Raw genomic sequence first — 72,089 nt, 5'->3', positions numbered from 1 at the left:
GGCACTAACCTTGTTGAGCCAGTGTGTCGGCAGGGGGGCCTACTTGAAGGAGGAGGAAAAAGAAAAAAATCATACAAAGTCTTTGTTTTAAAGAGCCAGGCTTCTGTCTCGGATCTGTAGCGGAGGAAGAAGCCGGCCATCTTGGAAGTTCATCATCTTTATTACCTAGTCACGGACCTCATGTTATAATTTTAAAAATGGTGAGCGAGAGCAGACAGACACACCATGCAGCCGGGCTCATGGAGGCTCTCATTGGAAGGGTGGGGGAGAAGGAAGAGACGCAGAGGACAGTGGCCTCTGGAGACAGTAGCTGAGGAGAGAAGGAAAAGGAGAAGCAGCAGCAGCAGGCTTCTTAAAGCGGCTTTAGCACATGTGCACAGGGATTATGCAGCGTAGGACTTAGCAGCTGGACAGGTACTTCCCTGAGTGTTAGCAAGAGCATGCGCACAGGAATGAGGCAGCCTGCCAGGTCCCCAAGGGGCGGGCCAGGTAATGCCTGCGTGTTAAACCCTCTCCCTCTCTGTCTGTCTACCAGGGAATCTAACTCCTAGTCCCTCAGTTCCAAAGGTACCCACTAGTGCACAAGCCCGCTTCCCCCTAGTCCTCTACTGCCCACCAGGTTTGGGGGGCGGGGTGCTCACCACGGAGTGAGCTGGGCTGCACTTCTGTATTTAAAGGTGGGGGTCAAGAGCATCTCTGGCCCTGCCTCCAAGCCCCCTCTTGGCTCCAGCCCAGGACAAGATCCTCTTCTCTGAGTCTTCTGAGTTTAAAAGAGAGTTTTCAAAAATATGTATGTTTGAGTTAGAGTGTGCATGTGTGCATATATGTGTGTCTGTGAGCAAATGTCTGTGTCTGAGTTTGCGTTTATATGTGTGATGACACTTCAGTCTGTGTATATCTGCATGTGAGCATGTAGAGCTGTGTGCCCACCTGTAAGTATAGCTCTGAAGGGGAGTGTATATCCATGTGTGTCTGTATGTGTGTATCTGTGTGACTGCATGAGTATCTATCTATATGTATGTGTACATGAATGTGTATGTGTGTCTGCATGAGTGTGTATCTGTGTGATTGCATGTGAATATGTCTGTATGTGAATGTGTCTGCTTGTATGTGTCTGCATATGCTGCAGCTCATTGCCACTGCTTGGCACCAACAAGGAGGACTTTTAGCCTGGAGGGGGGATCCAAATTCAGATTTCGAAGTCTAGATTTATTGACTTCATATCACTATTATACCATAAGCCACAAAATCCCAAGTCAATCTTATGTATATGTTGAGGAATATCATTTTAATTGGGCAAAGATGTCTTACATTTGTTTACGCTGCGGGATATTACTTTAACTGTGTAAAGGTGAGTTACCTTTGTTTATGCTGCATTTGTGTAATGATGTAAGGATGTGTTGCATTTGTTTCACCTGGCCTGCCTAAGGCACCTGATTGGTTTAATAAACAGCTTAATGGCCAATGGCTAGGCAGAGAAAGGCTCAGCGGGACTGGCAGGCAGGAAGAGAGGAGAGAATGAGGAGGAGAGGGACATGCCCAGGGCAAGAAGCCAGGCAGCTGCCAGCCAAACACATGAAGCTGTGAAAGTAAGCTATAAAGAAGGAAAGAAAAGTAAAGAGCCCTGAGGCAAAAGGTAGATAAAGAGGGACAAATTAATTTAAGTTAAAAGAGCTAGCCAGAAATGAGCTAAGTTAAGGCTGAGCATTCAAAACTAATGAGAAGTCATGATTTTGGAGCTGGTTGGTAGCCCCACCCCCACCCCAAAAAGGCCTGGTACATGTATATGTTCTATATAATATGCACACAACATATGAACTATGAATGCATTGTATGCTTATCTAATTGCTGCTAGAATCAGCAAGAAAGTAAAAACACAGGAGCACGCTCTCTAGGGGAGTCTGATTGCATCATTACAGAGGCTATGTGAGTGTGACAAGTTCAGGGTGTGGCGTGGGAGTGGATGTCTGAGTGCAGCTGGTCAGCATCTGCTGGGGGCCAGGAGGACGGAGCTAAAACATCCCAATTAGACCATCTGTGAGTAAGTAGGCACGGTGAAAAGACAGCTACTGAGAGCTTTAGAGGATCAGTAGTTATGTGAAGGGGCAGAGCCTGAAATCTGAAGATACTGATGTTCACCCTGGGAGCTGGAGCTGAAAGGTCACGTGCTCCTTATCTGCTATAGCAATGAGCCATCTCCCTGGAAAGTGGGGCTTCCTAGAGAATGAGGGCTTTGCTCGGATGAGTATGTGAAGATGGACAGGGTAAGGCAGAGATGGCCCTAAGAGGCTTATTTGGTGTCCTGGTGCTGTATCACTGTGGTCCACATTTGTCTAGAGGCTGGGCTCCCTCTCCTGATTCTGCCAATTTCTGATTTCACAAACTCCATGCTAAGATGAGAATTTTTGCTAAAGATGTGTGCTGTGCCTGCCAATGAGTATGTTTCACTGTGATGATCAAGACAAGACATGGAAGAATTCTCAGGAGGATTACAGTCAATCTGAGAGCAGCACATTCTGGCTCCAGGCACTGTTCCCAGGAGACAGGGCCTGGTGACATCTCTCATCCTGGTGCAGAAGGCACTACAGGATTCCTGCCCACACCCACAGAGAGTTCAGCCCCGGGCTTTATGTGCAAGTGGGGGCTGAGGGAGCCTTTCTGTCTTTAGGGAGACAGCAGGCTTTGCCTCTTGTGTTCACCGTGGCTCGTCTCACTGATTAAACCCACCAGCTGCACGTGTAACTGCTCCACGTGGATAATTAATCCAGCCCGTGAGGATAACCGGGGCTCCGCAGAGACCTAGAGTTGAGAATTCCTATTGTCCTCTGGTCTTTTCACACTGTGTGAGGAAGGGACCAAGAATTCTTTGACAAAGGAGAGTGACAGAGAAGAAGCCCCTGGTCCCTGGAGGCAATCCCACTGGGAGCTTGCTGAGGCAAGGCCACCTGCCACTCACCTGTCTGCTAAAAACCATAGTGTCACCTCCTCATTTCACAGGGCAGACTGAGGGCAGGCACTTCCTGGAGTCTCTGGTGTTCTGGGTTCCAGCTGCTGAAAAATCAACCTAAGTTCCAGATGTTCACTGCTTGTAAGGGGAGTGAAATTCACTAGGGCTTTAATAATAAGGTGAGCACCGGTTGGAAAGAGAAGAGCTACTGTGCACCAGCTCTGGGCGAGGCAGTCACATTTGCGATTTCTTTTAGCTGGTTCCTGAAAATTGTGGGAAGACGACCGTAAACCAAAGTGTGCAGCCTGCTGGACCAATCCTTGCCTCAAGTTATCTGTTTATGCTCTTCTCTCTCTTGGGCTGCTATTCACTAAAGAGCCCCCAACTCCCTCCACATTCCAGTTTAATGACCCTCATTCAGGAAAGTCCCCGAGAGTCCTAGCTACCCTGGGATTCTCTATGGTCCATCTATCTGAACACATGTTCCACTTGTAACCAAGTGCTGCACAGGATGTCATTCTGGCTACAGTGTAAGTTCTCTCAGGGTTGGGTCTACATCTGTCTTTCTGTGTAAGCCCAGGATCCATGCAGAGTAGCTGCCCTGTATGACTGAATACAAGTCAGAATGCACTTGAAGGCCACACCACCTAGGCTACAAAGAACTTTGATATTATGGCTACAGCACTAAGCTATCACTATCCACCTGAAAATTTCCACAAGCTGCAGGAAGGAAGAAGCAGAAATAGCTCTTCCTTTGATTTTTCTTGTTTTGGGATAGGGTCTCATGTTGCCCAGGCTAGCCTCAGACTTACTTCCAAGGCTGGTTATAACCTTCTGGTCCTCCTGCCTCCTTCTCTCTGCCGAGATTACAGATGTGTGCCCTATACCTTACTTCTAAGAGTGAAGGCTTCTTGGAAAGGGAAATGGCTCAGTCAGTAAAGACGCTATTGTGCAAGCATGGGGACCTGAGTTCAGATCTCCAGCACCCATGCAAAAAGCTGAGTATGGTGGCACATAACTCCAGGGCTGGGGAGGGGAGGGGGAAACCAGCAGATCCTTGGAGCTCATTTATCAGCCCTTAGTCAGAGTAACCTAGTCCAAGGTATAGTGAGAGACTCTCAAAAATGAGGTGTATGGTATTTGAGAAAGACACTCATTTTTGACCTCTGTACTCCACATGCATGATCACACATGTATGCACATTGTACACAAACACATACAAATACCACACACACTCACACAAGAAAGAAAGAAAGAAAGAAAGAAAGAAAGAAAGAAAGAAAGAAAGAAAGAAAGGAGGGAGGGAGGGAGGGAGGGAGGGAGGAAGGAAGAGAAGGGAGAGATGAATAGAGGGAGGGAAGGAAGGAGAGGGGAGGACAGGCGAGCACAAGCAAGCTTTATAACAGACTTGTTATTGTCAGGTCCAATCAACAGGAAATTGGTGTTTAAGTCCACTTAGTTCTGAGGCAAACCTTGACAAGTCATCAGAGTTTTGCTATGATGACTCAGCGTCTCTCTTCCACATACTGTTTCAGAGTCGCTATGACTGGGCCTTGGTTCTCATGGTGACTCATTCTTCAGTCTTCCTGCTGCTGCAGGCTGAGCCCTGAAATTGCTGCAGCCAGAGCCTGCTGAGGTTTGAATGTGAGATGTCTCCCACAGGCTCATGTGTTTGAAAGCTTGATCCCCAGCAGATAGCATGGTTTGGGGAGCCTAGTGAGACATTCAGGACCTGAAGGAAATGGGCCCAAGCTTTTTTTTTTTTTTTTAAATTCATTAAGATTGAGGAGTCTCAGCTGCATGCTCCCCATGACCCTGAGCTCTGCCATACTTTCTCCATGATGAACTATACACTCCAAAACCATGAGCCAAAAATCCTTCTTCCCTTAGGATGTTTCTGTCAGATGCTTTATCAAGGCCATGAGGAGATAACTAATACAGAGCCTCCTACCTGTGGTTTGAGATTTTTTTGACTTTGGACCAAGAAGGAGTCAGAGTTCTTCATACTAAAGTCAGGCTTTGGTGCTTGAAGGTAAATTAGCAATATGATGGCAGGTTTCATGGAAGTAAAGAGAAGCTGAGGACCTTCAGTGGTTATGCATATGAGCATGTAAATGTGGGCAGGACACTCTCTCAGGGCCTGATCCCCAGAGAAGATCTGCTGGGTGGATGGACAGACAGGTCCCACAGCTAATATGTAACACGAATTGCTAAACAGTTTTCTAAAAAAAAAAAAAAACCAGAGCCAGATATTGGGGTGAAAGCTGAAAGATCAGAGAAGCAGAACAAGCCAGCCACAACATTACCTCTACAAAATCCTCAGCCTCAAGAGAGTGAGTTCCTGTTTTCTTATGCCTTGTATACCTTGTAATCCCTGACATGACTTCCTGGGATTAAAGGCATGTGTGCTTCCCAGTATTGGAATTAAAGGTGTGTGCCACCACTGCCTGGCTCTGTTTCCAGTATGGCCTTGAATTAACAGAGATCCATATGGATCTCTACCTCCCAGAGTGCTAGGATTAAAGGTGTGTGCCACCACTGCCTGACCTCCATGTCTAATTTAGTGGCTGGCTCTGTCTGCTGATCCCCAGGTAAGTTTATTAGGGTACACAATATATCACCACACTAGTACTTACCAAACAGGCTGTAGTTCAACACATGATGAAGGGCATTCTTCCCAGGAGGGAGGACAGTGATGAACGAAGGGCACTGTCTCCTATCTGATGTCTCCTACCCCACTCTCTGCTTGTTAGTTGAGTACACCCTCAGACCCCTGCTAAGTATTTCCATGGGAACCGCCCACAGAAACCCAAGAAAAGCCATCCTGGAGTTAGACCAGTGACCATCCCAGCTGCTAATTTGATAACAAGACCTGGGAGTCTTGGGGAGAGCAAGTCTACTCCAACCTCAGAAATGAATAGGGTTTGGACCCATCTACTTAGCTTCCCTCTGGAACCAGTACTACATGTACAAACTAAATTATTCTGACCCTCCCTAGACTCAATTAGAAATATAAATGTGTATTTTTAGCCATGAACAGCTTGCTTCACTTTTAGGGAAACAAATATAAGCTGTTCCAGACCAAACTCTTAGCAGCAATTGAAAAATAAGAATCTAATAACAGAATCTGTCCCTTACCAGCCACATTTTCTAGACAAAGCAAAGAGCTTTTCATATTTTCCTTCATTTAATTCTCATTTTAATGCTGGTAAGTAGTGATTTTTATCTCTATTTACAAGTGAGGCAACTGAGATCATTATGACCAACTCAGAGAGGTCCTGTGAGGAGGTCAAAGTTACAGGGCTGTGATATAAGGGCAAATGTTTATAGACTGTTGTTAGGGATTATGTTGGTTTAGTAAGTCAACCATTATGAATTCTCCTCCAATAACCATGATTTCATTAGCACTAAGTCCAATTGGAGAGATGCTGTTTACTGCCAAGGTGTGCCTTACATAAAGAACTACAGGCAATGGAGTAAAGCTTGGAGAGGGAGAGGTGGTCCTCCTCTGGGAAGAGCACATCAATTGGTTGTCCAGTACCAAACAGTCAGCCCTAAAAACATAAATACAGGTAACATTATATAGACAGGTTATTCATATATATTTAGGAAAATATATGAATATGTAAATACATATATGCATACAATAAACAGTTCATGAATAATGAGGCCATGAATTTGAAGGACAGCAGGGAAGGGGTATATGGGGGGGATCATTGGAGGGAGGAAAAGAAAGGGAGAAATGTTGTAATTAAATTAATTTCAAATAAAACAAAGTTACAGGGCTGTTTAGTAGCGTAACCAGCATGTGAACCCAGGTCAGTCTGAACACTATAGACTCATGATTTATCATAACAATAGTGATGCTTACTAATACAATAAAAGAAGAGTGTGCTAACAACTACTTCACTCTTGAGGTATGATGAAAGTTATTAACAGTGAGTAACAAGAGAAGAACCTGGAATCCATCCAAGTTATGTTAACAGTGAAAGACAATAAAGTGATGAGCTATGGTTTCCAAGAGCAGCCTGGAACTGTATAAGAAGGGGAAAAGCTAAGCCTGAGAAAGGGTGGGGTATCAGCTTGCCATTTCACCTAGACCAACATCATCTGGATCCTATTCAAAGTCAGTGTTTCCAGTTGATTATCTAGGAGATTATAAGTCTAGTCAATCCTGCTGCATGTTTATAAGTTTATAAAATTTAAAGATGCTCAAGTGAATTCATCTCCCAAACAGGCTTCTACTTGACTGTGGACTCTGGTGGTGGGTGGGGTGGGGAGTTTACAGCAGCCTGGGCAGCAGAACACATGGGACAGTAAATCTACTGCAGATCAGTAACACCACCGACATGCAGTGTCTTGGATAGTGGATGGCACAGCCATTAGTTCTGTGGTCCCCTGGGTTGGAGAGGACTGCCAATCTCAGTGTGGATTAGGTGGGAAGAGTGTGTGAGGAAGGAGTCTCTATGTACAAGTGTATTTTCAAGGGTCTCACCTTGTCAGATACCTGGCCGTTCCAGCAAATCCAGACTTAAGGCCAGCCTCCCCACTGGGCCAAGATGCCAAGAACTAGGTCTTTCGGGCACCCAGCTCACAGTCCATCTGCCAAAGCCTGGGACTGCCACCTGTAGACCAAGCTGGGATTTTCCAAATCTCAAGGGCTCTCATCATCCTCTGGTATTCCTTTAGTAGATGAGCCAGACCTGGAGCGCACAAGCAGGGAAACCCATTGCTACTCTTTTGTATTTTCTTTGTAGGAAGAAAAGACATTATTCCTGGTGTGTGTTATAGGGGTCAGGGGTTGCAAGTTCCCCCAGAGACTACGGAGTATCAAGTTGAACTGGATTATTAGAGAAAACAAGAATTCCTGGGAGGTCTGAAGGTATTGTAGGAAAAAGCGCTGTTTCAGCCACTACAATATACTTCTTCCACACGTGGCTGTTCAGCCATTCTCTCACACAAGATACCATTTCCAAGGGCTTGAAATGGAATTGGGTGGGGTGAACATGATTCCTGAGTCTCTGATCCGACTTCATCAAGGCTAAGCATTACTGACGAGTTCTGAGGCTTTCATTCTGTTCTTTATCTGGATGCCAGTCACATTCCAGAAAAGGTCAGCTCTACAAGAAGCTTGCTTCTAAGCCCAATCAAATCTGAGCCTGGAGTGTGGGCCAGACACAAGGCAAAAGCTATGAAGCCTATGGAGCTCAGCTCTACAGCCAGTGATGGGTTAACCGTGCATGTTCTCTGTGTGTGGACTGCCTTGGTCAGGCTAATCAGAGAATGAAATCATGGGGGATGTTCTCTACAATAGCTAAAGAGACTCTCCAGATGACCTTTTAGCACACCCCTTGCTAACCTTTTACTTTCAGTAGAAGCTTCTTATTCTTCTCCTTCCCCGTCTCTCCCCTTTCCCTTCCCCCTCTTCGAGCTATGTTGCTATGCAGTTTTGAACACGCTACCTCTGCCTTTAGAGGGCAGAGACAGCATCTTACACATCCCTGAACAGAGTCCTTTCATAGTGTTTGGGACTTTATAATAAAAGTCCTTTCCTTTCTCCTCCTCTTTCCAGTCCCTGTGGAGGGAAAAAGACATCTTCATCTGTGGTGTAGCCACTGGAAAGTTGCCCATGCTCCTGTAATGAACCCTAATAAAACTCAAGTGGCTCACAAAGCCAGCAAGCCAACAAACCAGGGCAATTTGTCTGCCATCTGCCCTTGGTTCCCCTCCTGGTAGTTTGGTATGAATGGTTGTAAAACCAGCAAGCTCTCTTAACTCATCACCGTGTTCTGCTACTGATACAGCTGTCTTTTCATTAGGAGTGTTTCTATTCGAGAAAGTTCCCACTTGTTTTAAAAGACAAACTTAAATTTATACTAGGAACTGGTTGGAAATAGCTTCATACTGAAGGGTTTAAACTAATTATGCTAAGATTCAAAGTATCATTTTATCAGTGTATCATGTCTGCTGAACATTAATTGTTCGAAATCTATCTTGATTTGAAAATAACTTCTCTTAATATTTCATACAAATTAAGTAAGTTTGGCTTAATTGTATTATTTCACTGGATTTTTTTTCATTGCAAGTATGCCTATAATCAGCCATGAAATATTTCAGATGATTCCAGGGATGCCACTTTGAGAATCACTGATCTCATTTTTTTTTTTTGAAAGTTTCTTGTTGTGGATATTGCTCTGTATAAATAAAATGCTGATTGGCCAGTAGCCAAGCAGGAAGTATAGGCAGGACAACCAGAGAAGAGAATTCTGGGAACAGGAAGGCTGAGGCAGAGAGACACCACCAGCCACCGCCATGAGAAGATGTTAAGATACTGGTAAGCCATGAGCCATGTAGCAAACTTATAGGTTAATAGAAATGGGTTAATTTAAGATATAAGAACAGTTAGCAAGAAGCCTGCCATGGCCATACAGTTTATAAATAATATAAGCATCTGTGTGTTTATTTTATAAGTGGGCTTCGGGACTGCTGGGGCTTGGCAGGACCCTGAGAGAAAAACTCAAGCTATAGTTTCTCCTTCCAATAAAGCTGATTTTCATCTCCAGAAATTTCACATGTTACATTAATGTAGCACCAGAAAATTTCATTTCTTACTGCAAGTCTTTGTTTACTAAGAATAAGACAAAATCATTCTATTCCTCTTGAGTGGCAGAACTACCCCTCCCCCCAAATTTAATCTTTCCTAAAATAAGCACTACCTATTCCTTCAACTGTTCCCCGCTCCCCTCAGCCCTTTCATCATCTGGCAGCCATTCTGTCACTCCAGTTCATGCTTCTTTACTGTGTGACACTTCAAATGTAACATAATAAAGAATGTTGGTCAATAAGCAAGAGGGCCTTTGGAGCATGACTAGTCATGGGGGCTCGGGCTTCATGAGTGGGATTGGTTCTCTTACGAGAGGCTGGAGGGAGCCTCTTTGCTCCTTCTGCTGTGTGGAGACACATAGGAGGTAATGGATGCTCAGTAGACTCAGATCTACTTGCTTCTTCATCCTGGACTTTCTGGTCTCCACAATTGTGAATAATGAGTTTCTGTTATTCACAAATGACCCAGCTTAAGGCACTTTGTTTTATCATCCCAAAATAGACTGACAATAATCTCCCTATTTCCAGCCTTACCCCCTCAAATCTTTTCTCTACCTCAAACCAAGAATGATCCTTTTTTAAAAAAAAAGATTTATTTATTTATTTATTTATTTATTTATTTATTTATTTATGCATATAGTGTTCTGTCTGCATGTATGCCTGCAGGCCAGAGGAGGCTACCATGTGATTGCTGGGAATTGAACTCAGGACCTCTGGAAGAACAGCCAGTGCTCTCAACCTCTGAGCCATCTCTCCAGCCCTCCAAGAATGATCCTTACACACAACCTATCTGTGCTCAAAACCCTACAATTTCTATCTCATTCAAAATAAAGCTAGTCTATAATGGTTCCAAGGGCCTCAAGGCCCTCAAAGGACCCAGTCCCCTACCACCTCCTAGTATTTGTTCAAATTTCACTTTCCCAGGTGAACCTATGTGGTAGCCACATTTCAAACTGTACCCACACTACCTTCACATTCTCTATCCTCGTGCGTGTGTCTATTGTATCCTCATCTGCTGGAAATGAGCGTCACTGTTCATTGGTACACTCCTAGTGCTGGAACAGCCCGTGTCCTTGCAGGCAACACCTTGTACCTATCTTTTCAATTAATAGTATGTGCAGACATGGATAATATTCTGAAGTATGTGGTTACTGATTTTCAGGTTTTAATTAAAGGAGAAAGGGAACAGGAAGTTTTATGAGGAAATTATAAGAAAGGAAAAGTGTAGCCTAGCCAAATAAACAGATGTCAGTAAAAAGAATGAAGCAGCTCTACTAAGAATATGCATCCAAATCATGAAGTGCAAGATGCAGGTGCATGAACGGGAACGCTAGCTTTCAACAAAATTATACGCTTTTCGGGTGTTACCCAGGAAACTGGCGATGACAGCTGTTCCTACATGAGGAAAGTGAGTGGCTAGGAAGCGAGGGTGAGCAGGAACTAGCATTTCAATGGGCAACACTTCACTCTTGACTGTTGTACCATGTGCAAACAATATCCATTAATTTAAAATTTAAAATAAAATCCCAAGAAAGGAGCAGCATCCATCATTAGCAAATCCAAAATGAACACTCAGTTGATTAGGAATGAGTTGCATATTCTTTGAATAGGAAGACTTTGTCCCAATACATGAGTGTAACACCATCTGAACATACTCGAACATCTAGGAAAGAAGTGACTCCAGGCTGGCAAGATGGCTCCACAGATGAACGTGCTTGCTGATGACTTGAGTTCGATCCCTGGGACCCACATGGTGACAGGAGAGAATAGACTCCTGCAAATTGTCCTCCGACTTCCACAAGCATGCACACACACTAAATAAATATATGTATAAAAAAAAAAGTAACTCAGGAAGGGCAGTCACCACAGTGAGTCGCAAGGCAAAGCTGTTCAGTGCCATCAAACACCAGCTTGATCAATCTAACTACATTGGCTACTCCATCCACAGGACATGGTTAGAGCATGAAACATGTCCCCCTCCACTCCCATAGACACACCTCATGGAGAAGCATCTTTCTGATGATCAAGGGTGCTCCAGGACAAGGAAGAGGGTCCTCTCTCCAAACCCCTTTTATGACCATTTCGGTCACATCTGTCTAAGATGTGACATAGATGGGGAGAAGCTGGAGTTCGCCTTCCCATTGGTGACACCACCCCTGTGTCTCTTCATTTGCCTCACAGCTTCCAATGAATTCATTGCTTATCTACACCAAATTTTCACTCACTCATAGGGAAGTGAAGAATAGTTAACTTTAAAACAACTTATTCCCTTATACAGTACATGCCACAGAGTATGTGTGGAGAGCAGAGATACTCAGGCTTGGGTTCTCATCTGCCACCTTGTGGGATCCAGGGATCCAATTCAGGTCGTAAAGCCTGTGCACAAGGGCTTCTATACACTGAGCCATCTCGATGGACCAACTTTCCTATACTACCAAGTTACTGGATCTTGAGGATAAGAAATGTCTTCCAGGAAAATCCCAAAACCTTGGTACCAATGATGTTTTCAGTGGTATAGATGTAATTAATTCTCTCTATTCAAATTCCTGTAGCTTTTACATCAATTTGATGATTCCTCCTTGTAGTAAGTAGGTAAATGCACTGGCCATCCAATAAGTGTTCTGATTTCTGAGACATCCATTATGCATTTGGACATCTGCCTCAACATATTCTCATAGGAGCCAGGCATGGTGGTGCACAGGAGGCAGAACCAGGCAGATCTCTGTGAGTTGCAGGACAGGTAGGGCTGTTAACAGAGAAACTCTGTCTCAAAAAAACCCAAACCCCAAAACAAAAACTAACAACCTCCCCCCCACCCCGAAAAGGTAGTCTAATATGTGTGTATCCACATGAGATTGGCATTCATATTTACCATCTGTAAGGCTGTCGGCAACCCCTGTGGCAATCTGACCATTCTTTGTCACCTTCCACTATTCTGTTTACCTTACCCACAAAATAGGAGCAACTAACAGAAAATCTAACTTCACCTAGAAGTCTGGAAAATTTAAACATGTCTAAAGGATCATGGACTCTTATTAGCTAAACCCTTGAACAATTTGGTATGATTTTGGCGCCAGGGTTTCAAGTTCCCAATGCAGTGTTTAGGGATGGGGCTCTGAGGGGATGATTGGATTATATGGGTGCTAATTCACCTAATTGATGAATTACTCCATTGATAGATTCAAAATTGAGTGGACACTGGGAAGTGGTGGAAAGTGTGAAAAGTGGGTCTGGCTGGAGAAAGTGGGCCATCTTTGAAGGGTGTCTCATGTCCTGGCCTCTCTGTATCTGCGTCTCGGGTGCTGATGAGGTGAATACCACCACAAGCTGGCCACTATGATGCTCCCTCTCACCATGCACATGCCCAAAAGCAAAAGTTGAAATCCTGATAGCGGAAATCTTTCCCCCTTGTTTGTGCTGGGTGTTTGTCAAAGTGGCACAGATGACTAACACATCACACAGACTTTTGAGTTAGAGGTAAAATTCAGCAAGCATGAGCAAGTTGCTTCTGGATGTGCCTATATAGCAAAAGCTTCCAGACTTATTTACTGATCACAAATGACAAGTAATGTACTTACAGAGGATCCCTAGCTGCCACTTTAGAAGTGTATGCTGCCTGTTTACTATTTGCATAACATCATTAGATGGGCTGAGAATGATGGCATGCACCTGTAATTTCAGTCCTTATGAATTTGAGTCAAGAGGACTGTGAATTAGAGGCCAGTCTGGGCTATATAGAGAAGAAACCCATTTCAAAACCCAAAGGGCTGGAGATATACTCAGTGGTAGACTACACACCTAATGTGCAAGTCCCTGGATCCAATCCCCAGTAGTGAAAAGTATCACATAGATGTGATGGTTACACTAGAAACTAAGCAATGTTTTTGAGGGTCAGGGTGGGAACAAAAATGCTAAATACCTCTTTATTCTAACTTTTGTACCATGAGAATGCATCACCCACTGAAATAAGCAAAAGCAGCTACATGGAACCCTGTGCCTTGTGTAAAGTGCAGGGTTTATCATGAGGCATGCAGACATGCTACACTTTGGGTTTTCTTGGTACCCCTAAATGGGGTAAAACCAGATGCCCATAGACTAAGTTTCTTAAAGTCAGATGTGTGATAACTACATTTTCTAAAATCTCTATTTGATGTTATGGCACCTTGGGGACACATTGACTTGGACTTTCACCCAAGGGTTAGCTAGTTCTTAGAGATCCACAATAAGGACTCACCTGCAAACCCCCCAATCCAGACCCACACCCCCAGCCACCTCCTTTACCGGCTTCCATATTCTGGGACACTATCCACATGTCCTAGTGAGCCTGGGCCCAGATACCAAACAACTAGTAGGGATGATTCTGCCCCTGAAAGCATTAAATTAAATTCTACATTGGTCCCTTCCCCTGTGTCCTACCTGGTCCTCCCCTCAGAAGCCACACTGAAGTCTCTTTCTTGCTAGGTGTACTGCTGGGGCTTTCTTATATAGTGATCATGACATGTGCCCTTCCACTGGGGATCTGCAAGAATAACAAACTATCCCTTGAGTGGCTGTCACCTCCTGATCTATTGGCCTAACCATGCCAACATAATAATATATCTACATTTAAAAATAGAATAAGAGTCTAATGCTGGGCTGCAAGAGGTACGTTAGCCATATAGATATGGGACAACAACAACAAAATCATTACTGGAAATGTGACAGAATGCCTTCTTAAGTGAAAGTCAAGAAAGTCACCTCTCTCCAGGAGGACAAGGTAAGGATACATGGCTCAGGGTAAGGTGGCCACCAACACCCTACAAGAATGTCTGCCAAGTACTCTCTAGGTGAGAATTGCATTCTTATGATGAACCCACGGTCCACTGAATGAATGACTGGGGGTAAGTGTGTGCACATGCCTGGTCTACAAGGAGGACATGTACTACAAAGTGTGTGAATTCTGTGTGTAGTGACCAGAGGACACTTCTGGTGTGTTGAGGATCATATTTTGTATTTTTTTACTTTATGTAAGTCTCACAGGAGAAAACGAGCATTATTTACAAAAAGGGAAGGATCCTTTAGCCTGTGAATAGCGTGTGCCAAAGGTGCTTTTCCAGCTGAGTAGACTTAAATGATTTTATTGGTCAAAGTCTTTAATTGCACACTACTTAGGAGATGCTTATACATTGTGGATGGGACCCAGAAGAGCAGTCAGTACACAAACTCAAGTAAAAAGGGGGCTTCCCAGATCAGGGTGGTCCTCTGCCTAGATCAGGGATGAAAGATGTGGTCACCCACGAAACAAAGGGAGAAGCAGATCTCTAGAGGAAGGGATGGCAGGTGTGTGCAACTTCTCTTGAACCTGCCCCTCTGTTCATTCTCAGAACTGACCATTTAGAGGCTGCAAGTCCAGTTGGTCAAGTTTCCTGTTCTTGTTTTATGCCCACACTCACAACTGGGATCTTTCACCTAACAAGTCAGACTTTTTCTCTCTATTGGAAACTAATATATCTGACCATAGCAGCCATACTAAGCAACAGCGATGTCTTCCTGTGTGCCAGACAAACTCTTTGTCCACCATAGACCTGTGACTCTATACGCCCGAAGAAGATGCTGAGTGTCAGAAACCTCACCATCACACTGTAAGGAATATCCATCTGCAATCCCAGCACTCAGGAGTCTGAGGAAGGAAGATTTTTGAATTCATGCCAGCCAAAACTTTTCTCAAAACAAAACAAAGAACCCTATTCACTTATACTTCACTTTTTCTCTTTCTGGGGTGGGAGTAATAAAACAGAGTTGAGACAGAGTCTTGTATATCATAGGGTGTCATTGAATTCCATCTATAGCCAAAGATGACCTTGAACTGGTCCTCCTGCTTCTATTTCCCTAGAGTGGAGATTAAAGACATGTGCTACCATGCCTGGTTCTATGTGGTGCTGGGGACTGAACCCAGGGCTTTGTACATGGTAAGCCAGCATTCTACCAAGTGAGCATCAGCCTCCAGCCTTTCTGGTTCTTTGCAATGTGGAAACATGAAGAACTGGCTTGGAAGTGCACAGTTTCCCCACAAAAAGACAGAGAATGGGCTGTTTTGATAGGACACCAAACACAAAGATATTTAGCCTGTATTTTAGAGGCCACATTGAACAATTCTATAGGAAAAGAAAATGATACTTCCTCAGGGGGGGAGTCTGAAAGAGGCTGTGGAACCAAACTCACGTGTGACAGAGAAGTAGTCTGAGCCAGTAGTTTGAGCAGAAGAGACAAAGTCCCTGGCCAAGGGCAGGTTTGAGGAGCATGTCTGTAGAGTGTGTTCAGTGAGGATGACCCAGCCATTAAACGTTGAAAGATGGATTGGAATTAATTGAACACATTGGGTTTTGTTTGGTTTTGCTTTTGTTTGAGACAGCGTCTCACGATGTAGACTGAACTGGCCTTGAATTACAAAGATCCCCATGTCTCAGTCCCCTCCACCCCCCCAGTGCTGGGATTAAAGGTGTGCACACATGGGTGTTAATTGCTAAGGGAAACTTTCTTTTTGTATTGATCTTATTTTGACAGTAAGACAACAAAGATAACTGGTCGACCCCCGCCAGTCCCTCAGTAGCATATATGAAAAGCAGGATGCATTAGGCTGAACACAGTTGGAAGGCAAAATTCACGGAAATACCATTTGTATTGTAGCTGGGTCACCAGAGACGCTTCCTGTGACTGCCAAAGAGGAAAGCAGAGAAGGGGGAACCCTTAAGTCAAAATGAAAGCAAACCCAAGCTGTTTGATCAGTATCTGGTTTGGATAGATCACTCCCTGGGGTGAGAACACATTTCCTAAATACTAGTGTGTCAGGAAGAGTGCTCGGGTCAGGTCTCAGGGTAGAGGTGGGGTGGGGGTGGCCGTCAGCCTTTACCTTCTTTCTTATCCCTAAGCAAGGAACAAAATGAACCACATCTTTTTACACAAACATCCCTGCTAGTCAAAGTAGAGCAATAGATTTTATTTAATTAAAATAGATTAAAAACAGACTGTGTAAAAGAATTAGAATTTTCAATAATTTACTATTATTTACATTAGCAAATGCTGGTCGTTAGTAGACACAGTGAGGAGACGAGCTGGCAGGACCCAGACTTTCCTGTGGTCCAAGCCGTAAGCTTCCCTTCCTCCCCATCCCTTCCTTTCTGATTCATCATGGCAATTGTGCCATTGAGTGCACCAGGGGAGGAGCTTCGAGCACCCGAGATGGTAACAGCATCACAGTCAGGCAGAAGAGCTGACCGGTGCTGGCAGAGAGGAGGGAACTCTTTTCTCTGGAGGAAAACTTCACACTGGGTTCATACACACAGGACTCTGAATGCTTTCCCCTCCCTGAAGCCAGCACTTCCCTCCAGGCTTGACATTGTGTAAACACTCCTTCCAGCTGACCCCCAAACCCCATTTCCAGGGAGGAGATGTAAAGCAAGAAACAAAAGCCACACATCTCAGGGAAGCCCTGAGTCACTTACTCTCCCCTGCCCTTGTGGTCCAGACCTTGGTGACTCATCAAAAATCCTCTTGAAATGTGCCTTTGACACATGAGAGAAATGTGGGGAGTCAGAGCCGTGTGACCAAGCGGAACGCTCCCTTCGAGTAGGCAGTGAGAACAAGAGGAAGCATGGCCCGCAGGAACAGTGCGTCCCGGGAGAAGAGGCAGGCTAGCGGGGCTGAGTGCTGGTGGAAGACCCCTCAGAGCTGCAGGGCACGTGGCCTCCTGTTGCTGGCGTCAGCCTGTGGACAGCAAGAGCCCCTGTGCTTCTGCTTTCAGGATTTCTAGGCCTGGTGAATCTCAGGGCCCGGGAGGCCCAGGCTGAGCAGCAGCTTTGGCCCGTGGGGGCCACACAGTGGACAGCATGAGGACATGCAGTCAAGGACCAACTGAGGCAGAGAAGGCCTGATGGAGTGGCTCAGTCCAAGATGTCTGTCTCAAACGGAACCAGGTGGTAATAGGACAAGTTGGTGACATAAGCTGCTGGGTCATCACCATCCTCCAGCTCCGGAGAGAACTCGCCGCCATTCTCAAACCTGGAAGAGACGACAGAGGTGACCTCAGCTAGAGGGAAAAGGACGAGAGGCGGGACAAGGGGCAGCCAGTGCAGTGTAAGGATATGGAGAGATCCAGGCTCTGTGGAAGGGGTCGAGGGATGTCAATGAGATGAGGTCCTTCCCAGGCATGGGGCAGACACATGGGAAGAACCGTGAATATACAAACTGGGTAAAATGGGTGGCGCTGCGCAGGAAGGGCTTCTGAGCTTTGGTGCCTCTGCAACTTCCTGCCTCTGTCTCAGCAGGGCAGTGGGGCCTTCATCCTTCCTGTATTTGTAGTGATATTCTGGCTCCTGTTCTGTGCCAGGCTCTGTATCAGCTTGGAGAGCAGCAGGGCAGGTAGAGGGCATGTTTCCTCAGGGAACAGGAGCTTGCCAGGACACCAGAGAGGCACACTGCAGGATGCTCCCTACAGTCATGGAGGGAGGCTCTACCTGGTGGCCAAGCCTGGTTTGAACCAGTCTGATTCAGGCTCAGAAGGATGAAAACGGCGTGGATGTGGGACGCTTACACAGTGTGTGCACAGGACCAGTGCGTGCACAGGACCATCGTGAACTTCCCACCACCTGAACTGCCTTCATCACCTCCCCTCAGACCGAAGGATGTCCTGAACATAGGAGGAACGATGGGAAGCTGGAAGAAGAACGGCCAAAGGCCTCAGGACCAGCACTGCTAGGGGGCCCGCTGACCCTCCTGCCCCTTCTCCATCAGGCATACCGATCCCCAAATGCTCACTCACTGGTGCCCACGTTCCTTCTGGGTCAAATTTGGATGCTGTCTGCAGAGACTCCACTGCATGACAGCCCCTACTCACAGCCCAGGGCCACATGGTAAGCATCAAGTGCCACCAGCCTTCCGGTCTCTGAGTGTTCAACAGCCTACTTCTAAGGGACTGAAGCACGTTCTGGAGACAGTTACCGGGAATACTGAAGAACCTCACAGAGGGCATGATGTTGGAAGCTTGCATGAGAATGTGGTGAGAAGCTGTGTTGACAGAATAATCCTAGCCTCTAGGCATGCCTGGCCAAGACACCGCTGGATACTGCTCCCACCACAAGCAGTTTCTTGGGGACCTGTGGCCGGCAGAGATGGCATTCTGGTGCACACTGAATGAGTGTTAATGGAAAAAAAGTCCTTCAGCTTTGTGTGAGGAGGTACTAGCCAGAGACTGTCGTTGTAGAGGAGTCAGCTGGAGACCTTTTCACACCACCACCTGCTACAGGGCCTAGGTCTGCCTCCACCGCATTCCCAGGGACCCCTTTCTGTCCTCAGGAACACCCAGCAACAAAGCCAGACTTCCTGTCACCCTGTCGGAGGACTCTGCTACCCAGGTAATTCACCAAGGAGCTGACCTGCAGGAGCTAAGCATGCAAGCAGCTGTTCCTCCAGGCCTCTAGGTGGCAGGCTCTCTCCAGCACGTCCTGGTCAGAAGTCCCATTGCAGAGGTGGGAGACTGCAGGCAACAGTGGCCTTTGGCTGTCCAGCCCTCAGTAATCCATGCTCCTCTCTAGAATAAGGTTCTAATGGAGCACTCATAAACTTGTGAGACCACCTGTGTGTCACAGCTCCAGTCCAGGAAGTGTAGAGTAATATAGGTCCTGGATCCGGAACCAGAAGTTTGGGTTTCACACCTCAGAGCCAACACAAACTAGATCCTAGAGCTTTGCAACTTCTTCAGAACTCCCCTCACATCTAGTGATTGGGTGACGATGAGGCCTCTCCCTACATCCATTAACCAAACTCTCACAAGCTTTTAAAATAGGAACCCCTAAACTGGCAGCGTCTGCTGCTGGGTGCCTCGGGCCATGTCCTTTCCTTCTTATAGAGTACTGCACAAGCCACCAGCTTCTAACCCCACATAAGAAGCTGTGTACTCACAGATGCTCTGTGGAATCCGCATCCAGGAGCTGGTCCTTCCCGTTGGGTATGCTGTGGTCAATGACTATTGTTTCTGTGTTTGCCAAACAAAATCCATTGGACCTCATGATTTCTGGAAACCAAAGCCATAAGATAAGTATTCAGCGCCTGAGGTCTGGAACTTCAGGATTTCTCACAGACTGACTGCTCTCAGCCTTGAGCAGCCCAGAGCAGCTTTCTTTCCGCAGTGGGCAGTTGTTAATGCAAACTCATAGTTGATCACAGTGCTGGGAATAAGTGATGCTAAGTGCTCAGCCCCAAACGGGACATCTCTAGCACCCCGTCCAAGGCTCAGGGACCATTGTGGACGAGGAGACAGAAAGAATGTAAGAGCTGGAGGATGGTGAGGAGGGCTATGAGATGCTGTCTTCTGGACTTGACCCAGCTGTTGCACCCAGGAATTCACAACAACAGTGGTTACCTGCACAAGACTGGATCCATAAGCACAGATGTGGGTACTTTAGAAAAATCAACACACAAAAGCGGCTTCCTGTGTCTACACTGGCTCTTAGGTTCCAGGGGCTCTCGCATGGCTGGAAGGGCTGAAATGGAGGGTTGGTGGCAGTCACTAGGCTGGAGGTTTAGACTGCAGTTTCAGGGCCTTGGGACTCCTCTCCTCCATGGGACACCGTCAAGATTGTATTTGAGAATCTCCAAAAAATTTACCTAACTCCAGTATCCCATGATGTCCTGAACTCTATCATGGCAAGCAAGTATCCATTTAGCTACAGACACCCTCTTTAAACAGTAAAATTTAACCAATGTTCAAATCCCTAATGCAAAACAGGGCAGTGTTTCTAGAATCTGCACCCATCCTCCATCTAGGCTTTATGTCATCTTCAGATCATGGATAACACCTGATATAGCGTAAATGATAAGTAAATCATTATTATAATGATCACGGATAACACCTGATACAATGTAAATGATATGTAAATCATTATTATAATGATGAGGAGAAAGTGCTGCACTTGATCAGTAGACATAGTACTTTCCCCCAGTATTTTGGCCTGTGCTTGATTGAATCCACAGATTCTGGACTACAGATACTGTGTGAGAACCCAGGATGGCTTGGCTCTCTCTCTCTGTTTTTAATCTACTGCAGCCTTGACATTTCAGAAGGGGCTGCGTTTCTCTTTCTTTCCTCAGGAGCTCAGCACCCTAAGGTGCCATCTTGGCCTTGGGATCTTCCCTTTTCTGTGAACCTCGCTCATCTCCAGTCCTTGGCTCTTAGGCGGCTGAGCTCCATTTTCAGGATCACCTCTGTTAGTCTTCGCAAGCCAGGCTCTCACCCTAAAAGACACGCTTAACGCATACCCCAGATGATGGGTTTGTTTAGTTCACAGGATCTCATCCTCACTTTAGGGATGCAGCTGACTTGAGTCCCTCCTCTCCTCCTGGCACACAGAGCCAACAAGAGCATCTCTCCTCATCTTAAGGGTTACGGACATCAGAGGCCTTTGTGGCTAAAGGATTCTCTTAGTCCTCTCCCCACTTGACCATGGTCTAACTTATTCCTAAGTATAAAATTTGTTTTTTCATGATGAGATTGTTACTTCCTCTTTATTTTTAACCTTTCTAGGCATTTGGTGCTCCATTCTGTGAATTTTTCTCCATATGCAGAGAATTGGGGAACTACCCAGAAAGGAATAAAGAAAAATAGATTTCCTTTTCCCTCTCACAAAAACGATTATTCCTCAGTTTGCTAAGTATTACTGAAATGCATGTCCGGCTTCCTGGAGAAGGGATCAGCCTGTGTCACGGCTCTGCAGTACTTCTCAGTCAGTCACACACCAGCTTTCGGCTTCCTCCCTGCCTTCCCTGCCCTTCCCCCTGGGGCTGGACTCTACAAACCACTAAGGAGTGGGTCTGGGGACTCGGGTCAGCTACACTTCTTTGTACAAAGAACAAAAGGAAGATGCTTAGCTAGTGATCTGTCAGACCGACAATCACGGAACCCCACACAAGTTCCGATTCCCTCGCCTCCCCGCTCAAAGGGTGTGGCAGCAGAGAGCCTCTCTCTTTATTGTTCTCATTAACTCTGACCCAAATCTGTCTGTCTGAGGAAGTGCAGGCAGCCCCAGTGCAGCCTCCACACCGCTAACTGACAGCCTAGGTCTCCTTCTCCCACCGCTTTGCCGAGGGAATCTGGGGTGGGGGAGGACCCTGGGAGTTCAAACAGATGTCACTGATGCAAGTCACTTCTGCACAAACTCCTGGAGCTACTGGCATGCCTAATTTTTGCTCAGTGCGAATTGTGGAGTCTGGGATGTGGAATTTATGCTGGTCCCTCCTGAATTGATTTGGAACAAGTCACTCGTCAGATGTCTATGACAAAGAGCCTTTGGGCGCATAAATGAGATTGAAAGTTCCCAAAGCCAGTTGGGCCCTGAGGTCAATAAGTAGATTGGTCTCCAGTCCCTTAAAGTTCCAGCCTGAGGTCACAAAGGAACCCTGCTCAAATTGCCTGTGTTTCCCAAAAGATGACCCCCAAAAAGCTCTTGGTCCCTCTTGGATCACGATCCTCACCCTCATCACTCTGAGCACACACACAGCTGGACCTGTAAACCTTTAATGCAGCCATTCCAAGCTGGCTTGGAGAGGGATGGCTGGGTCACTGGGAAACACTGGGACATAAAAAGCAGGTATCTTAACAGGCTCAACACCTAGCCAGACACACACGGCTCTCCTCTACCTCTGCTCGCTAAAGCTAGAGCAAAGATTCTGTCACAGTTTATATTTTTTATTTCTTCTATCCACTTAAAAACAATGTCTTAAGAGGAGCTGTGACTTAAAGACCTCAGAGGAATTATCTAAAACTTACAACAAAGAAAGTCTAAGTGTAGCCTGTATGTAACTGCAGAGGTCAGGGGTTTAAAATGGCCGCTTTGCTAATAGTTGCTCAGTGGCGCCCTCCCCAGGCGCCATCCACACACTGAGCAACACCAGCTTGAATGTGAAGGCCCGGGGATCAGTCTTCACAGGAGGGTGGAGCTGTGGTCTGAATTGAAAGGTCCCTCAAAGGCCTGTGTGTTTGAACACTCTGTCCCCAGCTGGTTGCGCTGTTCTGGAAGGTTGGGAAACCTTTGGGAGGTGAGCCTGGCTGGAGAAAGTGAGCCACGAGGGGTGGCCATGAGTAAAGAAAAATTACAGGGCCTGCGCCTATTTTCAAACAAACTTAAGATATGGATTTCATGCATGTCAGTTCACAACCCACAGCAAAAAAATCACTAGCTAGTTCAATTTTTTTAAGGCCCATCCCTAACTCTAGAAACAGTTCATTTTCAAGTTAAACCCCACCCACCCCTACGAAAGGATCAAACTCAAGGCCTCAAATATGCTAGGCAGTGGTTCTGCCTCTGAGGCACACCTCAGACCTCAAGATACTTTTATATTCCTATTTTGTAATGATTAATTTATAGTGAATTTTAGAATTACAGGTACCCATGAAGCCATGAGGACGTAGACAGGGGTCCGACATACCCCACAGCAGCTCCCTAAGTCAACACTTCATACAGTTAGGGTCCCCATCACTTCCAGGGAATCTCAAGGGGACAGTGCCACTAAGTGTAGAGGCCCTTCAGTGGGGTTTCACCAGCATCCTACTAATGGCCCTTTCTTCTGCTGCAGATCCGATCCAGGACTCCTCGTTGTACCGAGCTAAGTGACTCCAAGGGCTCCTGGGCTTTCCTTGTTTCTCATGATTTGTAAAGAATTCAGGTGAGCTGCTTTACAGCTCTTCCTGGAGCTGGAGTCCCAGGTGGTTAGGACTAGGTGACGTGACATTGGGAGGAGTCCCACAGGGCCTGTTGAGTACCCCACTGTGGAAATATGGGGTGTGCCTGTGTGCATGTGTATACTGCACAATATCCATAGGCCCACTGTCCAATATCCATTAACAAATATCTTAGAGGATAAGGCCTATATACTGTGCAAGCCCTGCTTCCCTTGAACTCCCACCCACTGCTTAGCTTATCTCCATCAACGGATGTTTTTCAGAACATCTTCCAATCCATGTGCATGGTGCTGGAATGGTGGTTTTCCTAATTTGTAACTGTGGCAGCGTCTACATGTACCTTATGCCACCACCCCTCAGTTCACCAATTCTCCAATTCCATTTCTGCAGGTCTTTAGTCAGCCATGGAAGCATTCACAGTATAGCCTTCCTCCCTTCTAAGTCCTCCCTGGCATTAGATTTTCAGTTTATTCCAGCAACAGAACAAAAGCACAAACAATATGCTTTTATTAACTGGCTGTCTATCCCTGTATAGTAAAAATTAAGGCTAAGATTGAATAGATACTGAATTAAAGAACACACACGCACACGCACACGCATGCACACACAAAATGTATTTCCTTTCAAACCTTGAATGGGAACAACCCACGTTTGTGGCTGAACTCTATTGGTCCTAGTAGCCATAACTAGGTGGAGCTGAGACCTCTGTTTCCTTGTGCTGCATAGATGTGGTCTCACTGCAGAACACTTAAGATTTGTGCTCTCTTATGTTTAATAAACATTTAAATCAACACAGGAAAGGAATGCTTATGTCTGAGTGGTTATCCTTGATGAGGCCCCAGAATATCGACAAGATTGTTCAGCACAACCAGTGCCTGGTGCCATCTGGTGGAGCCCTCAGCACCTACAGCCTCAACATTCAAAGAGAATAGTCTGGACACTCAGGGCCCAGGCTTGGTAAATCACCATCCCAAGAGAGGGCGGAGTTCTGTGCCAACTCCATAGCATCCACCATCTCCCCACATGACAGACTGCATGAAGAAACCCCTTAAGAGAAGGGAAGAAGGATCAGTGTAGATCTTGGCCATCAACATCTGTTTCCTAAATGGACAGAATCGATGAGAATGGCAGTGTTTGCCTTGGTGACCCTTGAGGGTCACAGCTCAAACCATGACCAGAGTCGAGTGGAGGAGACCCAGGGTGTGGAGAGGATGTGACAAGATCAAAATTCATCCACCATTCAGACTTTAATCTATCTGAGATGACAAGAAAGTTGGGCTTTATTCTGCGGGTGAGGCTTTGAGAAAAGCAATGACCATCAGGAGTCAGTTTGGGGTCCTCATGTCAGCACATGGGGTGAACTCTGGAGAAAGAGAGAGGCAACGGGGAAGGTCATGTGTATGGGTTCCTGGGAAGCCAGAACTCCTCAGACTCTGGGCCTCCTTCCGAGAGCCACACGCCCAGAAACATACTAGTGAATAAGGGCACTGAGACCGGAAAGCCTGAGGTGCCCACAAGGGACCAGTTTCCCCAAGAAGATGCCTGTGCTTCTGAGCAAAGAGCATCATTAGAAATCAGTGGTTGCAGGGAGGGGGGATCGGACTTAGGAGATAGATGCTCTTAATCAGCAGTTAAGAGCAATTGCTGCTCTTGCAGATGATCTGGTTTGATTCCCAGCCTCCACATGGTGGCTCATAAACTACCCATAATCCCAGTTCCAAGGGATGGGATTCAATGCCCTATTCTTGCCTCCATAAGTACCTCATGCATGTGGTGCATAGACATACATGTACCCAAAACATTCATACATATAAAAAATAAATAAATCTTTAAAAAAAAAGAAATCAGTGTGGAAGTCTCTGCAGCTTATTGAAAGTGTCTGCTCCCTCAGTGAAGAGGGAGGTACATCCTAAGTGGAGCTGACAGAATGCTGCTCCCTGTATACACGCCAGTTCATATCCATGCTCTCAGTTCATATCTATGCTCTCAGTTCATATCTATGCTCTCAGTTCATATCCACGCTCTCAGTTCATATCCATGCTCTCAGTTCATATCCATGCACTCAGTTCATATCCATGCTCTCAGTTCATATCCATGCTCTCAGTTCATATCCATGCTCTCAGTTCATATCCATGCTCTCAGTTCATATCCATGCACTCAGTTCATATCCATGCTCTCAGTTCATATCCATGCACTCAGTTCATATCCATGCTCAGTTCATATCCATGCTCTCAGTTCATATCCATGCTCTCAGTTCATATCCATGCTCTCAGATCATATCCATGCCCTCAGTTCATATCCACGCTCTCAGTTCATATCCATGCTCTCTGTTCATATCCATGCTCTCAGTTCATATCCACGCTCTCAGTTCATATCCATGCCCTCAGTTCATATCCCCGCTCTCAGTTCATATCCATGCTCTCTGTTCATATCCATGCCCTCAGTTCATATCCACACTCTCAGTTCATATCCATGCTCTCTGTTCATATCCATGCTCTCAGTTCATATCCACACTCTCAGTTCATATCCATACCCTCAGTTCATATCCACGCTCTCAGTTCATATCCATGCCCTCAGTTCATATCCATGCTCTCTGTTCATATCCACGCTCTCAGTTCATATCCACGCTCTCAGTTCATATCCATGCCCTCAGTTCATATCCATGCTCTCAGTTCATATCCATGCTCTCAGTTCATATCCATGCTCTCAGATCATATCCATGCCCTCAGTTCATATCCACGCTCTCAGTTCATATCCATGCTCTCTGTTCATATCCATGCTCTCAGTTCATATCCACGCTCTCAGTTCATATCCATGCCCTCAGTTCATATCCCCGCTCTCAGTTCATATCCATGCTCTCTGTTCATATCCATGCCCTCAGTTCATATCCACACTCTCAGTTCATATCCATGCTCTCTGTTCATATCCATGCTCTCAGTTCATATCCACGCTCTCAGTTCATATCCATACCCTCAGTTCATATCCACGCTCTCAGTTCATATCCATGCCCTCAGTTCATATCCATGCTCTCAGTTCATATCCACGCTCTCAGTTCATTAGGAAGCTCTGGCTTCAGAGAGGTCTGGTTGTTTGACAGCCAAAATAGGAGGGCTGGGAACAGCCAAGGGCAGAGCCTCAGGAGTGGGGGAAACCTGTAGAAGAGTTCCAAACACTTCCCTGAGGAAGGAGGCTAGTCCCCAGACTGCGGCCTCACGTAGCAACGACCCCACACCACATGCGCACACATGCATACACCATACCTTGCACAGACTTTTGGCTGCAGGCCATTCACAAAGGCCCTTCTTGTCAGCCAGGGTTCTATGCCAGGCTGGCCCCAAACCAGCCCCTGGCCAGCTCTTTCCATTCAGGTCCACCAGTGCCTAAGGAGCAAATTCCCAATCCCCCTGCCCCATTTCTTCCTACTTGTTGACCCTCCCATCCCTGGTCTTCTCTGATGCAACAGCTTGCTTTGCAGTGTGTTTGGAGCCAGGCATAACATCTCACATGGTCTGGTGTCTCAAAGAGCACAAGACAGACAAGATTCCTGCCTCTGTAGGCCTGGATGCTGCACCTCTGTCATGAGCAAAGGCCACCAGGGAGTTCTCATACAGCAGCAAGGACCTGCCTGTCACCAGTCCTTGCAAAAATACATAAAAACTGACTTAAAGCCCCATGTGGCATCTGCATTCACCCCTTTAATTCCTCCCCATTATTTCAGCCTTACAAGATAAACATGCACCACGTGGTCATTACATTCTGATATGATCATTACATGATAAAATAAGGCAAGACAGGGGACAGGGGACTCCTCCAGGGCAGCTCCTGAAACTCATCTGTCTGCTGAACCGCGGTGCCTCCGGGTCATCTTGAAGCAGGGTTCCACCCCTTTAAGGATTCTGCTGTTCTCTTTCCCATTTGCCCCAAACAATGAAATAATGCAACACACAGGCCTGGGACTCAGTGCATGGTTCCCACTCAGACTCAAGAGCAGCTTTCCCATGTGCCAGGTAGGGGATCAGAGCCCCATCTGACAACCAGTGAAACTTTAGAGCCAGTGGTGAACTCGGTAGGATGAGGGTTCACAGACATCAACCCAGACAAACAGCCTCACTCCTTACAATCAGCTACAAAGAAGGTTCTAGAGGCCAGGTCCCAGTTACCCAGAGGTCCCTAGGCCTGCACATTGTCCACTCTCCTTTAAGATAATCCAGGAAGCTTCCGGACACTGAACAGCCCCGCCGGACCACCCACCCTGTGCACTCAGAGTCACATCTAGGAGACCTCTCCCACCCCAGGTCCTAGACCCACCCACCCAGCTCACCCGTGCACACAACTGGGATTGCCACCCCTGTGTGGCATGGACACAAGAGCACCATCACTCTGCCCTGGCAGTCTTCCCTCCTTCCCTCACCTCCCACGGATGACTCCTCCTCCATCAGCTTCTCACCGAATGCCCTCTGCTCCTCCCAAGAGGCTGAGCCCACCCACGGAAATACCACACTTGCAGCCACCCCAGCCACGGAGAACAGCGCTCCCACGCCTTCACTGCAGCTCTTACCTGATATTTTGACAGGACTTTGAAAGCTGGGTTGAATTTTATGGACATTATCATTTTTTAACACCTGATCCAGAGGCGATCTCTCAAAGAAGGTGAGCACCACCTCAGACCTAGAATACTGGGGATAAACAGAGTAATTACTGGAGATGCAAAGCTCTCCACAGTAGGTCCCATGTGCGTGATGGGGTGGTGCTTGTGCACAGAGGTAACCCCAACGGATATGAAGCTCAGAAGGCAGTCCCGGGCCTGTGCAGGGGCTGGTTGATGACCTATGATGCCCAGTAACTGGATCACTGCAGTTTCTTTGTTTACAAGTGTAATGGGCAAGGCCTCTGGCTAGGGTGGGTGGCCCTGTGGAATGCTTTGCACACGGCTGGCATTTCACACCCGGCTCCCTCCTTTGCTATCGGCACGGTTGCTTCTACCTCAGCCATTTGCCAGAGGGGAAAACAGAACCTTTAAGAGCTAAGGCGTCCTGCCTGGCCCTCCGGGTTCTTAGTTCTCCACATCAAGCTCACAGACTCAGGGTGTGAGTTCCAGGGAGACGGAACTGAACACCGTGGCTGCCAATGATGCTGACATTGCCCTTGGCTTCCTGGTGCCTGTTCTAAACTTAAGAAGAGCAGGTTCTGAGGCGAGGGAAGAAAGCAAAGGCCACCACTTCTGTAGAAGCCCCGTGCCCTCCTGCTTCACACCTCATGACTCGAGGGAACCTAGCAGAGCCCACAGAAGCCTTCCTTCCCTTGATTGTCGGCCGGGATGTCTAGTGGGAATGAGACGCTGAGTGGGATACGGAGCGGTCTGCGAGCCTGGGTGGTGACGGGCCACTCTGGCCTCCCCGCCCCACGGCGACGTCTCACTCACCTTACAGGGCATGCTGATGACAGTCTCCAGTAGCTTCTCGACCTCATTGAGCCTGGTCTCTGTGTCGTGTGCTTCCTTGATGGCAAGCAGTCCTAGAAGAGAGGCAGGAGTGGCCAGGTCAGACAGGCGAGCAGCCTGTGATGAAACAAGTGACCGATAGCAACAGGTGTCCCGTGATGAGGACACCGCCCCATGCTCTCTTCCACAGCAGACTGTCCTGTTCCTAAGGTCAATACGTCTCAGTGTCTCTCATGGACGTTTGAGACCACAGACAGAACCAGACCCCAAAAGATAAAACTTCTTCCTCCGTAATTCAACCCACATCCTGGACCATGGCCGTGGCTGTTGCTCTTGCAGTCTGAAGTGAGATGGGAAGGCTACCATGAATTTCATCTCCACAGTTTCACAGTCAATGCTCCCCACAGCAGGTCTTAGGCGCCTCTGCCTGCAGTTGTGGGGTGTGTTCTTGGTTTTGGGCTCCTTATTCAGGTGAGACTATTCGCCTCTCCTCTTGAAGAGGGCTTTGTGGCTTCTCTGTGCATGCCCCAGTGGTGGCCAGCATCACCGCTCTCCCACTTTAGGACCAGCGTTAAGCAAAATGGGGACTATAGGACCCTGAGGTACCAGGACAGCTGCTAATGACTGGTGTGTGTGTGTGGGGGGGTTATATACAGCATGGAGACAGACGTGAGACAAAGGAACCATTCTCATCTCAGGGGAGTCAGGGCAGGGCGGCTTAGCAACTCATCCTGCTGCTCAGAATGGCAGGCAATTTGAAACTTAGGAACTCTTTGTTTTGAGAACTTTTGGCCTCAGAGAACAGACAAGCAAGCGTGAGATAAGGGAGACTTAGTACTCACTCTGTCTTGTGGGTGTCTGGTGCTAACCTGTGAGGTCCCAGGTTACCCCTCCCCCTGCGAAGCACACTGGTGATGTATGACTTTGCTGCAACCAATGTCACACATCCAAAAATGATAGTGGAATGAGGGCACAGGTGGATGGTCCCCTGCAGTGGGACATTCTGGGGCCCATGCCACTAACATCTGGACACAGCCAGAGCTTAGCCAGAGACCCCCTCGGTTGCCATCAGTAAGATAACTGCCCAAGGGGTGGGTGGCCCAGGACCCACCAGCCCTGATGACACAGACAAGGTCCCACTCTGCCAGTGACAGCTGCCCGGACCACAAGGTCTGTGTAAACGGAGCCCATATTTAGACAAGTCATCTAAATGCAATGTTCAGAAGGGAAAAAGATCCCAGAGAAAGCCCTTGTGGGCATGAGTCATGGCCCTCTCCAGGAACCCAGGCATCGGTGCTCGTTATGGGTACCACAGAGTGGTCAGCACAGGCTCTGACTGGCTGTTGGGCTGTGCAGTATTTTATTTTTAAAACCTTATGGCTCAAGGACATACTTGGGAGATGTGGGGTTTTCTCTGTCTCCCATGAGCAATACGGACGCAAGAATTCCCACTTCAGCCTCTCCCAACAGCTTTCAAGGGACAGAATTCAGACTCCTGTGTACACTAGCTTTGTCCACAACTCTGTATGACCAAAATGGCACAATCCCCGTGATCTGCAGCACAACCCCAGAGACCTAGATCCCAGAACTATGGTCGGTCCCTGAAAGTTTCTTTCAGGTTCTGGTTTGGTTTTGTTCACAAAAGGCAAAGTGTTGAGGTTTAGGTAAGTGATCAAAATTTCTAAAAACAACCTGATTAGGAAACACCAGAACACATAGTTCCTGGGAGCTCCTACCAGAGTCCCCAAATGTAATGAGAGGGCATTTCTGAAAGGCTAGCCTAGGCTATCCCTAATGTCTACACCAGTGTCTCCTTCACCTGACCTCCTGGCATGCAAGTACCCCTGCTTGCTGATAGTGTTTTCTGATCCCATCCCTCTCACCCTCCCTCCCTCCCTCCCTCCCTCCCTCCCTCCCTCCCTCCCTCCTCAGCCATACAGGCCATGATGGCCAGCCATGGGATGTGCAAAATCCAGAGGTGACAGAGTGGGTTGTGACTGTTCCTCTGGAAACCTGAGGCTTCATATACACCCACTCAAGCACAACACCCTGAACATCACCAGAGGAAGAGACTGGGTCACCTCTCTTCCCAAGTCCCATCTCAACCTGTCTGTTGAAGAAAAAGAAAAGAAAAACAGAAAACACCAGGGTGTCAGAGTTCCTGAATGCCTCTGCCCAAAGTTCTGAGCTCCTCAAAGAGAGAAATAGAGAGTCATCCGTGGCATGATGGCGTTTGGGGGCACAGCGGGGCTTGTGTGACAGTGGTCCTGTAAGAGATGTCACCTAGAAACAGCACAGCTGGCTCGGTTGGTGTAAATGCACTCAGGATGTCCACACAGTGACAGAAATCAAAGACTCCTTTCCCAAAGCATCACTGTCATTAAGAGGGTGTGGCTGTGTGTACACATGAGGATGAGGATGCAGGACTTTTCTCTGCACTAGGTCACTTTGAACATCCTTCCTTGCCACAGAGTAGTATGCAGAGGACAGCGCCAGGTCTGAATTCCTTGGAAAGTTATTCATAAAGAGAAAAAAATCACATAACAATCCCACAGACAGCTGCTTTCTTCAAAGAAGCAAAGCCACCCTCCGGTTTCCGAGAACTACAATCCTAGACAGGAGTCCATCCCACTGACACAGCAACTACTTTTATTCTCTGAAAGCATGGTTCATAGGAGACCACACTCCTGTACAGCCAGTGTACAGCCGGTCTACACCACTTCCAGGTGGAAGCATCCGCCTGAATTCTCAACGAAGGAGTCTTGATTCTGGCTCATTAGCGGTGATGGCAAAGCCCTGGTTCTATCTTTGTTTCTCTTGTTGACTTTACAACTGCCAATGAAGAGGTAAAGACACTCTGCTCTAGACCAGTGCAATGCTTTAAATGAGAATGTCCCCAGATGGGCTCAGATGTTTGAACACTCGGGCCCCAGTTGGTGACACTGGGGAGGTTTAGTAGGTGTGGCCTTGTTGGAGGAAGTATGTCACAAGAGGCAGGCTTTGAGAGTTTAAAAACCCACACTAGCCAGGCAGCAGTGGTGCACGTCTAGCACTCAGAAGGCAAAACCAGGTAGATCTCTGTGAGTTCAAGGTCAGCCTGGTCTACTGAGCAAGATCCAGGACAGGCACCAAAACTACACAGAGAAACCCTGTCTCAAAAAACAAATAAACAAACAAAAAAAGACAAAAACAACAACAACAAAAACAAACACACACACACAATTTCTAGTTCTCACTCTTCTTGCTTATGGTTCAAACTGTGAGCTGCATGTCCACCGCTTGCTGCCACGCTGCCCCAGCTGGTTTGGACTCTGGAGCTATCTAAGCCCACAAAATCTCCTCCTTCTATGAGTTGCCTTGGTCACTGTTTTATCACAGCAAGAGGAAATCATCTAATGCAATCAGTCTTTCAGGGCCGCCAGATTTCACAAGGAAAATATAGAACCTAGTGAACCGAGAATTTCAGATAAATGAGGAGGAACACCATAGTAAAGGCTGCTCTCCTGAAAACACTCTTTGCTGTTTGTCTCGTGTTCAACACGAACTTCATGCCCTGCACTCTGTCTTTGCTATGACCCATTTTCCAGGCTGCAGTAGAGAAAAGCAAGGGTACCCTTCCGGCCTCTAGAAACAGCATCGGCACATTGGCCCTGTTGGATGTGACCCCAGCCCACCTTACCAGTTCCATGCCCTGCCATTTCTCACAGCTCTGGGACAACACTGAGAAACAGGCCCCGCTGGCCAGCAAGTCTCCAGTGCCCACAGTGCAGCCTCTGGCACAGTCAGGGGCACAGTGGCATTCTTCAAGTTCGGTTGCATCTGCTTCCTTGAACCAATCTTTATGCTTCGGAATGAAAGAAGCCAAGTGGTGTTCTTTGGAAATGAAAGCGGGCTTGTGACTCGAACAGGGAGAGACACCCAAATGGGGAAGGGAAGCCTGTGGGATGCTCACACGCAAGCTCAGAAATGACAGGCGCTTCTCTCGGAGGCTGTGAGGTAGAGGTGTTTTCATTCAGCAGTTAGTTCCCCATGCTGGCTCCTTGGTAACCATGAAGTGGGCAGTCTAAGTAGGCTTTCTTAAGGTGCCACATCCTGTCTCCAAGAACCACCCTCACCCGAGTGACAAGGAACACTGGCCTTTTAACCAGGTGGTACAACAGCTTTGCAAAATGGTGCATGCCTCTGTGTTTGAGGAGGCTTTCCTAAGAGCAATACAACCCGATGACCATTGCTGCATTTACAGCCCCAAGGCCAAGGAGCACAGCCTCAAGAAGCAGGAAAGAGCCACCATTCAGCATGCCGGCCCTTACCCTCATCAGCCCCAGGCCAGCAAAGATGAGTCACCACCAGCCACCTGGCTTTTGACAGCCCCAAGCCCCAAAGCTCACAGTGCCCTTCCCTTGGGGTCCTGGACATCATTTCCCTTCAATCATTTAAAAAAATCTATCAAAAATATTTTAAGATGATGAAATCACACACACACACACACATGCACACGCACACGCACATGCACATGCACACGCACACGCACGCACGCACCACACTCCTCCCTCTGCTCTGGGGCCCTAATGCAGAAAATGAAATAAATTTTCCTCTGGAAACTTCTAATTGTTTCACACTCCTGAGGCTTCTTAGTTTCACAGCTGGCGGGATCCCCAAATATCTGCCACCTCTGTAGTAATGATATCAGATTCTCCAAGCATCTCTGTGAAAGGCGGAGTTCTGAGAGTGGTCTTCACGAGGCCTCTGTTTTCATTTTCAGGGAAAGGTGACAGGAGCCATGGTCTAAGTGGCATGGCCACCAGCACAGTGCACTATTTGCTCACATTTGCATATTTTCCTCTTGCACCTGCTCAGTGTTTTCCTTCGAGTTTAAGTCAGTTGGCTCTTAAAAGCTCAGGCTGGCTTTTCCAAATGTCACTTGTGTATACAATTTCAACTTTACTTTTTAATGTACTTAAATACAATAGCTCTAGAGTACCTGATGCTTCTGAGTTTTATACTCCAAGTATCATTGGTGGTTTAAGAAAAGTCAGCCTGGAGCAGCCCAGGGGACCTTTCTCCCTAAAAGGCTTTATTTAGCCTTGCAAGAAAAAAAACAGAGAATTTGTTTGTGCTTAACTGATTTCATCAAAAGCAAACACCTGCTTCATTCCTGGAACCAAAAATGAATGAAGCAAACATAAACAACTGTGACTTCCAAATCATGTCTAACATGGTTTTGCTATCTCAGATTGTAATGATCAATACTGCAGGTGGACAAGATAGTTGTGAATGTGAACAGATGCATTCAAAAAATAGAGCTTCATTGAGAGGCTGTAGTTCTATAACTGGCCAGCAGGGGGTGACAACACACCGCATAAGCCTAAGGATTTCACTCACAAACTCACAGATGTGACAATTGCCCACTCTTCAACACGGGGAAGAATGTGACCCAGGTTTCATAATCCCGGAAAATGTTCTGATTTCTGAAAAAGTAATTATTCACATAACCTCAACTTCTAAAATTTACCAACACATACTTTGTGACACAAGAATTTATCCAAGTTTAGCACATGCAGTTAAAAGCTTGAAAAATTAACAATATGATATATAAATTTCAGCAAGCCAAATACATAAATATTCAGGGACTAAATGTCAGCCTGGCTGTGCATGGTGGTGCATTACTTTAACCCTAACATTCAGGAAGCAGACCCCAACCCCAAGAGGTGTGGCTTTCTCTCTAAGGGGCTTTAGCCTCACAAGAACAGAACAGTTTGTGGCTATTTTATAATTGACTGCTTTTGGCAAAAGTAAACACCTTTATTCCCAGACCCAAAACTGAACAAAGCAAGCATAAACAAATTAGTTTCCTGATATCTCTGAAGCCTGAGTCTGAGGTCCCATGTTTCTGTTAAACGGAGCTTGGTCTCCACACACGTGACAACTGCCCCAGGCTTTCTCTGCAGAAGTCTTGGGCTGGGTGGGGGATGGGGTGAGGTGAGGAATTCTGGTCATAAAGGCAAGACGCGGCCAAGGTCAAGAGAAGACTGCATTAAGGATGTCCACGGCCCACAGCACCTGCCTCTCTTGAGAGGAAAGACGCTTTCTGACTCTCCACAAAGGACAGCCCTGGGGGAAACTTTCTGTTGGAGGCATTTTCAAATGCGGCCCGATAACAAACTGCACTGAAATGGCTTTTTGTCCATTAACAAATGTGCCCATCAAAACACTGCACACAAAGTGCAGGGCTCTCGGAAGTATCCATTCATGAGCTGCAGGAGAGCTAGACACAATCTCAGAGCTGGCGGATCCTAAAAGGCTGAATACACAGATATTTTGGAGACAACAACCTTAAATTAAAAAAACAAAACAAAACAAAACAAAAACACTCAATAATTTCTAAGTATCTAGTTTCTTTCTCCTTCCCTCCTTCTGCCTCACTAGGGATAGAACCCGGGGCCTTAAATACAGGAACCCCAGCCTCTAAACAGGTAGTCATCGCCACTCAAAAAGCAGAGCCTAAGAAATAATCAGCTCCTAATTCTGTGTGAAGCGGGTGCTACAGTGGTTCTCAAGCCCTGGAAGACATCAGTGCAATTGCACAATATAAGCACGTGGCACCCACATGCACAAGCGTGTGTTGACACAGGGAAGAACAGTACTCCACACTAAGCGGTCACTGGAACCCTATCACAGGCCAGAGGACTCTGGCTGGGGGGTTTGCCCCTCCCTTCTGTCCGACTGATCTGGGCACAGCCAGGCTTACAGGGACCACAGAGATGGAGGAGAGGAGTGATGTCCCATCCAGGGACCCTAGGTGGAGGTGTCCCTCCACACCTCTCCCAGGATGAGAAGCTGGACTGGGAACAGAAGAGGAAGAAGCAGAAGAGGTGGAGGCAGAAAGAAACTTCCCTGGACCCCACAGGAGGAAGCTGCTCTTCCTTTGCTTCCAGGCTTCCAGCTTCCTGCTTCCAGTTTCCTGCTCTCAGAGTGCAGGGTGGGGGGTTGGGGATAGGGAGGGTGGGGGAGTTGGGGGATGGGGGAGCCTCCTAAAGGGACCAAGCGGTTTTCTCAGTGGGGGAAAAAGGCAGCTGAATCAAACTTTCTGATTTTTCCTGTTTTCTTAATCCCTCCTCTCTGTTCATTATTCTCCCCAATCTAAAGCAAAATTCCCTCCCTAAAACTCAGTTTTCAGAAGCCATTCACAAGTCAGGCATGGTGGCACATGCCTGTAATTCCAGCCCTTAGAAAGCTGGGGCAGGAAGATATTAAAGGCAGATATTGAGGGCAGCCTGGGCTACAAGTGAGACCCTATCTTAACAAAACAAACAGAAAACTCATTCACTGGGTCATTCCTTTCCCCCTGTGCTGGAAATGAATCCTAAAGCTGCCTTCACGCTAGGCATGTGCTCTACTGGTGAGTTACCCTACCCCTCCGGCCCCTGCCAGTCTGCCTTAAATAAGAGGCACACAGGATACCTACCCATTTTTACCTCTCACACAGGAAGGGCAGGCACACTGTCTCAAGTTCACAAACCAGAGGTCAGGGGACGGTGTGGCCGAAACTGTGGCAGGAGCCCTGCCTCTCCTAGACATTTGTACTGGCTACCAGACGGCTGGGAGGCATTCAGTAGCCAAACACCGTTAGCAGGGTCTAGGCCCAAGGACAACACAGAGCATGCACCTACTCACCCTAGCAGGAGCAGGCCTGAAGGTGAACAGATGTAGAGGGTAAGGGAGGGACAGAGGGAGGAAGGCAGTATGGAGGCCCACAAGAGGCCCCGAGGCTGGGGGAGGGGGCATGTGGAGTGGTAAGAGCTGAGGCAGAAAGACAGACAAGCTTAAGGAGACCACAGCTTCCCAGGCAGGTTCCGACCGCAAGCACCCCACATGCTTGGCAACTCTGTTTCTTGGAATGACGCACACACTGGCCCCGGATTCCCTCAGTCACTCAAGTCTGACCCACACTAAGCAATAAATACTAGTTTGGGAACCCATGAAACCATAGGCCCAATCAAGCCCCACTGTGGTACATGGTACACTCTCTCTCTTAGCCAGGGCAGGGAGTCGCTGGGAGGGTGGGATCACACCAACAAAGGCCACTGTTAGAAGCATGAGTAGGTGGATCAGCTTCGTAGGACACTGGTCTTGTTGGGTACCAGGCCTCCCCACATTCTCCTGCCTAGAGGCCTTTTATTGGGGTTACTGGGATTACTCAGGGCATAGGATAGACAGGTTGAGAAAGCCAGCAACTCCAAGTGTCTAGTTGGGTGCTCAGCACTCTGTGGCTATTACTCAGTAGGACCCATCACCTTGCTACACAGATGCTCTAATTGTTATTATAGCAAGAATGAGCCACCAGCAAGGAGAGAAGGGGACAGGGGAGGGTGGTTTGGGAGGCAAATTAGAAGAAAATATGGATATGGACTGTCACCGCGAAACCTATTACTTTGTATGTTAATTGGAAGAGGAGCAGGAGGAGGAGGGCAGAAATACCAAGCCGTGAGGATCAAGCAACTTGGCTGAAAGCCACAGGCCAGCAGCTGGGTGAGAGCACACAAGACAGCCCCGGCTGTCTGGGAGCAGATGCAGTGTCCTCCTATGGTGACCTGGCTGTGTCCCCGGCTTTGCCGCCCAATCTCCCAGGCCCCCGATGTTCTCACACAGGAAGCAGCAAAGGTAATGGCGGGAATAAGGGACACCGTGTGACCAAGTCCCGTCCACTCGCCTCCTTTCTCCGTTCTGTCCAAGTGCTACAACATGTTTTCCTCCTCAGCAAAAGGTAAGGAGACTTCGGTTCTCCAAACCAACGGGAAAAGGAATTTGCATGAATCAGTTACAAGAAAGATGTGGCTTGTGACCATCATCACTCAAGCTGGGGGTGGGATGAAGACAGGCACCAGCCCTCGATGTCATCAGGACAGCTAACAGCACATGAGCACACATTCCAGAGACCTGGCCTCATTCGGGAGATGCTGCAGCGGCCCGGAAGGAACAGAGCACAGGACCGTGGCCACTCTGCCCCGTCATCCCACCAGCAGGGACAAAAGTCACATCAAGGGGCTCTCAGGGGCTTCTCTAGACGGGGAAGTGACCAAACACAACCTTTTAAGTGATGGCGACTAAAATTAGCCAGTGGACGCATAGCGTGACCCAAAGCTACCAAAGGCAAACATTAATAGCATTAAAGGGGGGATGGGAGTGTAGCTCAGAGGTAGAGTGGATGCGTAGAATGCACAAAACCTCAAGTTCAACCCCCAGAACACAAAATACAAAAACACCCCAACTGTGGTCCTTTCTGTGGACTGGCACTGCCAACACGACAGTACATGCCTTCAATCTACTGCTGCCAGCCTGCTGCTGGCCCAGGGGAAAGTGCCAAGGCCTGGACTTTCACCTTTGAAGACGCTCAAGCAAAACACAGGCTGCCTTGTGCCTCCCTGCCAGCTCCTTGCACCCTCCCAAGTTCAAGCCCACGCACCTCATTTGCAGCAAGCTGAGCTCTGTGGAGAGGTACCACAGGCCTCGTTCCTTTATTCTCTCTGTATCGCTGTCCACACGTACTGTGGCTACTCTTATTTCCAACTGTGCACAGTGCATGAATGGATTTCCTGTCACTTCTGGAAAGTGTCTGCCAAAACAGACAGCAGAGAAACATCAGGAGGGGTGGGGGTACCTGCGGGCTCACAGCGAGGCCCAGTGGAGAAGAAGAGGCAAGTATCTCCTTCAGCATTTCACGGGGAGAAGCTGTGATGTACGTGCAAGGTGCCGGACCGGCTGTGTGAGCTCTAACTAGTTCCACCTACCATTGGGCAAGGCAACCAGGAGTCATGGTTATCCAAGGCATAGTACAAGATCTACAGCATGAAATCAGGAAGGAACCAAGGACAGTCAAGAAGTCATTTATGGGAAAAGAAGAGTCGCCAGGTGGTGGCACAGTCCTTTAATTCCAGCACTCTGGGAGGAAGAGGCAGGTAGATCTCTGTGAGTTCAAGGTCAGCCTGGTCTACATAGTGAACACTGTCTTAGAAAAAGACAAAAACAAAGAAGAAAAAGATGAAGGAAAGAAAGAAAAAGAAAAAGAAGTCCAGGATGTCAGAGTGGAGCCTGGTGTGGGCAGCAGGACGTGGATCTGGGAACAAATACAAAACAAGGAAGAGAGGAGGGGTAGGCATCCCAGGACAGGGTGGGTCAGGGGTCCTATACTCGGTGAGTGAGTCAGAGATGCCCAAATCCCCTGAGAAGTAAAAGTGCCCAGGTAGGATGGCAGGATGACCCCGGGGAAGCTCCCTAGGGGGATGGGGCTGCAGCAAAGGTCAAGGGCAGCATCCCACCACCCCTAACATCAAAGGCCAGGCAGAGGTGGCAGCCCCATGTCCTGCTTTGCTGTCCAGACCCATGCGTAGCACGCTCACGATAAAAGTCAAGTCGGTTGGTGCCTCTGAATGGCAGTTGGTCCATCCATTAGGCACCATTCTCCTTGTTTGGTGGCAACATCAAACTTCTCCCTGACATCCAGGTGAAGACAACATGATGGGGAACTGGGGCAGACCTGGGGAATGGAGCAAATGTCTGGGACGTGGGAGTCAGGTGCTGTGTCAGTGTCCAGCCTTTCCTGGTACCATCCCAGCTGTGGCTCTCAAGTCTAGGAAGAGCCCGTGTCCTGAGCACTGAAGATGCTTATCGCTGGTGATGAAATTGAATATAGCAAGGACAGGAACACCATGCACAGGTTCCCATGACAAATTCTGCTGCTAAATGCCAGGTTCCAGGCTGGCACCCTCAGCCAGCACCTCCCACTCCATAATCGCCTGAGGTGGCCTCACTGTGGCACAGGGCACCTGTGCCAGAATTCTGGGCTTGTGCTGTGTGCCACACACCGACCTCTAGACTCCCAATGCATCCATGGCTCTCTTCCAGGCCAATCAACGTCCATCCCCTTCTCACACCTGCTTCATTACACCTGGTCCCAGAAGCCCTCCAGCAGCCCCGCCTCCACGTTCTCCCTTGTTCTAGCCCATCTTTCTCAGTGCATCAGCTTGAGCTCAACTCAGATCAAATCAATTCCCTGGCTCAGAGCCCTCAGTGATGATGGAGACCATGACTGACCACCATCTGCCTCTCTCCAGTTCCCTCACCACACTCTCCACAGCAGCCACAGTGATCTCTTGATTGCTTGGTGATCAAGCAATGATTTATTAATGCATGCCTCCTAACCAAAATATGCGAATCGAAAGGATAGGTCACAAGGCTTTAGTTGCTCACTCACGTCATTGTCCCCTGCACGGTGCCTGGCAGCCAATATGTGACCACAAAATAAATGTAAACCCAAAAATGTAGTTACCAAGGATTCAAGCTCACCTGGCCACTTTGAAATAGAATCTGTAGTTGCAGAGGTAACCAGGCAGGCTCTGACGTCACAGATCGGCAATGGGTGCTACTAAAAAGAGAATCAAAATACTCCAAGAACCTCAAATGGTCACCAGGAAAAATCTGCATGTGTCTGCTTTAAAAGGCAGGCCTTATGTAATGGGACACAAAGTGAGAGGTCTCACTCACAAATGTGAACCAGTAGGTAATACACACCACAGAGGACTTGAACACAAGACACAGCCCGGGGATGAGACCAGAAAAGTAAGAGGGGGACACCTTGACAAGCCAAACAGCATGTCCACAGGAAGCAGCTACCCACCCCCCAGGGTTGGAGGGTAACACAGCAAGAGGTGGCTATTTCAGCCCTAGGTCAAAGCTGCCCACCTACTGTAGTGTCTGGAGAGAAGCCTGGTTCCATGAAGAAACGATACAGGGAGGAAGCCATGGTCCTGAGATCAGCACTATACGAGCTCATCGAAACAGAAGGCCAGGAAGGTAAGGGAGTGAGCACTGTGCCTCCCCCTCATGCAGTGGCACCATTCCCCTGCCCGTGTGTCACCAGGCCACATAAAAAGCCTATGGACGTCCACCAAGCGTAACACCACAGAGGGAGAAAAAAGTCCGATCCTCCGCATCTAAAATCTCTCTCATGGCAATTCTGGAGGAACCAAAGCTAAGGGCCTGGCACCTCTTCAACTGCATGAAGATTCAGAACTGCAAAGTAGAACCCTGCCTGGCCTGCTGTGTGTCAGGAGCTCAGCCTGCCAGGAGCAGTTCGGAGACACATTTCCCTGGGAAGCTCTTCTAATGAACCGAGAACACAAACCTAACCCAGCCCAGAAATTTAATAAATACTTGAGAATCTGACCGACTGGGATTAAAATGCCAGCACTACACACAGCTGCATACCTTTCCTGTCTGAAGTTTGAAAAATCCAGACCAATGTTTTTGATGCAAATAACACATTTGCACGGAAATGAAGTAGAATCTTCTTTCGTGTTATGATGAGGTATTTTACTTGGTGTATGACCTCCCTGGACATGAAGGGATCAAAGAAAGGAAAGGAGCCTTCCTGGCTTTGTGAAACAAAGCTCGGGAAGAACCAAGCAGAGAAAGGAGAGTCAGAACAGATCATGATTCATGGTCACCCCTCTACTGCTCCCTGGATTCATCTTCATTACGTCTAGGGGGTACTAGCTGGACCCTCATAAGAGGCTCCCATCAGATAGGAATGGGCCACTGGTGATGGACGGTTCTAATAGCTACATAGCGGGCTGTCGGAAAGTCCTTTCCCTATGACCACTGGGACTCACCCCCGCTGCCCCTGCCACTCCATCTCCACATTCTCACCCCTGCTTCTGCATTCTCCCACTCTTTAGATGCTTGGAAGCAGCTCTCGTCCACTGCAGCACCTGGGACATGATTCCAGGAGTTTGTATAGATGCAAACGAGGCCAGGTGAGCAGGGCATGATGATTTCCTCCCGTCTGCCCCAGGGAAGCTCTTTTTTCACCTGTGGCTCCACACTGAGGCCACACCCCTTCCCACACCCTCGGCACCAGCAACGCTGGCCAGAAGAGGCGGGTGCTGGCAGTAAACAGGTGGCATTTACAGAGTTACTGTCACCAGATGCGACCAGGCATTTCACGCCTCACAAAAGCCCACAGGTAATAGGTATGCTCATAGATGGAGACCCGGTTCCAGTTTGCCTGAGGTACCAGCTGAGATCTGAGACCGACTCAGAGGAACAGCCCGGAAGTTCAACTCGTTTATGGCCTGCCTTGTTCCAGAAGAAGCCACGGAGTAAACCACTGACCCTTTGTTATGCTTTCCTGGTCAGACATTCATTTGTTAAATTAAAAATACAACAAATAGCAAATTTAAAACAAAAAAAAAAAAGAAGAAAAAGAAAAGAAAAGAAACAGGTCCAATCTTGAAATAGTGCTCAGCCACCAGGAGGGGCTGGGATGGAGATCTAAAGCAGGCTTGTCACTCAGGGCCTCCACACTCACTGGCTTTGGGAGTCTGTCCAAATGATGTGTCTGCCAGGGGATGTGTCATGAGAATGGAGCTAATTATCCACATAATCCACACACGGGTGGGGCCTATCACCAGGGGGAATGGAGGTTATCTCAGACCCTAGCCAGACAGGCGGCCAAGGAGATAGGTACTGGCTAACCTGAGTAACTTCGCCCCAAGCTGCCCCAAGATTGTTGCTTGGAGGACTCTGAAGAAAGAAGGGCTTGGATCCCTGGGTCTCAGAGTCCCGGGAGGCCACACACTGATGGGAAGTCTACTCAGAAGCTCCTGTCCCCAGCTAAACGCCCCACACCTCACTCTTCCCGGTCTCAACCAAGGCCTCTCTCCGGCTTCCTCTGCTCTTCCAGTCCCTTTGCTGGCGTAGGAAAGGGGAAGCCACCGCTGTTTGAGAAAACAAGAATCACAGCCAACCAGGACCGTCACAAGGGCAGGGAGGAGGCGGCCATGGCTAATCAAATCCGAATGCGGACCCAGCTCAGGGGTGGGGACCCTGGGTTGGCTCGACAGATGCAGGCGGGGCGGTCCCCTCCTAGGAGAGGTGGAAAAGATTGCTGCGTGGCACTTCACGCTCAGGCTCAGCTGTCCTGGGGCAGAATAGGCACGGGGCCTCTCCCAGGCAGGACCCCGGCAGCGAGCGTACTGGATGCAATCCCCCAGTTCCGACACCCTATAACTCGAGCCGCCACTGGTCCTCCATAGCGGGGTAGGCGGCTGGAACCCAGTAGCTGTCAGCCCCCGGGTGTCGCCTTGCAAAGCTCTGCTTTCTTTCAGAAGCGACTCATTCTTTGGGACAGTCAGGCGAGAGTCCTGCCGACCTCGTCGCCTTCCCCACCCATCTCATTTATCCTCCAGGATTGTGTGCCCCAGGCTCCATGCCGACTCCCAGTCCTTCCTGAACCACGGCTGGGTGCCCTTCTTCAGGGAACCCGGGGTCTAGATGTCAGGTGCCGAACCGTAGAGGGAAGAAACAGTCTCAGTTTAAGTAACTCTTCCCGCTGACTTCATTGCACTTGGACGCGCGCGATCTCGTCGCTCTGTTCCTCCCACAGCCCGCAGCCCCCGGCGCCCCGCAGCCCCGGTGCCCCGCAGCCCCCAGTCCTGCAGCCCCGCACCTTGCCGCAGCGGCGCGCGCGTCAGCTCGGGCCGGTCCTCGGGGAAGGCGTCACGGAGGCGCTTGCACAGGCGACCCAGGTCCGCGAAGCTGCGGTGCAGGTAGAGCACGCTGCGGTCCGACCACTCGGTACGGATCTCGAAGAACTCCTCCTCGTCGCCACGCCGGCTGACGATGAGCCTGCGGATCCCGTTCACCCAGCAGCCGCGCACGAACATGTTCACGAGCGACGTGCCCTCAAACACCGCCGAGGCCATGCCGCGGGCCGCGCATGCCCCTGCCGCCGGGGGCGCCCTCGGCCCCCAACCCGGGGTCCGCCTGGGCAAGAGTGGTTCCGGACAGGGGCGATCAGGGGTCCTTCTTTAGGACGCGGTCGAGCCCAGCAACGGCGGTTAAGCGTCTGCGTGGGGCGAGGCTGGTACCCCACGGATATGCCCGGGCTCCGTACACACTCTGGGGCGGCTGCGTGCGGTCCGCGCTCTGGGCGGCGCCGCCAGGAGTCTGTCCCGCCGCGCAAGCCGCGGCTTTATAAGGCACTTCCCATCGCGGGCGGCGCGGGCGTCTACGTCGAGTCCGGGCTGCGGCGCCTCCCTCCCGCCTCCCGCTGACCCGCCGCGGGCCCCGCCGAGGGCTGTCCTGGAGCTCTGCTTTCCCAGTCTGCCGGCTGCTGAGCAAGGCTGGCCCTGCGCTCTCCCGGCGCGCAGGGAGACTTTCTATTCTTTCCTACTGTCGATCCTCGGGATTCTCCAGCCCGGAGTTGAGCGCTCTGCCCGCCTGGCGCAGGCATGGGATCGGCTGGAGTCTGGAGTCCCCGTGCGGCGCTGCATGGGGCGGGGACGCGGTCCCATAGAGCGCGGGAATCGAGGCCGAGGGCCTGGTGCTGGTCCCCGCTTTGCCCTCGACCTCTCCGGCCTGGGCCTGGCCTGGGCCGGGACTCAGGCAGGCCCGCCCCGTGTCCCATCGGTTACCGGCGTCTCCGCCCCGGGTCCTCCCGCGCATTCCGGTCGTGCCTTAGCCTGGCGGAGGCCCGGGACGCAGCGGGACAAACCGACCACAAGGCGAGACCGTGTAGTTGTTAGAGGAGGAGCTCCCAGGAGGTCGACGAACCACCCCAAGGGTTGTCCTCCAAAAGGGCATGTGGGACAAAATTGTAGGGGACAGGGTCTTCCGGGAGATAGTGACTCGGGAGGAGCTTAGGAAATCCAGTTGGTAGGGCTGCCCACCGAGATTGCATGCACCGTGCATGTCTTAGACTGCTCCCAATAGTGTCTAGCGTTAAGAATTTTAAGTGGGTTCCAGACATACTCTTTTGCCCACAACAGGGGAGAGAGACTGAGCCTTTACACGTTTCTAGAAAGTCGCGGAAGCCCAATGTGGAGCAGAGACATTGGAAGCTGACAATTGGTCTTCCTTCTCTGGACTTCATTTGACCCTGGCTTCCGTTCCCCCCACCCCGGGTGTGTGTGTGTGTGTAGGTGGCAGTTGTCACTGCAGAAACCTGCTGGGCAAAGGAGTGCCTGCCCTCTTAATAACTTCTTAATAGTTCCCTCCTATTAGCCAAAAAGTCCTGCTGAGGCACTCCGCGATGCTAGCCCCCACTCCTCGCTGGACCCGGGTCCCTTCTGAAGCTGTCTACTCCCTCATCATGGGGTCCATTCTTCAAGGTACCCCATCTTTAGGGGAGGGTTTACTGGGAACAATCAGGTCTTCAGTTCCCTGCTGCCCAAGTGGCCTAGCTTAGTGAGGCTGGCCTGCACTTTGAGCCTGGCATTCCTGAGCGCTGAAGAAAGTGTTTTCATATTAATAGTGTTTCCTTAAAGAGACCTGGATGTAAGGAAACTAGATGGCAGAACAAAAACAGTCACCATCTGAAAGTCACTGGTTAGAATTTATAATCTTTTATGCCCTGCAGAACATTAACCATTTCTGTCATGTGGAGGCCCACAAAGGGTTCCTAGTGAGATCTGAGCTTGCTTTACCCAGCAAGGCTGCATTAGAGGATTGCTTGACCATATGTGTGGTTACCAGGTGATTGGAAGGGTCTGCACTTGGCTGTGCTGGGGGAGGTCTTTTGCTCCACCCCTTGGTATTCCTATAAAAGGCCCTTTTGAAGAGACAAAAGGGGCTGGTGGATGAGGATCCAGGCCCTCCCGAGGCTATCCTGTGTTTCTCTGTTTCTCTCTCCTCTGTCTTTCTATCTAAATACTTCTCAGTCCTCCCTCCTCAAGAATACCCTGGGGGAAAAAGTGGGAGCAGACCTCCCACAGAGCAATGAGTAGGCCCACACACACATACACACTGTCAGGGTTTCTCTCTGTAGTCCTGGCTGTCCTAGAACTTCATTTTAGTACTTAAAGAAAAAGAAAAAGACTATGGGTCTGGAGTAGTGGCTCACATATGTAATTCAAGTATCCCAGGCTGGTCTCCTATACACACACACACACACACACACACACACACACACCTCAGAAAAAGAATAAACATCAAGTAACTTCATGCCAATTCTTTTTGAGATAAAGTCTCACTTTGTAGCCCAGGCTGATTCAAACTACTGATCTCCCTTAGTCTCCAGGAGGTTGGAGATATTCGCCACTCCCAGATGGTCTTTGGATCAACTTTTTCATATTTCAAATTTTCCCACTGATTAATGAGAGGACTGTGTTTTGGCATATACACATTCCACAGAAACATTTGGAACACGTATTTTTAACCTTTAAAAATCAGATGAATTTGACAAGAACGAATGTGTTTGCTTCTAAGGGACAGCATGAACTTTTAGAGACTGACACTAATGTTTCCATTGAAAGAAGCCCTTTGGAAGGCAAGCTAGCAGGACTTGCTAAAACTAAAACTATTTATAAATTATGGCCCAACATCTCCCTCCAGGGAGCATGTTTCCCAGTTCTAGAAAAAAAAAAAATGCCTCTGTGTGCTCACTGAGAGATGTACCAAGCGACTGTGGTTGCACTGTTTGCTAAGGTGAGAAGTGATAACGTAGATATTCATCCCAAGGGGGAATGACTAAGCCACAGGCATGTGAGTGCAGGGGCCTCCTATATGGCTGCACAAGTGAACCAGCTCCGACTCTGAATGCTCCAAAACCGACTTGCCTGGCAAGATGTGCCTAGTGCAACAGTGGTCTCATGGATGTGGGAGCATGCGAGGCCTGCTCTATTGTAGGGATTTCACGACTGGTCAAAAGCCCATTACTGGGGAGATCACAGGCCCTAGGAAAAGTGATAATTGCATCACTTAAGGGTCATGTTGGCAAACTGCTTTCTAAATAATATGCCCACACCTATAGATCCGTGTTGCTCTCAACTTTAGTTAGGAAAGTTTCTTTCTGCAATGGGTAATGGATAATGCAGACTCATAACTGGCCTAAGTGTGGAGTAGAACTGACTGTGTTTAGCTGTGGATGCATCATCTACATCTACCCTCACCTAAGGCTCAGAGAACATCACAGAAAGGGGAGCCGAAAGAATATGTCGGTAGGTGGAGAGGAGCCATGAAATGCTGGCTGCTGGGCGTTACATGGCTGCTGCACACATCAGCTCACAGGGTCTGTGGTTACTGGCACGTGTGCAATGCTTGGAACCAAAGGTGGTTCTGATTTTGGAGTCTTTCATATTTTCAGATATGCACATAGACATTACCAGGCTGAACATCCCTAATCTGAGATCCACAATGCACCAAAACCTGGAACTTATTGAAAAGCATCTCAAATTCAGTTGAGAATTTAAAGCCAGAATTCAAAAGCCTTTCACAACTATTAAGGGACAACAACAGGGTATGTGGTGACAATTGCAAACACCTTTGAGGACCTGCGTTACATAAATGTCAGTAATAGATACACGGGACATGGAGTGGTTTCGGGTTATAAGTCAAGCCGATTGGCTGATTCGGTGCTGGAAGCCACATAATAGAATGTGAAAACGGAGAGCAAACAGGAGCTCTCTGGGTCACCTGCTCCACATCCAAGCCCGGTTTACAATTACTGAGTTCTATCCAAGGCGGAACATTGCTCACAGGTAAGAGCTTGGGGAACCAGATACTTCATTCCGATCCATAGGAGTAAATAGTGGCCTTGTACACAAGTCTGCATGAAATTCAAAGCCTGTGTTTTGGGACGGGTGCTTGGATATTCAGTTTAATTTCTTCTGTGATTGTTTTACTTTTATTTCCTTTTTTTTCCCCTTCAACTTTTCCCTTTCTCCTTTAGCTTTCAGAATTAAGAGAAAGAAAACACAAAGGTTTGGTAGCCTTTCCCCCAGCTAACCCTGAGTGACCCATGTGTTTGGCAACAGGACCATACAAATAGTGCCGAATAAGACTGAGTGCTCAGTCCAGAGCAGAGAGTGAGGATGAGCCAGAATATGCTGCCCAGGGACACTTGGGATCCCGTAGTGCCATCCTTTATAAACATCCACATCAGCCCCTCTCTCCACCCCATCTTCCCAATATTCACAGTTGGAGCAGCAGGCTGCCTGATTTCATCCCTTGCTTGTGGAGTTCGGAGGCTTTTGCCTCACTGGCTGCTCTGCCCAGCAGTCTTACAGCAATGGGACCTCAGAGCTGCAAACAGGCTTCAGGAACACCGACAGGTGTGGGTCTCAGCAGCCTAAGGGCGCAAGGAGGAAGTCTGTACTCCTTGGCATAGGAGGAAGCTGGGGTAGGGGTCACCAAGGCAGAGCCCCAAACCAAGAATCTGAGGACCTACTTAACACAGACTATCCTCATCAGCCAGAATACTGGCCTTCCTTCACTATCCCAGAACACCAAGTGTCTTCACACCCTGGACCACACTTAGAGCTGGCAGGCTCTCACTGTGGAATGGCCTTCCTGTGGTGCCTAAACTATAGGTTCCTACTCGGTCTTTCCACCAGCGCTTCTCAAACTCAGTGGGCCTGTGGATTTCCCAGGACCTCAGTACAAATTGTGGTGTAGCGTGTCTGGATGGAGCTTGAGCTTCTGCACTGCTGGTGAGGACCTAGAGTTTACTGGTCATCTGTAAGCTTCTCTGTGTAAGTAGCATGGCTGGCCATGGTACAGCCACACTCAGTCGAGAAGATGTCAGGAGACGCTGTCCTGTAGCTCTGCAGGGTCCGCATGGTCACGGTCGTATGACGTGGTCATCAGACTTGTCTGGCTAAAATGGAATCCTTACAGGGCAAGGGCTTGCTTCAACCACATCGTTCATGTCTGTATGACCAGTTTCACAGGGCCTGTCACCTGGCAAATGCCCACTGACTACCTGCTGAGTGAGTGAGCCAATAGTGTGAAGAACTGGATGAGATAGACAGTCTGGCCTTTGCCTAGAAACTGGCCTTCTTCCCCTTCCAGGAATGGGACACTGGGAAAAATTTCACAACCCATTGTCAGCCCTATGTATTGAACCACCTTGCAAAAGTACAATGTTCATGGTCACTGTCCCTCCAGAGTGGAGTCTTTAGAGTGTGAGGTTTTCCTTTATGTGACGGTAGCATCTTCTAAATGTAGCACAAAGCCAGGTAACTGCCAAGTAATTTCAAAGTTCATCTGAGCGAATTCTTTGCTCTCAGTGATCACTTTTGTTTTTCTCCTTTGCAGATGGTGAACTCACAGTGCGGCCACTGTCTATCTCTGCTGCTCACTTTACTCAATTTTCCATCATTGTAACAAAAAAGCTCAGGATAAGACAACTTAAAAGGGAGACGGTGTGTTTTTGACTTTTGACAGTCCATGGCCACTTAGTCCTGTTGCTTTGGGCCTATGGAGAGGCCACACATTGAGGTGAAAGCATACAGCAAAGATCTGCTCACTTTGGCAGCCAGCAGGCCAAGAGGCAAAGGAAGGGGCTGAGGGTCCCAGTAATCCTTCAAGAGCATGACTCCAATGACCCAGCTCCCCCCACCAGGCTCCACCTCCTAAGGGTTCTAACCACTTCATAGTAGTGCTACAATCTGGTGGCCAAACATTTACTATATGGGACTTTGGGGGACACTTAAGATCCAAACCATGAAAACCACAAAGTGAGGATGGGCTACAAATGACCCCTGGGACCTCGGACCTCCCCAGTATGACTTTTCCATGAACTCTGTCCTTGAATCTATGTTTGCTATTTCATCTCAGCCTTGCCACTCACAACATGAGGCAATCCCACGGCCTTTCTTGACTGTCTCGTATCTGCCACTCACACCCACCTGGACACTGTTCTGTCTGCCCCCTTTCCTGAGGACGGAAGTAGCTGCTCATGGCCTAGGTAAAAGATTTCACCTTTGGCTGCCTTAGAGGTGTTAGCATAAATTTAATAGATTATTTTTATTTATATGTGGTACAATAAAGCAGATTTAAAATTATGGTTGGCCAGAAGTGGTAGCGCACCTCTTTGATTCCAACATTCAGGAGACAGAAGCAAGGGGAACCTCTGTGAGTTCTAGGTCAGCCAGGGCTACATAGTGAGACTTTATTTTTTAAAAAAAATTATGATCAAGAAAAATTAAAATTTTCTGTGAAAATTAGATATAAAATCAAAGAAGTAAAGTTCTCATGATTGCAATTTGAACTGGAGACATTGGTATGAGACAATGTTTTGCATTTCTCCTTCTATCATCACAGCCACTCCACTGGACTCTGAGAAAATTTGTTTTATTAGGAGCCCTTCTCATGCCCCATGTTAATTAGTTTTTTATTTTTGTTTTTTTGTCTACTTGACACAAGCTAGAGTCATTTGGGAAAAGGGAACTTAACTTGCAACTGGCCTGTGGGCAAGTCTATGAGTCTTTTCCTTGATTACTGGTCGATGGGCAAGGGTCCAGCCCACTGTATGTGGTGCTACCCCGGGGTTGGACTGGATGAGGAAAGCAAGCTGAGCAAGCCATGAGGAACAAGTCAGTAAGCAGCATTCTCCCACGTCTCTCCTTCAGCTCCTGCTCTGTCTCTTCACAGTGGATCATTACTGTAAGCTGATATCAGCTCTGCCCCAAGGAGCCTTTGGTTATGGTGTTTATCACAGCAACAGAAAGCAAACTAAGACATTCCCAACAATGCTCAGATCCCTTCAACCAAATGGTATAGTGTGAGCACAGAATGTATGCAATCCTCCCATATTCCTTAAATTATGTCCAGATGACTTATAATACAGATACAATGTAATGTTTAAATAATTACACATACTGAATTACCAAAAAAAAAAAAAGTCTGTAAATATTCAATATAAACACTATTTTTCTCCTCTGTGGTTGGTTAAATCCATGCATATGGAGTTCGGGCTGTATAATCTGGCTTTGTCCATCATGATGGTCTGTACATAAATCACCACATTTGAACACTGACATTCCTAACAATTCTAAAGAAAACTCAAGATCATGTGAAACTAGCCGAACTTGGTAGCTCAAGCCAATAATTCCAGCTACTCAGGAGACTCAGGCAGGAAGGTTGAAAGTTCAAGGCTTACCTGAGCTGGAGTGAGTTGGCCACCAGTATGGACAACTTTGAAAGACCCTATGTCGATGCAGAAAGTGAACAAGCAGGTGAGAATACACAGCTCAAGAATGAAGTGTTGACTGGCATGCAAGAGGCCCGAGGTCCAAGATTGTGTGAGACTGTATGCAGCCACGAGGAACCCCATTGGGAAGGCTTGGTGTTTTACACTTTTTCTAATATTTAACCTGTGAAATCATTCAGCAAACAGCCCGTGGTCAGGAAGTGTTGGTACCCCCCCCCCCCCCTCTATCCTATCCCTCACTGGCAGGAGCACACGAGTGTTATCTTTGGGGTTCATGTTTCTTAGCTGGTGGAAGCGCCTACTTGACCCACTTTCCATGAGCTGCCAGAGCTTGTCGTGAGCAGGTGAACTGGTAATTCTGTCTGTGGAAACTGTAGGGAAAATAAGGAAAGTCTAAGGGTCAAACTGGAAATGTTTATGGATCAACACTGTGACTGGGAACAGTGACGTCATGCTGGTTCGTCATATTGATACCAGGACTGCCTGTGTTTTGTATGGTTAGATAAATTCAGATATTACCCTTCCTGCTAGGATTCGGCATTTCCTTATAGTGCTAAAGTCACCAAGCCTGAATGTCATTCTTACTTGTTTTGAGCTAAGGCAGTACCTCATTAAACAGTAAAATTTGTGTAAAACAAGTAATATGACTTTAAAATTTTTACCACATAAGTTGATAGAAGTATAGAGTCACGGATATATAAACATATAAACATAACAGAGATATAGAGACATGGATATATAAACAAAAACATACAAAAACAGATGTGTTTTATTCCCCCAGAGGATTCATGATAACTTGCTCACACTGATGTATAATAAAACATGCATAAATTAGGATGTGAGGCTCAGGAAAATGTAGAAAGAAAAGGAGCTGAGGAAAATTGGTATACAGATAAGTAGTCCACAGAAGTTTATTCGCTTGGTTATTGTGGATGTGCAGAGGCTTCTCTCCAGTGGCTTCCTGTGTCAGAAGAAAATTCTAAAACCTTAGCCTGGCTTCCAGACTTCTGCATGGCCCATGCTCATCACCCTGTTACTTTGTCAGCCCTGTCCTTCATCCCATTTCCTGACACTCTTGTGGTGGGGTTCAGCCGTTCCTCAGGGATGGTACTGTTCCCTAGGTCCTCAGCTGCAGTTCCTCCAGAATGGTACTGTTCCCTAGGTCCTCAGCTGCTGTTCCTCGGGGATATTAGTGCTCCCTAGGTCCTCAGCTGCTGTTCCTCCAGAATGGTACTGCTCCCTAGGTCCTCAGTTGCCTCCCTCCCCTAATGCAGGTGAAATCTAGCACCTCTTCAGAATGTCACCCTTGAGTGCCTCCCAGGACAGGTCCGCTCTTGCCCATCACTTGCCTGTACTGAGTAACCTTGCCTGTTTTCTGCTGTTGTAACAAAGTATCTAAGACTGGCTACTTTATAAAGACCAAAAGGCTATTTCTTAGCGTTGAGGAGGTTGGAAGTTATGGCTGGCAACAGGGCTTTGGAACCCTGGGAAATATGTTTAATATAAATAGAATATTAGATGATATTTTATAACTTGTGTTTATTTTCCTAAGCATACTTATTGTGCTTTGTAATATAAGTGTCCTTTTTGGTGTTATATGCTGAAGCTATGGTTTAAAAAATTCTGCCTTTAAACAGCTCTACAATCGCTACACATATAATAATACATACAACCATATAAGCATAACACATGTCGACAGACAGCAAATTTATGAAAGTAGTGAATTTATTTAGCAAAATGTTAGAAACTGTCAAATCTAAGAGAACCCATTCAAACTCTTGTAAGACTGCCCCCAGTCTCTCATTTTTTCTGACTAAATGAAAATTTTCACAAGAAAAGGCTGGAGAGGGAAAAGAACATACTTCCACTTCTTACAATATCCAGATAACCCAAACATGGCTTCAAACAGGTGCATTATACATCAAAAGGAAGAGAAGGAAAAAGTTAAGCCTCCTGGCTTCTGAACCTGTATTTCTCCTGATATTCTCACGAGTCGTTGCATTCCAGAGAGCGAGAATCTGCCCTATGGTCCTCTCTGGGCCAGAACCTCTGTGAACACTCTGTGGGCACTAGTAGGGTGACCACCTCTACCCAGATAACCTGATGAGCCCCCTAAGAATCCAGGTCTAAGACCAGTGCTAGAATCTTCCTTTCCTAAGAAAATAAACACGAAAGGCTCGGGTTCCGTAAACTCAGGAGTGGCCTGAGCTTTTATGAAGCACATTTAAATTGTCCTCAAACTAGTGACTACTCATAGATTCAAGGGTGGAGAAAGAAGATCAACATTATCTTGTAAGTAATACAAGTTCACAGAGTTATGAGCTTGTGACATAACTTCACAGAGGACTCACACAGCGTGTGAGACAGCCTTGGAGTGTTCACTCACACAGAGTATTTATGGCATGTGTGAGAAGCTTCACAGAGTGTTTGTGGATTATGTGAGACAATTTCCTAGAGCATCCATAGAGTATGTACAACAGCTTCCTGAAGTTACCCAAAAGGTAAAAATGATGTGGTTGCTGTATTAAAGCTTCCTTAGTCCTGGGAATGCAAAGCTCAAGGCACACCAGTCTTATCATAAAGGCCCAAGAGCCTTCGGCAAATTGAGTCTAGAATATTGCTTTTTATACCTAAATCCCCCAAGGAGGTTTTCAACTAGGCATTCACAGAATCATCCCATGGCCACTGAAAAGGAAGATGATAGTCATTTGACTGTAGTGAGCATCCACTGTAAGATAATGCCGGCCCCATGGGGCAGCAATAGTGTTCGGAGTGCATTATTTCTCTTGTATAGCATGGACGTCTTAGTTATTTTTCTGCTACTGTGATAAAAATACCATGACAAAAAGCAGTTTATGGAAGAAAGAGTTTGTTTTAGGCTTATGTTTCCAGAGGGTTTCCAGAGGGCTAAGAGTCCATCAAGGAGGCAGGGCAGCAAGTGGCAGGCGTGGTGGCCGGAGCAGGAAGCTGAGAGATCACATCTTCCGCCATGAGCATGAGGCAGGGAGACCAAACTGGAAATAGGGTGAGATGATAAACCCTCAAAGCCGGCCCTCAGTGACATACTTCCTCCAGCAAGGTCCTTAACATATTCCCGAACAGCAACCCACAGGGGACCAAGTATTCAAACAGCTGAAGCTATGGGCGACAGTTTCTCACTGAGACCATAATGGACTTTCTAGACTAGCACCAGTAAACGTTTTTTTTCTACAAAAGATGATAGACGTCCTTCACGGTTGTTTAAGGAGTTGTATTGGAGTATTTGGCACGATGCTTCCTTTTTCGGTAGCTGCTTATATGTGTATGTCCCACATCATGCTGTCTGTGTGCAGTTTGAAGGGTAAAGGTCTGACCTCTATACTACAGAACAGAGGTCATAGGCTAAGATTTTTAAAAATATGTAAGTAAATATTTAATGAGGAGAAACCACTGAACATTTAATTTTGATCAACAACTGAAAAAAAAACTAAGAATAACTAGGGCACTCATTCTCTCCTTATTAACAAAAACTTAATTGCTGGTAATGCTTACATTAGACCTCTGAATGAGAAATGTGGGTGTGTATGTACATGTGTGTGGTTTGTATGTGTACATATGTGCATGTGTGTGTGCAAGTGTGAATATTTGTTGCATGTGTTTTATGTGCATATGTGCCTGTGTGTGTGTGTGTGTGCGCGCGCGCGCGCACATGCCTGTGACTAGGAAAAGTTTGTGCCCTATGGCGTCTATTGCCACCACTCTCTTGCCCCACCACCAAGCGTACAGTCTAGCAAATCAATGTTAGTTCTGGTGGCCACAGTTTAGGAGCTAAGCAGCTGCGGGCTGCTCTTCGTTAATAACCTATTTTAAACTGTCATCACTTGGACTCTAATTATACTTCTTCTAGAACCACACTCTAAGTTCAACATCAGCAAATCCCTGTCTAAGAGTAAGTTAGATTGTTTTCTTGGCTCGCCAGTGCTCTGCTTCTGAACGGCAGACAAAACAAGAGCTGCCTTGGAGGGTCCACAGGCCTTCCCACCACATCAGAAGGTGGTTTGACCCACAATCAGTTGAAATAGCCGGTAGACCCAGCGTGGTCAAGTGGGCCTGTGTTAGCCAACAACCAGGACTCCCGTGCTCTCCTCTGTGTCTCACTCATAACCACACCTGTGTGTAGTTTAAGCTCTGTCTCGTCTTCAGAAGCCTTTATGTAATTTTATCCTTGATGATAATAGCTCTTGGTGATTAATTTTCCTCCAGTTTCAGGGCAACAAGTTCTAACATGCAGTCAGTATATTTCACTCGAGAAAAAGTGGAATCGAGGTGAGTGTTTTTCAAATGAATTAATCTCAATGATTAGGAAGCCCACGTTCGAAGAAATGTAATTCTTCTAAGAACATAACTGCACAGAATGTTACAACTGCCCTGGTGCCTGCCGGGGACTGATAACAAGATGTCTTGAGGAGACCAACCTTCTGTAAAATGACAGTTCTTCCCTAGAGCCTGTGCACAGACACACCTTTCCCTTCATTCTTCTTATTTTATTTTACAGGAATCGAACCCAGAACCGTGTGCATGCTGCACAAATACTCTACCACTGAGCTACATTCCCTGTCCGTTTCCGTTGGGACAGAGTCTTTGTTATGTTGCCCAGGCTGGCAGGCCAGCTTTGGTCTTGCTATCCCCTCTCTTAGCCTCTTATAGCTCAGTGCCATCACCATGCTCAGTCCCTGCCCCACCCCCCACCCCACCACACACACCCCTATGTAATGCAAATTACCTCTAAAGGACTTGTAACACCATATAAATAGTTACCATGCTATATTGTTTACAATAAGATGGTTGGTTGGTTGGTTGGTTGGTTGGTTGGTTGGTTGGTTGGTGGTATTTTTGATCTGTGGTTGCTTGGTTGAATCAGGGATGTGGAACTGGTAGATAGGAAGGGTGCGCTGTGTCTGTCTGTATCTACTTCATTCCAAGAAGGGTTAGAAGCAGCTGCCAAACGAAGGATTGACTTGTAGCTAAGGATACTGTGCAGACTCTGAGCACACCTGATTGATTTTACTTTCCTGTCACTGTTGCTGTTCAGGTCAGTTCATGACGTGTAAGAGATGAGGATGAGTGACAGGCCAGGGAAAATGACACCAATTCTGGGAGTGTCCTCGTTCAAACTGCATGTGTGCACAGGAAAGCAAACAGGACTATTGATGTTCTCTTGGCTGTTCCTTACAAACATAGCGTGAACACATTTTACCACGGTGGTAATAACCATTTCGATGTTGTTGTATCTTCTCAAAGCCACCCCCCCTTCTGCATCAGAAAGTAATTATTCTTCCACAGGTGGATTTTTCCTATTCGCTGTATTGATTCTGAGCTGTGTGAGCCAGTCTGAGGTTTCAAAGCAATCATACTTCTAGGATCACTCATGTCGACGGAAGGACACGGTTCTCTTGGTTTGGGTGGGAAGATGGGGTGCGGGTGTGGCGAGCATTCTTCTTCTCTCTTCGGACTTGGTTCTTCAATGGAACAAGATGGCCGGAAACCAAGACTTTAAAAAGGTTTCTGTGTAACACGGTGTGAACAGCACATGTCCTAGGGAAGTGAAACTCCCAAATGCCACTGTGATTTTATTGGTGATTTTGAGAGAAGTTGCTTTTTTTTTTTTAATTTTCCAGTTTAATGATTTTAAATTCAAATGTAAAACCCAGGTCTACAGATCTGTTTCCCAATATTAGGCAAATTTCACATGTATAAAAATGTTTGTCTAATTAATCTTTCTCAAATATGTATTCATCCAGAATGATTTTTCTGCTCTCTAAAGTCTCTTTGTCCATGCGTCTTTCTCAACCTTCACTACTGTTTAGTTTTTCACTCAGCATGCTTTCATTGCCGCTGGCACAGCATAAGGTGCAGCACCCAGGTTAGTGGAGAAATCTTCAGTGACGTTGGCTGTGTCTTAATAAAAGATAAGCCATCAAGAGCCCTGGGGAGGAACAAGGTGATCGATTGTTTTCAAGTCTGGATTGTTTTAGCTTCTGTGATTTGGATCCAGACCATCCCCCAAAGGCCCATGTAACAGAGTCTTGTTTCCCAGCGTGGCGCTGTTGGGAGTGCCCTAGTTAGCTTTCTGTTGCTGAGATGAACACCATAACCAAAAGCAACTTGGTAAGGAAATGGCTTGTTTTAGCTCACAGTTGTAGTCCATCATTAAGGAAAGGCAGGAACCTGGAGGCAGGAAGTGATGCCGAAGCCTCATCTCGCTGCTTGCTCCCATGGCTTTCTCAACCCCAGGACCACCAGTTCAAGGGTAGCATCACCCACAGTGGGCTGGACCCTCCCACATCAATTATTAATCAAGAAAATGCCCCCCCCAGACTTGCCTACAAGCCAGTGTGATGAAGATATCTTCTCCATTGAGGATACCTCTTCCCAGATGGCTCTAGCTTGTGTCAAGTTGACAAAAAAGCCAGTCAGCACAGAGGTGGACATGTAAAAAGGTGAGTCATAGTGGAAAGTATTCAGGTCATTGGAGATGCGCTTTCTAGGGGGATTGCAGGACCCTGATGTTTATCTCCCCCTCAATCTTTGAGCATTTTTGCTCCACCATACGTGCTGCCTCACCACATGCTCAAACCAACAGTCATGGTTCGAAAGCTCCCAAACTGTGAGCATTCATAAGGTAATGGCCGCCAGTATTTGTGATAGCAATGCGAAGCTGCCTAACACATGAGCCTGGGAGAACACGAATTTCCTAGGTCCCAGATACTACAGGCATAGAAAGATGAAATTCTAGAAGCTGGTTGTCTGGCATCTCCAATAAGTTCATATATCAGATTTTAGTTCCAGCGTGGCTGCATTTTCAAAGTCAAAGAAGATTGTAGTGTAGCAGGAACAATAGTCCCCACAGCCCCAAATGTAATCAAAGTGAGCTCTTCGGAACACAGACATGCTGCACATGCTTTCTATAGGATGCTTCCTGGAAAGCAAGGCTAGGATTCTCCCCAGGTGGCATACTAGGCATTTCTAAAAGTTTTATAGTTTTATATTTTCATTTTATGGTTATGATGGTGCTGGGGATTAGACTGAACTGGGGTCCCCGCACACATGGAGCACACACTGTAGCACTGAACTCTACCCCTAGGTAGACAATTTATTTCTACCCCTATTACCACATCCACTTCAAAAGTCACGTTCAGACTGAATGTCCAATTCAAGGCTCATTGCATCTACTGCTTTTCTAATGCATTTTAAATGGCATATTGGATTCATCAAGGGAGATCTCTCCAGTCCTCCCTTCTTATAAAATTCACTTACTGATTCCTTGTCCTGGATTTCAGTCATTCTGTACCCTATAACGAAAAAAGCCATCAAGAGAAGAAGCTACAGATGTATTTGAGTATCCTAAACTTCCAATTACATTCCTCTGATAAAGAGTATTATCATTGAGTTGCATACTTCTGCTGTCCAAGTTTCTGCTGAAATATGCTAATCATAAATATGCTAATCACAAGTGTGCTAACCATTCTAAGCAGTTCAGAGCATTGTGCCTGCAAGGAAGGTAGAGATATAAAAACACAATCAACTCGAACAATATGGTGAGAGAGAGCATGCCTAACCACAACAGACAAAGAAGAAAATCGCTGGTTCATTCTTCCCTCCTTTGCTTGTGATGGCTGCAGCTAGGTTGCACCTCAGAGCCTCCGTGCTCAGCTGCTTGGTGGGTTCAGCCCTTTGTATTCTGCAAAGCCACCCAGAACGGGGGGGGGGTCCTCTCAAGGGGGCAATTCCAAACTATTTTCTCTCAGGAAAAGAGAACTCTAAAGATTGCTTGTTATGAATACATACTCACTATATTTGCATAACAGCTACCTGGTGGTCCTGGGAGCCCATTCTCAGCTTCCCGAAGGGTACAGGAAGGCATTTTAATATGTATTTTATTCTATGCAATGGCTGAGGCTTGAGCCTCTAATCTCATTACCAGCCTGTGTGCTTCCAGTGAGTTATTCCTCTGTCTTCAGAATTGTACTTCCAGTTTGTAAGCTCAGCTAACAATTATGTTTTCATTGCTGAAAGATGTTAAATAGAAGAATGCTTTTGGTGAGAATTAAATAAAAAATCACAGCAGGGCTTAACAGGGGCTGGTGTTATAAAACTCCTCTTTGGAGCATTCATTCATCTTTCCTCAGACAACCTCACAGAAACTATTAAGCCGGCATCCACGAGCCCCATTCACTGGATGTTCAACTTGACTGTGCCAAAGAAAAGAAATGTTCAGGGTTGGAGATAGTGCTCAATTACAGAAGCACCCTCGGAGTGAGGTGGCAGGGAATATGGAAACAGCCCGCTTCAGCCTGGCCAGGACCACCAGTTCCTAGCATCTCTTGAGTTTTGCCACCATGGTAAGACCAGTTGATTTGTCTGAATGTCTAATACCTTTTCCACACAGGAGACAGATCCGAGGTATGGAACTGCATCTGTCTCATCGGGTATGAATTAGCCCATGTAAAACTTTTCATTTATCCTTGAGAGCCTTCCAGGTCTTCTGCCTTGGTGCACTTTCTAGGACCTTATAGGGTGGGGCCTAACTAAGACACCAGCAAAGAAGCAAGAATTTCAACACAATTAACAACTGCTCAGGGCACCTCTCCCTTCCTAGCTGTAAGCCTGTAGTACTTTTAGTAATCACACCAAAATGTCTATTTAAAAGAAAAGGACATATCCTAAGCTGCTTGGACAACTATAATGACTCCTGATTTGAATGAGAAAAAGTTCCTTGATACCTCCTTATCAGATTATAATTCCACCTATAGTATCTCAGGAATCCCCTCATTTAACTCTCCTACCAAAGACAAAGAGAAAAAAAAAGGTTTTAACAATCTTTTGAGATGTAACTTGAAAGCCACCAAATTGGTACTTATAGTTAATATCAACACAATTCATGTGACTGTCCTCCAAGGAGCCCATTCCCACACTTGAGTCTTATTCTCTGAGACTCTCTGTTCATGCTCTTAGATGTGTCTTGCCTTCTTCAAGATGCCTCTTTTTCCTCTACATTAAAATATCTTTAATAAAATCTATAACTCGACTTCATTACTCCAGTTAGTCCTAAACTTCTCTTCAATGTTGAAGCCACAAATCCCAGTCTGACTAAAGGTCCCTATACTCCTTTGGCTGCTGAGGGTGACAATGTAGAGCTGTGTCTCTGTCCCCTCTCTGCTAACAATTCCATCTGCTGAGTCCCTCATGGCCAAACAGAAGCCAGAGTGATACTCTCAAACCTCTAGAACTGTGAGCTAAATAAACTTCCTTACCACATATCCAGACTCAGGTATTTGGTTGTAGGAACAGAAAGCAGGATAATAATTCAAGTTAGGGAAAATAAGTGATTTCAAACCATGAACCCCTCTATATAAAGCACTGACCAAATGTCATCTCGATTTTACTATTCTACTTTAGAATATCAAAGGATATTTTGCAAACTGTTTCTAATGTAATATTAGCAGTGATCATGATTTGATGCAGTTCTATGTTTCTTTTTCAATGGCTAGTGCTACCCAGTATTTTAATGTGAAAAGGTATAATTTATTGACAAAACAATGTTAGAATGTCCTATCACATTTTGTTGGGTCTTGGGAAGCAAGGATTAAAATAGTTCCTGATGGACCATGTTCATGATATGGAAAAATGAGCAGAGACTTGGTGTCTTTATTTTTTCATGTTTGTTACAAAATGATAAGAGAAAATATCTCTTTTATAAAAAATGGAAAAGCAGTCAGATAGTACTACTTTCTCATTTACACAAGGGTGGTGAGGTATGGGAGACTCAATGTCCTCTAAGAATTTTTACTCAGTGGATGTAATCAGTAAAAATGTTGATGCTTATTTGAAGATTATCTTACATTTTAAACACTTTTGTTTAAGTGCCAGTATTCCAAATGCCTTGCTTACGTAGCTGATAGCCTATTCTGGGTATGAATTAAAACACACAAATAGAAGATTAAGAATAATGAGAGAGTTGATCAGTGGTGGAGCACTTGGCTGTCACGCACAAAGGCCCTGGGTTTAACCTCACCCCAACTGATTCTACTGAAAAAATAATAACCCAATTGTGGTAGCAACCATGATTCCAGCTTTAAGGCTGAGGCAAAAGAAACTTTAGTCCCATAGTAGCCTAGGCTATACAGTAAGAACATGTACTTTAAAACAGAAAAACATGAAACTGTGGGCTGTCAGAGACAGAATCTGGACCTTGTCCACTGAGGGCCGCAGGACTCACTCCAGGACACTTAGGAGTCACAAGATCTTAGAAGGCCATCTTGAAATAATAGTTGTGTTTATTCATTATCTCAAAATGAACATAGAAGCTGTCACCATGAGAATTTCAGTGACAGAAACTATTTGGAACCATCTCAAGACTGGCAGGGTCCCCATCACAAAGAACCAGACATATCTCAGGCTTTGTGGGTCTGAGGCAGGACAGAAAGAAAACACTGGGAAAAGACTCCCTACCCTGAAGTCTTGTTGAAGTGTCTCCTGGCAGCAGAGAATCAAGGACCTCAGCACTGTTACTAACACTGCTGTGAGGGTTGTTGACACAGACACATTTCTTTTATAAAGAAATATTCTCAAACAAGAATGTTAAAATAGGTCTGGTACAGTGCATGCCTAGCAAGTCCAAGGCCTTGGGTTCAGCCTCAGTTCCTGGTTGGGGGACAAAGTCACAAAAAGGATCAAAGAAAGTTAAAATAGCAGTAAGGCAGGCTTCAGGCCTGCCTGTGTGTAACTCAGGCCAGGGCTTCTCTTCCCTTCTGTATATTTTCTGGAAATCTTACAATCAAGACTCTGCTAATGGTGGAAATGACCCACTGTCCTGTCTTCCCACGATCTAGAGGGGTGCTCTGTTGTGTTTTCTGAGACAGAGTTTTTCTGTGTGACCTTGGCTGTGCAGGAACTCACCTGTTTGTAGAGCAGGCTGGCCTGGAACTCACAGGGATCTGCCTGCTTGTGCCTCCTGAGTGCTGGGATTAAAGGAATGCACCACCACCCCTGGCCTTAGAGTTTTATTGAGTCAATTGCCATCCCCTTAGGCACTACCCTGTCATTTTATTCAAAGTCCTTAGCAATCTTTCAGAATTCTCCATATGACTATTGTAAAGACAATCAAGAAAGACTTTCTGGGAAGTCCACACCCATGTCTTATTTTATTCCCAAGTGCTTCTCCTCCTCTTAACCTTTGTTTTAAAAATCTGTTTAAAATGGCTAGTCAGTGGTGGTGCATGACTTTAATTCCAGGCCTTAGGAGACAAAGACAGGCAGATCTCTGTGAGTTCAAGGCCAGCCTGGTCTACATAGGGAGTTCCAGGACAGACAGGACTACAAAGAGAAAACAAAAACAACAACAACAGAAATCTGTTTAAAATATTTCCAACTCTGTTTTCAAAAGACTCTCTCTGATTTTTTCCCTTCTCTCTCTCTCTCTCTCTCTCTCTCTCTCTCTCTCTCTCTCTCTCTCTCTCTCTCTCTCTGTGTGTGTGTGTGTGTGTGAGTGTGTGTTTATGTGTGCGTGAGCCACCTTGTTTTGTGAGACAGGATCTCTCACTGGCCTGGGACTTGTCAAGCAGGCTCAGCTGTCTGGCCAAGGAGCTCAAGGATTTCCGGTTTGCTTTTGCTCAGTGCTTGGCTGATAGCCTGTACCATCACACTTGGCTTTTTCACACAGGTGCTGGGGAGCAAACTCAAGTCCGAATATTCACACTGCTTGCCTGGCACGCACATTACCTACTGAGCTATCTCCCCAGACCCATGATCATGAAATTCTTTTCTGCAGCATGGCCAAGGACCTTGTTTTGCATATATAGAGATCCCTAAAACATTAATGACATTCCTCAGGCTGTTACTGACAGCAAGGAGCTGTCTCTACTCCTGTCTCCACTGGTAATGATTCTCAGTTCTGATCACACACCAGAGTCACCTGAAGAACTTTTAAAAAATGATACTCAGGTCCTACCCCAGACGATTGAACCAGAGTGTTTGGTGGAGGCTCTATTAAGACGGAGCCCCGCCCCCCAGGTGACAAGTAGTAGTGGTGAGAAGTAAGCTACAAACAAGCAAAGAGATGAATCCTAGATGTGAAGACAAGCTTGGTAGAGGAAGACATTCTAGAAGTCAACTGGGCCTTTCTCAGATGTCAAATTCCATCACGGGTCCCTGGCAATCTCCCAGGCCTGCCCCAACACAATTTCTTTGAATACACAGTGTTATGGGTTGGCTTAAGGACTCCACACATACCCCAAATCATTTTGCTAAAAGTTTTTGGAAATTTCACCTGCAAGTTACTTTTAATAACTAGCTGCAAATGCAGCCTTAAGAAAACTCACACTGAGTCACTGAACATCACTATCTACCATGGTCCTGTCTTCCCCTCTTCTAGGATAAGGCTCTAGATCTTTCCTCAGTGTAGAGGACACAGTGGGTGGAGTCTGCTCACACCCTGTACTGACCACTGAATGTACACAGATGGAAAGAAATGACTCTTGCCTCCAAGAGTCTTCAAGTAGTTCTAGACCTGGAAATGGAGTTCAATGGCCAAGAAGAGAGCCATGATAGACAGGGTGAGAATAAGTAGATCAACATCTCATTCATATAGGCAAGTCACCTACCACCTCTCTAAGAGAATAAAGCAGAGAACCTGCATTTGTACGAGTCCCCTTCTTCATGAACACAGCTCTGTGTGTGTGTGTGTGTGTGTGTGTGTGTGTGTGTGTGTGTGTGAGTATGTGTGTATTTTTACTGTTTTCCTTAAAACAGATAAACAGAAACAGGAAATACAGTTCTGGAAAGTTCTTTTCACTACAAATAAAAATTGTGCCATCTTTGGAACAGGGGGCTGGTGGAGACATACATAGATAAGTACATTGGTGTTAACCATGAGAGGACATGCATGCCATTCTGGGGGTGGTTAAACAGTGTTATTTTGAATATAATAAGGAAGTGTGTGTATGTAGTATTTGCACTAGATATGTGTGTCTTGCATATGTATATGTGTACTTTGGCTGATGTGTGTTGAAAGTATATATGCAGTGGGTATGTGTGTATTACATGTGTGTTGGTACATGTACTGGGTGCATACAAATGTGTTGCTGATACATTATATGTTGGATATGTATATATGTTTGATATGTATCTAGCATATAAGTGTTTAAGGTGTAATTGAGGCATTTATTAAGTATGTATATGTTGAATGTGTATGTGTGTTGGGCATGCATGTGAGTTGAATGGAGGAACATGTTGGGCATGTGTGTGGGATGGGTTTACAGTCTGAGTGTGTATGTGTTAAGTGTGAATGTCTGCTGAGTGTGTCTATTGTATATGCATGTTGAATATGTACATGTTGAATTTTTATGCCTGTCAGATGCATCTGTTGAATATGCATGTTGAGGGTGGGTTGATTATATGTATATGTCTGCTGAGTGTATGTATGTATCTGTTTGGAGTGAATGTTGAATGTATATATGTATGTATATATGTGTATGTATGTATGTATACATACATACATATATATGCCTGATGGGTATCCATACTGAGTGTGCATGTATATGAATGTATAACTTCTGGGTATGCATATTGACTGTGTGTGTCTATTAGATATGTTTTGGGAATTCACATATTGGGCGTGTGTTTACACACATCTTTGTGGTAAGAATGGGCACAACAGAGACAGACCTATGGTCATTATTGAGGATCCCTGGAAGTGTGTGCAGGGCTACTGTTGGGAACAGTTTTGGCTGGATAGGAAAGTAGGTAGTGCTATGAACTCCAGCAGCACAGGAAGAAACAGAGGGGGGCATGAGGAGAACATAGCCAAGGGGCTGCACTAACTGCAAGTCTGGAAGATGGTTCTTTCCACCAGGGTGGTGCCTTTCACCCAGGCACAGAGTTCTGGGAGACACTGGGTGGAAGACTGGCTTTTGGTTCAATTGAGTTTGAGTCTGTGAAGTTTTTTGCTTATAGGAACTTGAAACTCGAGACTTAATTTAATTCTATTTATATAATATACCACAGAAATGCTAGTTAAAATGTTGTCTGAGAGGATAGAAGAATGAAAGATTACAGTGGCAGAAAGGGTTGACAATATGGAGCAGCATCCAGACTGAGGCCCTTGGTGAAGGGTTTCTCCCAGATCTGTGCAAGCTCTGGCAATTGAGGCAAGCCCATGGGAACTGCACAGCGTGGGTCTTTCTTGACTTGCTGTGCACGCTGCAGCAGCCGATGGCTGTGGCTTCTTTGCCTGGGTCAGGGTGGTCGAGGGGGAGGTCTGCTAAACCAGGCACCCCTCTAATGAAATCCCACTCCTCGCAGTGGCCCCTTTGTTCCGTGCACAGAATTCCTGAGAGAGCTTTTTGTGTCTGCTCTTTTTTGGCTCCAAATAAATAGATCCCTAAGTGACAAGTGGCAGCAGAGCAGGAAGAAATGGTTTCTGACTCCCACAGCCCCCCTTGCCGTGGGCTAGGCAAGAAAGCTGCTCTTCTGTTGTTTTCTTTTTCCCATCCTTAACTGTAATTTTCCTGCAACAGCTTGAATTCCCTTCCAGGAAAATAAAATGTGATGAAATCAGCAAGGATGTGTACGGACATGCATGGCTGAGTGTGTGCCAGGCATAAGCTCATCTATAAGGCCGCCTACTTGGGATGAAAATACAGTCCCTTCCTGACCAAAAAAGCAATGTATGTTTAAGTTAAGCTAGTTCAGCTGGCAAGAAGATCATTTCAGTTTCCCCTCCTTTGCCCATGATTGAAATCCATGTGTACTCCCCAAACCATGCTCATATTAATTTATTATTTCATATGTTTGGATATGTGAGTCTCATAAAATGTGTTGCTTTATTTTAGTCAGCCCAAGGAACTTTACCTCTTAGACTTCCTATAGCTTCAGACATCAATAGCCCTGCACTGCCAAAGTTAGTGAGATTTGGACAATCCATCAGCAAAAGCCCCAGAAATGCAATCTCTCATGGACCATGACATCAATCACTAGAGTGACTGTAATCCCCTCCCCCTCCCAGCAATGGGGCACAGAACACTGGTTCCCCAGCCTCCTATCATTTCCACCATTTAAAAATTAGTATGAAAGTCACTATCAAAGTATCTGACAAATTGCACTGACTCATGTCCTAATTAATCCTGTAAATGACTTGCTCTTCTCTGCTTCAACCTGCACATCCAAGCCAGCCTGAAGTCACCCTGGCATCTACATCTGAAGTAAAACCTCAGACGTTTCCTTTCCTTGGGACATGAGTAGCCATCTTTCCTGCCCTGGTGTGGAAAAATACCCAAACTTTGGTCCAGAGAAAATGGTGCACATGACTCATGCCCCACCTCTTTCAGTCTGCTCAGTGGGGACAGTGGCCTGTCTCTTGGTTTGGCACATGTACTCTTTCCACAGCGTATGTTTGTGTGACTCCAGGTCACGTGGCAGAGCATGCTGGGGGGGTGTCAAGTAGAAAGTTTCCCAATGCTCTTACTTCTCAATTGTCCCAGATTCAAGAACGCTGTTTGCCCAGAAGCCTGTGCCCACCACTTTCCTCCTACTACCTGGCTGTGTTACCCTTCCTCAGGACAATGAAAGCTCCTGCAGGGTCCCCATGGATACACAGTTTAGAAAGGGCCTGGAGGCTCAGGCCAGCTTGCCCTTGCTGGGTGAGCCAGATGGAGCCTTTCCTCTTCAGTGTGCTCTTACCCAAAACTAACCACACAGTGCAGCTCTGTAACGAAATACAAGCACCAACGGCACAGTGATGTTTTGACCAAAGGAGGCCATATATAGGGCCCCATATGATTACAATAGAGCTGAAAATTTCTTTTCATTTGGTGACATTGTAGCTTTCATCATAGCAAAATAACACATTACTCGTGGGTTAGTGGTGAAGCTGGTATCTACACATCTGCCATGCTGCCAGTATAGTATTCATATACTATATCTAGTTATACAGTAGAGTATAACACGTACAATTAAGCATGGTTCACAGTACCTGATAACAATAACAACCAGCTATGGTACTGGTTTTCGTATTCACTATGCTTTACTTTGTATTATTATTGTGTCTTTTAAAAAATGGTTGTAAAACAGCCTGCTGAGTGACACACACAACCGCCTCATCCATCCTGTTTCTATTGCATGTGTTGATTGCATGGTAGCCATGGTGAGCGACAGCCCTGGAAATCCAGGTCTTTGTAAGTCCACATAGCAGAAGACCTACTAACACAGTATTTTCAGTGCGTCCCTGTGATTGTGTGACACTGGCACAGCACTGGCTGAGATCGGGTTGACTGTTTTCTGAAGTGCTGGAACGGGATGCCGAGCAGAGTGTCTGTTGTGAGAGCACACTCTACGCAGTAGGTTCACAGGGGTGCTATCGATTCTGGGAATCACTTTCTCATTTTCTGTTTCTGTGAGTTTGGTGTCACCAGGGCCATCACAAGTGAATCTACGTGGTGATATTTTATCTGTGCTCTAAGAAATAAAGCTTGCCTGGAGATCAGAGGTCAAAGCCAGCCACTATATCAAAACATAGAGGTCAGACGGTGGTAGCACACGCCCTTAATCCTAGCGTCCTGGAAGCAGAGATTCATCCGGATCTCTGTGAGTTCAAGGCCACACTGGGCACAGAGCCAGGCATAGTGGCCTTTAATCCCAGCACTAATTAACCATAGAGGTCTGGAGGTCTGTACATACAGACAGGAATTGATAGAGCTGGGCAGAAAGAGGAAGTGATGTAGTGGGCAGAGAGAGGAAGTGAGATGGCAGGGCACAGAAAGGTATATAAGGCTTGAGTATACAGGAAGTAGCTCCCTTGGGCTGAGGATTTCCTAGTGGTAAGAACTTGTGGCTGACTTGTTCTATTCCTCTGATCTTTCAGCTTTCACCCCAATATCTGGCTCTGAGTTTTTTATTAATAAGACTGTTTAGCAATTCATGCTGCAAATCTACAATATTGTCCTTTTATGTCTAGTTTATTCTGATTGTGTACATTTTCAAGCCTTGTATCACTTACTTTTCATTGATGTGATAAAACATCATGACCAAAATAGACTAATGGAGGAAAAAGTCTATTTTGGCTGATGGTTCTAGAGAGTAAGGGTCTGTCACTGGGGCAGATACGGCAGCAAGCAGCTGAGAGATCCCATGCCCAACCACACACAGAAAGCAGAGAGAGTGAACTGGAAGTGGGATGAGGCTATAAACTCTCAGATCCACTCCCTAATGATGTACTTCCTCCACTCAGGCTCCATGCTCCAAAAGTTCCATAAAGTCCCCAAGCACCACCAAACAGGGCCAAGTCTTAAAATCTGCAGGCCTCCGGGGGACATTGCTCACTCAAATCACGACCAGCCTCATCCACACTGCAGCACATGTCAGAATTTCCTTTTATCTTATGAAGAGAACACACTCTGTTCATCCATTTTATCTGTCAGTGGAGATGCAGATGCCTCCATGTTCTGGCTGTTGTGAATAACGTTGTGTGTGAGTATCTGTTCAAGTCCCTGTGTTCAATTCTTTTGAACATGTACTTAGAAGTGATATTACTGATCATATTGCTATTTTTTTTAATTTTTGAGGAAACTCCATGCTGTTTCACATATAGCTGTGCTGTGTTACACTCCTACTTTGCACAAGAATACTGATTTTTCCAAGTCTTCATCTACACTCATTTTTATAGTAGCCACACTAACGAGAGTGGAATGGTAATTAAATGTGATTTTTATTTATATTTTCCTAATACTTATTGTAGAAATTTTAAAAAAAAGAAACTCTTTTTATTTATTTTTTTTTCTGGCGTATAGGGGATTGAACCTGGGGCACTGTGCATGCTGAGTATACGCTCCACTGAGATCCAAATGTTTTTAAAATTTTCAAATACAAGGGAAAGTTGACAGAGTAACATGAAAAACACTACATTCAGTGGTTGCTAATGAACTGAACACAAGTTACAAAGGCCATGACATATTGTCCCTGAATACTGGAGACCTCATACTGCTTCAGCTCATCGTGGAGGACATGGAAAGTAACACAAGAGCAGGATAGCCAGAGAGCTTGCTTGAGTAACAAAGCCAGGCATGAGGTAACGGAGTAACCAGGAAATGAATCCGTTCCTCTACAAAAGGCCCTGATAGGGAATGAGTGTAAAACGTCTCTCCCAAACTCATGTATTCAAACACTTGGTCCCTAACCAGTGGTTCTGTTTTGGAAGGTTGTGGCACCGTTTGGCAGGCTCTATCTCTGCTTCCCGAGTCACCAAGATGTAACAACTTGTGCTCCAAGCTCCCACCTGCATATTGCTACAGAGCCATATTGCTTGCCTTCCCTACCATGGTGGACTAACTCTCCTTCATTTGTGAGCCACAATGAAATGCTGCTACGTTAAATTGCTCTGTCAGATATGTGGTCACAGTTATATAAAAGTAATACAGGCTCCACTTTTTATGCCTGTGTGTGTGTGTGTGTGTGTGTGTGTGTGTGTGTGTGTGTGTGTGCAGGCCAGGGGTCAACACTGGGTATCTTTCTCTAATGGTTTTCACTTTATTTATTTATTTTTTTTTAACGTATCTTGCCTACAGTTCATTCACAAAAAGAGCACAGGACACCAACCATCTGCAGACAGCACAGAGGATCACACTAATTCATCCATTTTCACCTTGGCAGATAAAGGTGTCAGGGACTGAGTACTTCTGGGAGCCAGAGCTGTTGCTAACACTGGTGCAGGAGCTAAAGCCTCAACCTCGGTTTGGGCCTCAGGCTTTGGCTGGCAGAGCTTGAGGCCTTTAGCCATAGAGCCATGCACTGACTCCCAAGCTTGGGTGGGTGAGGAAAGCCTTTGGCATCCTGGGCTTAGCTCCCTTAACCTTCACAAGGGCCTAGATGGCCTCTGCATATGTACTCATTGTTTCCACATTGTTTGCCTGTGTCTTCTTCAGGCCTTTATGTTGTGCTTGGCAAAAAAAACATGCTCCTCAGGAATAAGGCATGACCCCCGCCCCTTAGGAGATTCATATCTTTCTGACTGGAGTTTCTTGATGCCACTTCTGGGCCATTTTCAGGGCTGGTTGCGTGTGGTATGGTTCTTGGACTTTGCCATGTCTACACAGTAATCCACAGCTCCGGAAGCACCTAGGACCCAAAGTATTTTTTAATTTTTTTTGAGACAATGTCTTGCACTGAAACCAGATGCAGTGGTTTGAATCGGAAGGGCCCCCACAGGCTCGTCTATATGAATGCTTGGTCACCAGGGAGTGGCACTACTTGAGAGGGATCAGGAGGTGTGGCCTTGCTGGAGGAAGTGTGTCACTGGGGGTGGGCTTTGGGAATTCAGAAGCCCAAGCCAGTCCCAGTGTCTCCCTCTTCCTGTTGTCTGAGGATCCTGAGGTAGAACTTTCATCTCCCTCGCCAGCGCCATGTCTGCCTGTGTGCCACCATGCTTCCTGCATGATGATAAGGGACTAAACCTCTGAAACTGTAAGCCAGCCCCAATTAAATTCATTCCTTTATAAGAGTTACCATAGTCAGCCGGGTGGTGGTGGCATACGCCTTTAATCTCAGCACTCTGGAGGCAGAACCAGTCGGATCTCTGTGAGTTCAAGGTCAGCCTGGTCTACAGAGAGAGATCCAGGACAGGAACCAAAACTACATAGAGAAACCCTGTCTCGAAAAAAAGCAAAAAAAAAAAAAAAAAAAAAAAAAAAAAAAGTTACCATGGTCGTGGTGTCCCCTCACAGCAATAGAACACTGACTCAAACACTGGAGTTCACCAGTTGATAGACTAGCTGGCCAGCAAGCCCAGGATTCCTCTTTTCTATACCTCCCAGTACTAGAATTACAGGCATTCATTATGCTTGGTTTTTTTTCCTGTGTCTTCTGGAAATTTGAACGCAGGTCTGTGCGCTTGTGCAGCGAGTGTTATACCCATTGTGCCATCTCTCCATTCCATAGGTCCTACTTCTTAATATTATTTGATATCCAGACAGATCAAACCATAGTCAACCATAACAGAGCATGCTGGGAGACCTGGTGGTCTGCTAGCGAGAGCAAAGAAGAGGGGACTGAAGCCGTATGTAGGCTTCCCACCAGGGTGACTATGAGGATCCAGGGGTACTATTCTCCCACAGGGACCAAAGGCAGGAGACACAGGCTAGGGAAGAAAATAACGGTGAATCCTGTGGCAAGTGGAGATTTTGAGATCTCTAGGTGCACTGGGGCTAGTCTGCACCCAGAACATTGTTTGTAGCTCTGTGACTTAGGAGATGTATCGGGACTCTGAATGTAGCACAGAGCCTCAGGGACATAGAGGTCCAATGGATGGTATTTCTGTAGATTTAAGGTTCTCAACGACACATGAAGGGTGGACACAGCATCCCTGGGGGAGGGAGGAGGGAGGCCCCTAACTTGGTCACTTTTGCCAAGATTTATCATGGGAAGGAGTATAATATAATAAAAAGAGAAGACAGTTATTAAGTTCATACATATGTGCCCTGTACCATGCCCAGAAAGCTCCATTAATGATCCAATTTATCTCTAAGACATGGCAATATTGTTAATACCCTAACTCTACAATGAGAAATTTGAGGCATAGGAATCAAAGCCAAACTCCATACAGAAAATAAGTAGTTAAAACTTATTCTTTAATTCCCCAGTTGTATTGACGATCCCTAAGAACATTCCTTCAGGGAAATGTTCCTGTGAGAACACCCCTAATAGGTTTCCTGTACCCCGATAATAGGCTTCTCCACTGATGCAGTAAGCCAGATCAAGCTGAATTAAAAAGTAAAAGACCAGGTTTATTCTGAACAAAGCAACTCCCAGGTGACTCCTCCAGCCCCCAGAGATCAAGGTACAGGAAGGGGCAGGGGAAAAAAAATCACATGGCACTTCTAAGGCAGGGCGCTTATGTACCCTATAGGTGCAGGGATGATGACATGTCCTTCACAAGCTGGGTTTGTCCCCAGTTATAATGCTTTAGGCAGGGATTGGGCTGCTGACAACTTCAGGGGAGGAGACACCAGCCACCAATAATGCGAAACTGGGCTTTTTGACGGCCCTTCTCCGTTGTTGGAGATTCTCTGAGAGGGTGGGTTTGGAGAGAGAATTGGGGCCTCCCAGAGCCAGCTGGAGGTTCCAGCCCAACAACCCGACCAGAGGTTCTCTGGGTGGCTGTTTGTACCCCTCTCTCTTTAAACCTACTGTACATTTGCATGCCTGGCTGATATCTCCAACTTGTTTTAAGAGCCAAGCCATTCACTCACTCTATAGAAAATCACAGAATTTATTAACGTATAATTCATTTAAGGATGTTTACTCTGCATTTTTTTTTTTTTTTTTTTTTTTTTTTTTTTTTTACAGAATGGGGTGATCTGGACCCAGTATC

At 46.7% G+C, this 72,089-nt stretch overlaps 1 protein-coding gene across 1 annotated transcript; it reads right to left on the bottom strand.

The window, feature by feature from the left end:
* Nucleotides 1–16,499: 16,499 nt before the first annotated feature.
* On the bottom strand, nt 16,500–43,788 carry Pxdc1 (PX domain containing 1). Its single transcript, XM_028881475.2, has 5 exons — nt 43,208–43,788; nt 28,684–28,775; nt 27,820–27,937; nt 19,487–19,598; nt 16,500–17,587 (listed from the first exon to the last, which is right to left on the bottom strand). The coding sequence occupies exons 1-5, from the start codon at nt 43,461–43,463 to the stop codon at nt 17,470–17,472; spliced, it is 696 nt and encodes a 231-aa protein (XP_028737308.1). The 5' UTR covers nt 43,464–43,788; the 3' UTR covers nt 16,500–17,469.
* Between the last annotated feature and the right edge of the window lie 28,301 nt (nt 43,789–72,089).

This window comes from Peromyscus leucopus, chromosome 5 (genome assembly GCF_004664715.2).
Source record: "Peromyscus leucopus breed LL Stock chromosome 5, UCI_PerLeu_2.1, whole genome shotgun sequence".
NCBI lineage: Eukaryota > Metazoa > Chordata > Mammalia > Rodentia > Cricetidae > Peromyscus > Peromyscus leucopus.
The sequence above is the reverse complement of the archived record's forward strand: the minus strand, read 5'-3'. Positions and strand labels throughout refer to the sequence as shown.

What these genes read in the sequence shown, in the direction of transcription:
- Pxdc1 (XM_028881475.2), bottom strand. Translation starts at nt 43,463, where the DNA reads ATGGCCTCGGCGGTGTTTGAGGGCACGTCGCTCGTGAACATGTTCGTG. An exon ending in AAGTCCTGTCAAAATATCAG is followed by an intron (nt 19,599 to 27,819) that starts GTAAGAGCTGCA and finishes TTTGGTTTCCAG; the next exon opens with AAATCATGAGGTCCAATGGA. An exon ending in GCGGATTCCACAGAGCATCT is followed by an intron (nt 17,588 to 19,486) that starts GTGAGTACACAG and finishes CGTCTCTTCCAG; the next exon opens with GTTTGAGAATGGCGGCGAGT.